This window comes from Manis javanica, chromosome 11 (assembly GCF_040802235.1).
Source record: "Manis javanica isolate MJ-LG chromosome 11, MJ_LKY, whole genome shotgun sequence".
Lineage (NCBI taxonomy): Eukaryota > Metazoa > Chordata > Mammalia > Pholidota > Manidae > Manis > Manis javanica.
The window spans coordinates 112760352-112829601 of record NC_133166.1 but is presented as its reverse complement, the minus strand read 5'-3'; the positions used below and the strand labels follow the sequence as shown (position 1 = coordinate 112829601).

The 69250-nt window shown below is 59.1% G+C and overlaps 2 protein-coding genes across 2 annotated transcripts in view; one reads left to right on the top strand and one right to left on the bottom strand.

Moving 5' to 3' along the window:
- MUC6 (mucin 6, oligomeric mucus/gel-forming) overlaps positions 1-7354 on the bottom strand; it is a 25258-nt gene extending 17904 nt beyond the window's left edge. The window contains exons 1-19 of the mRNA XM_073217739.1: positions 7231-7354; positions 5183-5242; positions 4520-4760; positions 4324-4450; positions 3998-4085; positions 3801-3910; positions 3437-3644; positions 3136-3258; positions 2705-2825; positions 2431-2569; positions 2240-2344; positions 2046-2118; positions 1820-1957; positions 1429-1590; positions 1245-1339; positions 1011-1143; positions 633-882; positions 492-544; positions 295-404 (exon numbers count right to left, since the gene is read on the bottom strand). Coding sequence (XP_073073840.1) covers positions 295-404; positions 492-544; positions 633-882; positions 1011-1143; positions 1245-1339; positions 1429-1590; positions 1820-1957; positions 2046-2118; positions 2240-2344; positions 2431-2569; positions 2705-2825; positions 3136-3258; positions 3437-3644; positions 3801-3910; positions 3998-4085; positions 4324-4450; positions 4520-4760; positions 5183-5242; positions 7231-7288 — 2394 coding nt within the window. The 5' untranslated portion in view covers positions 7289-7354. The remainder of the gene's footprint in view (positions 1-294; positions 405-491; positions 545-632; positions 883-1010; positions 1144-1244; positions 1340-1428; positions 1591-1819; positions 1958-2045; positions 2119-2239; positions 2345-2430; positions 2570-2704; positions 2826-3135; positions 3259-3436; positions 3645-3800; positions 3911-3997; positions 4086-4323; positions 4451-4519; positions 4761-5182; positions 5243-7230) is intronic.
- A 29217-nt stretch (positions 7355-36571) lies between these two features.
- Positions 36572-65615, top strand: MUC2 (mucin 2, oligomeric mucus/gel-forming). Its single transcript, XM_073217367.1, has 48 exons — positions 36572-36667; positions 37481-37751; positions 38488-38602; positions 38979-39069; positions 39149-39258; positions 39377-39587; positions 39803-39928; positions 40412-40529; positions 40644-40782; positions 40869-40976; positions 41057-41126; positions 41499-41636; positions 41729-41893; positions 42338-42432; positions 42628-42754; positions 42914-43169; positions 43296-43348; positions 43447-43547; positions 43904-44055; positions 44304-44442; positions 44763-44873; positions 44958-45137; positions 45241-45480; positions 45800-45956; positions 46119-46250; positions 46751-46898; positions 47212-47255; positions 47635-47854; positions 48521-48543; positions 49093-56997; positions 57253-57449; positions 57741-57915; positions 58427-58674; positions 59245-59428; positions 59673-59898; positions 60638-60816; positions 61145-61214; positions 61325-61425; positions 61521-61552; positions 62640-62817; positions 63065-63169; positions 63309-63349; positions 63489-63611; positions 63713-63811; positions 64409-64537; positions 64664-64703; positions 64996-65122; positions 65214-65615. Exons 1-48 carry the CDS (start codon positions 36592-36594, stop codon positions 65449-65451), a joined length of 14313 nt encoding a protein of 4770 aa, XP_073073468.1. The 5' UTR covers positions 36572-36591; the 3' UTR covers positions 65452-65615.
- Positions 65616-69250: the final 3635 nt, after the last annotated feature.

Sequence of the window (69250 nt, the reverse complement as noted above, 5' to 3'; positions counted from 1 at the left end):
GGTACTTCTGTGTTGTGTCTGGGCTGCTGTGTCCTCTCTCCATTTGGTAGGAGCCCAACCCACAGTCTTCAGGGAGCCCCAGATGAGTACACCCACCCTTCAGCTGCCCAGCCATTCTGGACCCTCCCAGCGCCTCCAGGTGGCAGCCAGACTCCTTGTGGGATGACAGGGACAGCAAGACAGAGCACAACCCCCTCCCTGGAGACTGGTGCAGAAGCTGCTCTGGGCCCAGGGAAGGGCTCTGGGGGCTTCCCTCCCTCTGGGGACACATTGATCCCCTCCACTTGGCCTTACGCAGGGGATGCCGGTGGCCAGCATCTGACATGTGGGGGCACAGGCTGCCCCAAACTTGGTCTCCGAGGACTGGCTGCAGGACTGGAATATCTTGGGGTCAGGGCAGGATGCTACAGGGAAGAGGGGGCATGGGGTGAGGCAGGCTCAGAAGCCATGGCATCTCGCGGTCGAGGCCCACCCTAGCCATGGCTACGTACCCAAGAGCATCAGTGGCCGCCCTGGGCAGTTCAGCCGCCCATTGATGCAGTGGCTGCAAGAGAGAGGCCTGGTGAGCACGCCAGCCAGGCTGGGGCTGCAGGCTGGCAAGGGGCCACCCCACCCGGGAGTCCCTTGCTCACCAGGTGATGCCATTGACCATGGTCGACTGGTCGGCCAGAATGAGTTTGTGGTTGTCCAGGAGGCAGGGGCATTGGGCCTTGCGCACACACTCAGCCTTGTGGTTCAGGTAGGTGCCCTCAGGGCAGTTGCAGCCGTCCAAGGGCACGGCACTGGGGTGGCACTCAGCCGTCCGGTCAGAGAGTGAGAGGCATGTGCGGCCGCAGGCCTGGCTGTCATAGCTGAACGTCTGGTTGCCCGTGCAGGGGATGGCTGCGGTGACCCAGGAGTCAGACCCTCAGGGAAGGGCCTGGCAGAGCTCAAGGCCCCAAGCCCCAAACTGTGCCCCCTGCCCTAGCATAACCCTGGGGCCATCCCTTGCCCCGCTTGCCAGCACGCACTGCAGTTGTCCACGCTGCTTCTCCAGCCCCAGAGCGGGACACCCCATGAGGCACAGGCACGGGCGTAGTCACTCAGGGCGGCACAGATGTACGGGAACGTCTCCTCGTAGTTACAGGCTTGGTACACACACCTCTGCGGGCAGACAGTGGCTGTGGGTGCCTGCCCCCAGCCTGGCCGCCTGGGATTCCTGAGGGCACCTCACCCACAGCCTCCCCTCCCACAGCCCCACCCACCTTGTAGAAGGGTTTGGGGTTCACTGTGGCATGGCACTCCTCAAACACCGTGCCCTTCTTCACCAGGACCGAGCAGTGGGTCTCCGCGCATACCTCTGGGGGGATAGGCTCGGCATGGGTCTCCCGCCCACCTGGTGAGAGCCTCCTGCCCACTCCCACAGCCTTCCTGGGGCCGGACACTCACTGTTGAGCTGGCTCATGGAGCAGGGGTCCGTCTCACGCTCAAGCGCAGTTGGGCAGTTGCCTGCCCTCCAGGAGTCCACAAAGAGCGCTGCAGTACCCTCCACAATGCCCGTGCTGCTCATGAAGTCATCCGTGGTGTCCCCATTGAAGGTGCCACAGAGCCCTGAGCCGGCAAGCCCATGAGGGTGGGCCAGTCCATGGCCCTGTCCTGCCCCACGCTCCCTGAGGACCCCCTGACCACACCCTGGGCAAGAGGCCATTGGCTGCACTGCTGGTAAAGCTGGTTGCCACGTGGTGGGGGTGCTGCTGGCCTGAGGCTTCAAGTGCTCAATGCTCTGGGTCAGAGGATGGGGCACCTGGGCCAATCCTGGGCAGGCGGAGTGGGGGCTCACCTCTCGTCTGGTCTCTGAACTGGGGCCCGACGGTAATGTACACCTGGAACACGGGCTGTAGCTGTACCACCAGCTCCAGCCCAAAGGTGGTGGCCATCTGAAGGTGGGTGGATGTCTGTCGGAAGATCGTGATGTTGCCTGGGGGGACAAGGAGGCTCAGCAGGCTGCCCGCACTGGGACCCTGGCCCAGTGGGGCCCCAGGTGCTGGCTGCAGCTGGGGACCTACGAGTCTCGTACGGCAGCCACTTGGCGTCCCCGTTGTTGGTGATCACCTCATCCTGAGAAATCACGATTTTGTCCTGGAGGGAAAGTGGCCGGAGTCACTGGGGGCTGTAGGTAGGGGAGCCCTCCCTCTCCTGCAGGCCAGACAGGGGAAGCGGGAGCTTGGATGCAGTGGGGATGCATCTGAGGAGGCCTCACCTGGCTAGACATATAGATGACAGCAACCAAGGAGGTCTCCGAGTGAGAGTACCCAGACTTGTCGTACACAGCCATGAGGGAGGCCCTGTCGGGGAGCTGCAGGCTCTAGGAAGAGGGATGGTTCAGAACTGAGGGCCTGGGGATGCCTGTGGAGGCCCCGTGCCAGCTGCCTGGTGGCAGGTGCATCATACCTGGAGGAGGACGTAGGTGCAGGTGCCATGGAAGCGGTAGTGTCTGGCATCGAATGTGGTGACGAAGGATCCACCTTCCAGGGAGCAGCGCCGGGGGCAGGGCCGATTCGTGCATGTCCAGTGGCCCATGGTGCACCGGCTGCAGGTGGGGTGAGGGCCAGAGTGGTAGGTGGGCTGCCGCAGCCAGAGAGCCCCCAGGCACTCCACGACCCCCAAGCCTGCGCATCCCCATGCTCTCCACCTGCCCTTGAAAACTGCCCTGCCCTGTGCTCACCAGGTCCGGCAGGCGGCTGTTGTGACCTCCCCAGGTGGGTAGACCACCCCGTTGAGTGTGCAGGGGCACTGGGTGACCGGCACGCAGGTGTGGTTCTTGGAGATGTCATCAAGAACCATACCTGTAGGAGAGGGCTTGCTGGGGCTGTGGCCAGCAGAATCCCCCCGTCCTCCTGTACGTGTGACCCCCATCTGCCTCATGCCAATGTCCCCAACCCAGGCTCTGAGTGAGCAGCAGCCTGTGGCCGGGGGCCTGAATGACTCAAGGCTGTGAACACTTGTGAGCCATTGTGGGAAGAGCCCTCCCCTGGGCAAGTTCCCAGCAGAGTGTTCAAGGCAGGCTAGGTCATGGCACTGTTGTGCCTGGTGGGGATGGGGCTGATGCATCTCGGGGCTCATTTTGAGGGCCCTGGGGAGGGCCAGTGCCCTCACCTTCTGGGCAGAAGCAGCCAAAGGTGCAGAAGCTGGCACAGCTGTGCTGCGGGTTGGAGCAGGTCCTGGTGCAGGCCTCACCGCACTCCTGGTACACCTGGTTTGCTGGGCACCGGCCCACAGCTGCAGGTGCACAGTGGCCCCAGTGAGGGAGGGGTACCAGGGCTGCCAACCTGCCCAGCCCTGCCCAGGGCTTAGCTCAGCGCCTCCTCCACCCAGGTCTCCTCCTTGTGGAGAAGGCAGCCCTTGGGGCATCAGGATCTGAGGCCCTGGCCCTTGTGCCACCCTCCCCCAGACTCACAGCAGAGGCTGGGGCCCCGCCAGCTGCGGACAGGCTGGCTGGCCATGCTGCACTGGCGTGAGTACTCGGACAGTGTGGCGCAGCTGCAGTTCCACTGGCCTGGATGGGCGCATGTGGCCATGTCCGCCTGGCAGCCCAGCAGGAATGGCTCCCTGGGCACGCTGCACTCAGGGGACACCAGGGTCAGCAGCCGTGAGCAGGTCCGAGCCTGGGCAGAGGGCCAGTCAAGGTCATGCAGGTCTAGGCTACATCCCACACCACAAATGTGACTTGGAAGACTTGGGGAGAGGGGGGAGTTGCGGGCCTCAGGAACCCTGTTGGCTGAAGGGTCCCCAGCCCCTAGTGGCCCAACAAGCTCACGTACATGCTCTGTGTGTAGGACTCTGGTGCCAGGAATGGCCTCGTAGGCACAGATCTCGTTGGGGTCATCCAGCTTCTGGAGGGCGGCATACTTGTGGGGTTCCAGGAGTTTGCCTGGAAGGTGGGTTGGGTGGGTCAGCACCTCAGGGATTGGTCAGGGGGAGCGGGGCCTCTCACCTACCATCTTCCCCCAACACCTACCGTCTTGCAGAAACTCATTGGTGGGTTGGCCATCAAAATCCCCACAGAGCCCACACAGCTTGCCTGCCAGCCTCCTCTCCACCAGCACCTGCAAGTGGGTGGGCACTGCTCTCAGGGCCCAGGACCCTTGGCCCAGCTGAGAAGGCCACCCACCTTGCTCCTCCTGGGGGCTGTGCTCACTTTCAAGTAGGGAAACTGAGCCACCAGCAAAACCCAGGCCTGCGCTACCTCCTGGCTGGGGTCAGGGCCACATTGCAGGAGCTTGAGGGATGGTTGGGACTCCCCAGGAGGCAATCCCCTGCCCTGCCCACTCCACGCGTCCTCACCATGAGGTGGTCTCCCGGGCCCCACATGACCACCAGCTCCAATTCCAACTGCTTGGCCACCAGCTGCATGCTCTGGCCGAAGGGTGTGATCTGAAGGCCATTGCTGGTGTAGGGCAGGGTGATGACCCTGTGGGGTGGAAGCAGTCAGCAGCTGTCCCCTTGGCCCCCCAGCAACCCGCCTAGCCCCTTGGCTTACCCCACGTCCTTGATGGAAATGACCATCTTCTGCACGGTAACCACAGAGGTTCCTAGTTCCACAATGACCCGGGAGATGCTCCCGTCGGGTCCTCGCCGTAACTGGACACTGAAGGTGGATGAGGCGTCCTTGCAGGTAGCCGCGAAGATGTAGTTGCAGGTCCCCGAGAAGTCGTACGTGTGGCCGTCAAAGGTGGAGAAGTGGCTGGTTCCCCATGTGGAGCACCAGCCCCTGCCTGGAGCTATGGAGAGAGCAGATGGGGTCTCGGAGCCCTATGTCCACCCACGCTGTCAGGGCAGGTCTGGGCAGCCTGCCCCATAAGCTGGGCCCCTGGGGAGACAAGTGGCCTCCCCAGTTCCAGCATCTCGGGGGTGGGTGAGAAAGGGCCTGCCCCCCACACCCACCCAGCTCCCGGTTGGGGCCTGCAGCCTGCTGTGAGCGTCACAGGAGTGCAGGCCACTGTCCTGGTTGATGTCATCAGTTCTGGGGTCTGTAGGACACAGCTGCAGCTGGGTCCCCACCCAGCAGGGCCCCCACCCTTCTTGGCAGCATAAGCTTGTCTGCTCTGGATGAGGAGCCAGCTGAGGCTCTTCCTCCCTGTGTCAAGGCCATGGCCATGCTCTGGGCAGGTCTGCAGGATGGGGTGCCGTGTGTGGCTCTCACCTGTCGGTGGGAAGTCCTTCGGCCTCCTGAGTCCTGGGTGCACAGAGGAGTCATTCAGACCTGTGTGGACAGGGCCTGTGGTCAGTGCCGGGACTGCCTGCTGCTGCTGGAGGAGCTGCTGCCCCTGGCATGGAGCTGGCTAGATGACGCCGGGCTGCGGTGGGCAGCACGGCCTTGGGCCTCAGTCTGGTTCTTCACATGTGCACTCCATCACTAGTTCAGCTGGGTACACAGTGGGCACAACGCGCTTACCCCAGAGAGCTTGTTCAGGAGGGTGAAGTGTGTGCACACACAGTGCAATAGTGAGCAGGGCCTGAGGCGGAGGAGGTGTAGCCCCAGGGAGGTTCCTGGGGAGACCTGGGGCTGGGGCACTGGCCTGGGGCCTCAGGGGTGGTAGGCAGAGGGCCTGTGGTACCTGCTGGTCTGCCCATCAGGCTCTTGGCACTCACAAGCTCACTCTCAGGCATGCAAGGCCCTCTGGGGTTTGACAGAGACCTCCCACTGGCTCCTCCAGGACCGCTGTGCCAGGCTCCCCAGCCCTGTCTCCTGTGCTCTGCTCTGCCGTTGCCCAGCCCACCCAGTGACCCCGCCCACCCCCGGCGGAGGCTCCTTTGAAGATGCTCAAGAGGCCAGTGCCCTGCCGCCATCTGTGTTTCCCAAATCTCAGAACAGGCACTGACCTGGGCCAGACCCAGGGGTCCTCAGGGACACGCCCACGGCAGCCAGAGAATGTGCTGTTCTTTTGCATGCTTGGCCCTGCCCGCCCTGCCTGTTCTGGCCAGACCCTGACCCGGCTCAGGGGCCTCCCACCCACCCTTCACAGCTCCAGGCCCTGTAGCCCCCAGCAGCCGACCTCATGCTTTGTTGGCCTCTCGGGGGAGGGAGGCAGGGCCCGCCTCTCCCACATCAGCAGAGTTGGCGTTCAGAGCGCAGGTGAAATTCAGACCCCCGCCCTTTCACCCTCTGCAGCACTCAGCCCGAACCCCTTGAACTCAGCAGGGGTGCAGCCCCTTGCCAACCTGCAGGCCTGCAAGCCCTCCCAGTTGGCTCCCGGGCGCCTCCCTCCTCACTCAGATCCTGGGTCTGGGTCTGGGAATCCCAGGGCTAGGGATGGGTCCAGGAAGCTGGCACCTGCTGGGCAGGGGTCCTGAGTGCCCACAGCCAGCCCCAGAGCGAAAGGCCCTGCCTAGAGGGGAGGAGAGGGGCCTTGTGGGAGGGGAGGGGTGGGACGGGCCCAGGGGAGACCCAGGAGCTTGGAGTGACCTGCGCTCACTGGGTCTGGGCCCCGGGGGCCCCGCTTAACACCCAGGCTCTCCAGCGGAGGCTAGTGGGGCTCTGGGCCCCCAAAGCGAAAGGCTGAGAGCAGGGAGCTGGTCCTGCTGGGTTCAGACCCCTGGACTCAGGCAGGCAGAGGAGGTGCAGAGAGCCTGCTGCCTGTGAATCAGCGAGCACTGGCCTCCCCCTGAGTCCTGTGGCGTCCACTTGAGGGGGAGCTGTCACCCCCACTTTGTGGCTTGCCTGTCGGGTCAGGACATGGTAAGCCAGGGTCTCACTTGGGTCTTTTAGCTCCAGCACCCCTGAAGCCCCTGCCCTGCTGCCCTCTACACACCCTCTGGCCACCTGTTAGAGACCCCTCAGGAGCCTGGGCCCAGTGGGGAGAGTGAGTGCCGGATTCTGGTGCCAAGCCCCCATGCTATCCTGTCCAGAACTCCTGAATCGGGCCAGGCCTGCTGCTACTGAAGAGACCACATATGCCTGAGGGACCCCTGCCCTGTGGCGGCCCCCCACCCTTCTTGCCCAGCCACTGTGGAGGGGAGGGGCAGCCTGCAGTCAGCCCCCCACACTGGCTGGGCTGGGCTCCAGGCCACCTATGGAGAATCAGCAAGTGTGGGTGGCCACTGTGCAGGGAGGGGTCTCGTCGGCCGGTGTCTCATGGCCAGCCTGCCTCTGGCCCAGTGACATGAGAAGCCCTGGGAGGTTTCCCACATGCAGAGGCCTTCTGAGGGCATCTGGCTGCCCTTGGCTGTGGCCCGCAGGCCCCTACTCACCAGTGCTGAGCAGGGCCCCCCCGAAGGACAGGAGGAGCAGCAGCTGGGGCCTGAGCATGGCTTGTGGAGAAGAGGTCACCGCTGGACCTTGCTTCTCCCACCACTGGACACTGGGCAGTCTTGCTGCACCTGTGCAGACTGAGTGGCCAGCCCTGGGCACCTTATATAGGGGCCATGGGCCCTGCCCCCGCCACGCCTGCCCAAGCCCCACACCACGGCCCCATAATCACCCCTGCCGGCCCACTGCAGTGGTGGCCAAACAGGATCTTGGGTAGTGTTTACCAGGACTTGGCCTTTGAAAAATTCTTGGGCAGGCGGCAGCCCCTCTATCACTGGCCTCCAAGCAGGGGCTGGCACACAGCCTCCATGATGCTGCAAATACTTCCGGTGTTTGCTCCAGGCTGATTGCCAGGGCCATCCTGCAGGATTCTTCTGGGGGTTCAACATGGATGCCATCAGCTACTCCCCGGGGGCCAATAGGGGCCTTGTCCAGAGCATGTGGGGGAGACACCTGGGTGCCCCCTCTGCCCCTTGGCAGAGCCCAACGTGCTGGGGTGCTCCTGGGGTGAGCTTCATCCTCACCTGGACTCCAGGGTGCTAATGGTGCCAGCACACTGGGCTCCACCCCCCACCCTGGGAGGAAAGATCACTGAATAGAGGGACCCCTTCAGAGGTGAGGCCAGCCCAGACTGCCCTTCGTGGCGGGATCATCAGGATGGGCAGCGGGCCTCGGGGCCCAGGACACCACATCCCAGCTGTAGGGCCTCGGCGGGCCAGCTTGCTCCTGGAGATCCTCCTCAAGCAGCTTCCTGGGGTGGGGTGTCATGCTGCCCCCGGGGGCCCTCAGTTAGTTTTCTTTCCCCCACCCCACCAGGGCTCTGAGCTGCTTGTCTCAGGAGCAGGGGTGGGTAGCCTCAGGGGGCTGCCCATCTCTGGGGTGGCTTGGCGATCAAGGATTGGGCGGGGCTGGTGGGTCACAGGCCAGTGCGTTGGGGGTTATGGTCAGGGGGAGGGAGATTGAGGGCCAGGTCAGGTTCAGTGAGGGTCATGATAAGGCAAGGATCATGCCTGGGGACACGAGTGTTTTTTGAGTTCTCCATAGGACCGTCTTGTAGTCGGGAAGCAGGTGTGGGTCTCTGCTCTCCAGGGCAGCTTGGTCCCAGTGGGAGCCCACATGGGGGCCCATGGGGTTCCCCTTTCCCAAGGGTGGTTCTGGCCCCATGGAGACTCAGGATGCATGGTCCCTGGGCTCCCCCCACTGAGGACCTTCCCCAGGCTGGCTCCCCCATGGGGCTGTGCCTGCCCTACAGCCCACAGAGCCCCGCGTGGCCTGATGCAGGCTGCCCACCCAGCTCTAGAGACCCTGCCACACAGAGGCAGCAGGTATCTCGTATTTATGTTGAACAGACTTTAGTTTTAATGGAAAACTGGTCTTCTTGAGCTGCTGACCCTCGGGTGCTGAGCCCAGGCCAGGAGGGTGGAAGGTTCCCCATTCTGCTCTGGTGTTTCTCCGGAGTGCCCTCAGTGGCCCCTCGGGAAGGGAACCCGAAGCCGAGGAGGGCCGAGAGGCTGGGGCAGATACAGATCTGGGGTGGGGCTGCTACAGTGAGCTGGTCACACAGGCGGGCTGTGTCTGGCATGGGTCTAGGCCCCGTGTGGGGCTGCTGTGAGGCTCCCCGTCTTCAGAGAGCTCACACCCCACAGAGGTCCCGTAGAGCACTGAATGTAGGCCCTGATGGGTAGGGGCAGGCCCTACAGGGACAAGGGACAAGTGCCCGATGTGGGGCACTGGGGGTGCCGAGTCAGGCCCACAGAATAACAGGAGAAGGAGAAGGCCAAGACTCCTGGTGGAAACACGCTGAGGCTGCCTGCCCCGCACTCACGGGGTCATCTCCCAGCAGGTAAAGCACTCTGGGGCCTCGGGGCAGCTGCAGTGGGCCGGCCAGGCTCTAGTGGGGCCAGGCGGGGCTGTTCCCTGGTGTCCCCTGCAGCCTGGGTGGGCAGTGGAATGGAGCCCCAGGCCTTGTTCTCTGATGGCCCATACCCCATCCCTCTGCAGGGCCCCAGCTGCTTTACCTGCTCCACCCAGCCTGTGCCTGCTTGCTGCCACCCCAGCAGGTACCCAGCCACAGGGCCTTGCATGGGCTGCTTGTGGTGCCCTTCACACAGCCCCTCCAGGCACTCCTTGGCTCCTCTCTCTGCTGACCATGCCTCTGTCCACTTCTGCTTATGGACCCTGCATGTCAAGTGCTGTTGCCTAGCCCCACAGCCCATCAGCCTGCACTCCATGTGTCCCAGCACCTCAGGACACGAGGGGATGAGAGAAGGATGGAGCTGGAGGGAGGAACTGTGGTCTTGAGGACACTTCTGGGCTCAAGGAGGGGTCCCCAGAGTTACCCCAGCAGCTGCAGGGCTCAGCTGTGTCCTGGCTGGTCGGATGTCACCCAGACTGCAGCAGGGCTGCCTGCAGGATCTGGACCGGATCACATGCATAGGCGTGTGTGTGAGACTCAGTTCAGTTTCCTGGAAAAATTGCCGTGTGCGTTCCAGGATCTATCACCGCAGGCTGGTTAGTCTCCTGGGCTGCAGATATTGGACGGCTTTGGCCCTGCCATGTTTCTGGTGTCCCACTTGGGCTCCATCCCAGCAAGGCTCCATCCCCAAAGTGTGTTTCCTTTTCCACACACTGGTTTGGCGGGAAATCACAGAACATGGTGCTTGTGTGCAGATCTGGGAACACTTGGGCGTGCTGGGCAAACAGTGGGTGATAAGCGTGTGTGCTGCCATTGTTCCGAGCAATCTTGGCGATAAAGGCATCCCGCTGGCTGGCTTGGGAAGCAGAATCCGCGGTCCAGACAACGGGCCGATTGTCCACCCTTGTGCCCCAGTTCAGACCTCTGGCCTCACCCTGTCTGTGAAGCCAGTCCCAAGCAGCACCAGTCACCCCAGGTGGGCCTGGGGGCCTGAAGTCTGCCCTGTGCCAACTCCTAGCACAGAGCCCAGTGTCCAGGGATAGGGGCCCTGCATGCCTTTTCCAGCTTCCTGGTTCAGTTGAGAGGGTGGGCACTGTCCCTTAGATGGTGCTTCTCCAGGCAGCCCTGACACCTTCACTTGGAACCTGGATGAGGATATTGGCATTCTCTGGTGGCAGTTGCTTCCAGAAAGCTCTGGAATAGGTGTGAGGCCTGGTGTCCATCATGGGCAAGAAGCTCCCAAGCCTGGGTTTGCTGGACTTTGGTTTTTGGAGGCGCCAGTGGACACACAGGCAGGCCCACCCCTCTGGGCCCCACCTGTCTGGTGTGCCATTTTAGGAGGGATGGCAGGTGGGAGGCAAACCCCCTGAGGCTTGGCCCCACTAATCACCAGATCAAAGGACTGGAAGCTGCGGGTTCCGGGTGCACTGGGGGAATATTTCAACATGGGAGTGGGCTCTGGCCTCTGTGGCAGCCAGACCCTGGCCTGGCCAGCTGCCATCACCTATCTGAGGAGTGGGCAGGTGGCATTTAGGCATTAAAAGCTGCCAGCAATGGGACCCATGGCCATGTGATTTCCTGCTGAGTCAGGGTGCAAAGTGGGATGTCCTGGACTTCTGGGGTCAAGGGCAAGGCTGAGGGTTCAGCCTGGACTGACCCTTTGCCAGATTGGGAGTATGGGGTGGGGACCATGGCCATTGCCCCCAGCCTGGGTCCAGTGGGCAGCCTGAGAGCTGGGCCCATTCCAGGGGCACCCACTGCCTGGAGAGATGGTGTGGACCGGAGCCTGGAGTGGTCAGAATTAAGATTTCCTGGAGGTCAGAGGGGGGACCGCAGGCCTGGAGTCAGAGTAGCCTGCCCACCCAGCCCCTCCCTTCCTCAGGGCCCTGGGCTGAGCTGTGTGTCTGGAGTCCCAGCAGGCTGACTGTCCTGCAGGGGCTGCTCACCTGGTGTCCTTCCTGAGCCCTGCTGGCGATCTGCAGCCCCTGCTCCCCCAAGACACGCACCCTCCCCAGGAGCCACAGACGAGTTATGCCCCAGGCTCTCCCCGGTTCCCACATCCCAGACCCTCACCTCTCTTCTCTCCTGCCTCCTGTCCACCTTAGGCAAAATCCTGCTTCTTAGCCTTTCTAGACCCTCATCCTGAGCTGCTGGGGCAACAGTGCAACCAGAGAGCCAGCACCACAGGCGAGGTGCTGGGAGGGACACTGACCCCAGAGAGAGGGCTCTGCAAGAGGCTGGTGGGCACTTACCCTGCACCTCCAGACCCTCTCTGCCCCACTGGCTAAAAGGGCCCTCCCATGCTAGCGTGATGCTGATGGCCAGTGGACGTGGAGTGAAAAGCAAACAGAAAAAGCTGGCCAAGTGGGTTTGGGGTTTGGCTGGGGCGGCGGTTATCTGGGCTGCCTTTGCATTCTGAGCACGTAGGTGGTGGGTTACCAGGTGTTTGCTCTCTGGTGGGGGGACACAGGCCACCATCTGTGTGACCCTGGGCGCTGGTGGCCAGGTGGTGGTGACCACGGGTAGGCTGGGGCACTTCTGGAGTCTGACGCTGGCCCTGGACCCGGTGGTCACACTGGCGGTCACGTCGGGGTGTTCTCATGGGGGTGTCTGGTTGGGCTGCAACAACAAAGTGCCTGGATGGGGCGGCTTGTCAGTTTCTTCCACCTGCTCCCCTCCTTTCCTCTCTGCCTTCTTTGGATCTGTTTCTTCATGGTTCGGTTTATGTCCTTGTTTGTCATCTTACTTTAGCAGCGCGTCAGGTTTCAGTGTTTGTACACTGACCCTCACTGAGGGCCGGCACTGCCTTCATGCACCGAGGCCCTATGGACACCATGCAGAACAGTTACTAGGCCCGTTGTCTATTTTTTTTTAAATTTTTTATTAAGGTATGATGATATACACTCTTATGAAGCTTTCACATGAAAAAACAATGTGGTTACTACATTTATCCATATTATCAAGTCCCCACCCACACCCCAGTGCAGTCACTGTCCATCAGTGCAGCAAATTGCCAGAGACCCACTATGTCCCTTCTCTGTGATACACTGTTCTCCCCGGGATCCCCCACACCATGTGTACTAAACATAATACCCCTCAGTCCCCTTCTCCGTCCCTCCCCACCCGCCCTCCCACACCCCTCCCCTTTGGTAACCACTAGTTCATTCTTGGAGTCTGTGAGTCTGCTGCCATTTTGTTCCTTCAGTTTTGCCTCATTGTTACACTCCACAAATGAGAGAAATCATTTGGTATTTGTCTTTCTCTGCTTGGCTTATTTCACTGAGCATAATGTCCTCCAGCTCCATCCATGTTGTGGCAAATGGTAGGATTTGTTTCTTTCTTATAGCTGAATAGTATTCCATTGTGTATATGTACCATCTCTTCTTTATCCATTCATGTACTGATGGACACTTAGGGTGCTTCCATATCTTGGCTATTATAAAAAGTGCTGCGATGAACATAGGGGTGCATATGTCTTTTTGAATCTGAGAAGTTGTATTCTTTGGGTATATTCCTAGGAGTGGGATTCCCGGGTCAAATGGTATTTTTATTTTTAGTTTTTTGAGGAACCTCCATATTGCTTTCCACAATGGTTGAACTAGCTTACATTTTCACCAGCAGTGTAGGAGGGTTCCCTTTTCTCCACAACCTCGCCAACATTTGTTGTTCTTAGTGTTTTCGATGCTGGCCATCCTTACTGGTGTGAGGTGATATCTCATTGTGATTTTAATTTGCATTTCCCTGATGATTAGTGTTGTGGAGCATCTTTTCATGTGCCTGTTGGCCATCTGAATTTCTTCTTCGGAGAACTGTCTCTTCATACCCTCTGCCCATTTGTTAATCAGGTTATTTGCTTTTTGGGTGTTGAGGTGTGTAAGTTCTTTATATATTTTGGATGTTAACCCCTTGTCGGATATGTCATTTACAAAGATATTCTTCCATACTGTAGGATGCCTTTTTGTTTTGTTGATGATGTCCTTTGCTGTACAAAACCTTTTTAGTTTGATGTAGTCCCATGAGTTCATTTTTGCTTTTGTTTCCCTTGCTCGAGGAGATGGGTTCAGGAAGAAGTTGCTCGTGTTTATATTCAGGAGATGTTTGCCTATGTTGTCTTCTAAGAGTTTTATGGTTTCATGACTTACATTCAAGTCTTTGATACATTTTGAGTTTACTTTCCTGTATGGGGTTAAACAATAACCCAGTTCATTCTCTTGCATGTAGCTGTCCAGTTTTGCCAACACCAGCTGTTGAAGAGGCTGTCATTTCCCCATTGTATGTCCATGGCTCCTTTATCATATATTAATTGACCATATATGGTTGGGTTTTTATCAGGGCTCTCTAGTCTGTTCCATTGGTCTATGGGTCTGTTCTTGTGCCACTACCAAATTGTCTTGATTACTATGGCTTTGTAGTAGAGCTTGAAGTTGGGGAGCGTAATTCCCCAGCTTTATTCTTCCTTCTCAGGATTGCTTTGGCTATCTGAGGTCTTTTGTGGTTCCATATGAATTTTAGGATGATTTTCTCTAGTTCGTTGAAGAATGCTGTTGGTATTTTGATAGGAATTGCATTGAATCTATAGATTGCTTTAGGCAGGATGTAGGCCCATTGTCTTTTAAAGAGACTTAAATAATAAAACTTTACACTGTTATCCCAGCAGGGATCCGTTTCCCTGCTCTGGGCCCCTGGGACTGTCTGGGGTGGTTCTCTGGCAGCCCGCCCTCAACGCCTGTTACCCGGGCCGTGCAAGGGTCCTGCCCTCGTTTTACCTTGCGTTTTGGAAGGCATTTGTCTAGGATGACAGCTTCTTTTTGTATTTGACAGACATAACCCTGCTGTGTCCCCCTTGCCTGGCTTCTGACGGAACAGCCAGACTTCATCTTCTGTGTTTCTCCTGTGTTACAGGACACCCTGTCTGGTTTATTTTAAGATTTCCTTTTTATCACTGGTTTTGAGCAACTGGATAATTGGTCTGGGTCTAGTTTTCTTCATGTTTCCTGTACTTGGGGCTAGTGAGCATTTCACACCTGGGAGTTTCTGGCTTTTGTTAATTTGGACACATTCTGTCCGTCATCACTTTAGCTTGTTCTGTGCCTCCCCTCTATGGAACAGTTACTCACATGTTTGCATAACGTCACCCACAACTCTTTCACGAGCCTGGACGTCTGGCTTCCCCGTCCTGTGTTTCAAGCTGCTGTCGCTGTGTCTCCGGGTTCACTGAGCTTCTGCTCGCCAGTCTGCTGTTAATTCCCCTCCATCTCCTACACGGCCGTTTTCACCTCTAGAATTGGGATTTGGGTCTTTTTCACATCTTGCACAGCTCTGCGTAACATCTGTCTCCTGATTATGGGGCCAAGTGTCCTTTTTCTTTTCCTTCCTGCTGCTCTGTCTTTGAATGGATGCCAGATCTGGTGACTTTTACCTTGTGGAGGCCGGATGTTTCTGTGTCCTGTCCATCTCGAGCTGTGTCCAGGAAGCAGTTAAGGCCCTTGGAAGTGGAAGTGGTCTTGTCCTGTTGGATCTTATTCTCGTGGACTGTTAGGTGGGATCGGAGTGGCGCGCAGTCTGGGCAGGGCCCTGCAGAGCGTTGTGCTCACTGCTCCGCCATCCTGACGGTTCTCTGTGTCAGGGCACAGGCACTATTTCTGCCTCGGGTAAGCCTGTCCCTCTCATGCAGGCGTCCTGGTCGGGGGGGTGCATGGGGGCCTCCTGCCTGTCTTCAGGGCTCGCTTGGTGCGGCGTCGCCCTCTCTGGCATCCCATCCTCTCTGGTTCTTCCCAGGGTCTCAGCTGAGCTCCTCCTGGCATCCCCCCAACACTGCGTGCTGGAAGCTCTCAAGGCAGGGCCCTGGGAGACTGTAGGCCCCTCAAGGGCTTCCTATCTCTCCTGGGACCACTCGCTGTTCCTTGTTGAAAGCTGTCAGGTGTTTCAGGCAGGACAGTGAATCCAACGTCTGTTCCTCTGCTGGCAGTGAAAGTCCTTGGTGAGATGGAGTCTAAGTTAAAAAACATTATGGTGTGGTGCACGGTCACTAACTGAAATGTGGAGAAATGCAGAAGAGTGGCGAGAAGATCAGCACTGCCCATGGAGTCCCTCTGTCCAGACCCACGGCCTGCCAGCTCTCAGAACTTCAGAGCACCCCTCCCGGCTCCCGCTGTCCCGCGGAGGCGGGAGGCAGCACCGTCGTGACCCCCGTGGTTGCTTTTCCTGGGTGGCTTAACCAGCAGGAACTCGTGGCCCCAGTCCTGCCCCAGGCATGGGTGCACTGCTTCCCTCTGAGCCATGGGCATGTGGGCCGGGCCTCCGCCAGCTGCTGGCGGGCTCCAGCCATCTGTGGGGTTCCTGGTCCTGTAGACACACCACCCATCTCTACCTCCACCTTCACGTGGCCTCCCCAACAAGATTGTCCCTGTTTATCAAGACCCCTGTCATATTAGATTGGGGCCTGTTAGGCAGGAAAATAGACATTAGTGGAGTAGAAAGAGAATAAGACCAGGAAAGCCCACTAAAAGTCACTCAGAAAGTTAACCCGTTAAAGTTAGAGAGCCAGAAAAGACCCAGAGTTAATGAGTTAATCAGTTAAAGCTCAAGAAAGCCAGGAGCAACTTGGCTTGGAAGTGTGACTACTCCCCAGGGAAGGAAGAGGCCTGGGCACACAGGTGTCCCTTCACTGTGTCAATTAGATCATGCTATTGTCAGATTTACTTTAGCCTGCTAAAAGGCCCATCTTATTTTTTTTTTAACTTTACCCAGATGCTGCTTTTCCTCCTCCAGCCCTAATCAAGTAATTTACAACCTGGGCAATTAATATGGCAAGAAAGCCCAGTCATAAACAATGTAGTAAAAACAGGAAGAATCCCATCTTAAACATAAAATTGCATTTTAAAATCCAATTAGTTGAAAAGTAATAACATACTTATTAGCTAACAAGCAATAACAGCCCACCCACCTCGGGCAGGGCAGGCAGTCTTTTTTGAAAGTTCCTGGACCAAGACACCAGTTATCTCAGAGCAGTACATTTCTTGTGTTAATTTTAAACATTTAGGGACCACTTAACAAGTCTGCACCTCCAGCCCTTTGTCACATTCCTGAAAAAAGTCCTTAAAAGGGGGAACCCCCAACCTCTCAGGGCGCTCCTCTCTCTGAGGTCGCCCGCACTTCCTAAGTGCGTGGCTTTACCTTTTACCCAGTCTTTTAGGGGTGCTTCTTCTCTGGGGCAGCCCACACTCCCCTTTCTCCGAGTGTGTTCCTTTTTGCCTTAAATAAACTTTTCACTGTTCAACTTAGCTGTTTTCGGGCTGCGCTTTCGCAGTGGTAAGTGTCCTTGTTACTTCGCTTTTTCATTCTAATCCCCCGGATTTCAGCTCAAACCTTCCCTCTCTCGGTCCTGTCTCAGACGAGCAGGGAGGGGCCGCTGAGACTCAGGTGCGGGCTTGCAAATAACCATCGTCTGGGTGACCCGGAACTGCCGTTTAAGGTCCTGTTCTTCAGTAGCCTGCCTGAAAGTCTCCTTTCTTTACCTATAGGAAGTTCGCAGAACATAATCTCACTCTGTCCGTTGCTCTGCGGCCCCCCAAATCCTGGGGTGGTCGGGACTCAGTTCCCACGCCGTGCAGAACACTGGACGCCAGGTGACCCTGGCTCGAGGAGTCAGCCTGGATACGGGGAGGTGCCCCATGCTGTGTAGCTGTCCAATGAACATCCTTTGTTATTCTACTCCGTCATTCCCTAACACTCTCCCGTTAATGAATTCCCTCCTCACCTTGTCCTCTGACTTCCCTGCGTCTCTGAATCAAACTCCCCCCAACAGGCCCACCCTGATCATCTCATCTAAGCCATCTCCTATTTCAATGACCCTGTTTCCAAATGAGGTCCTGTTCTGACGTCCTGGGGGTCCTCAGAATGTGAATTTGGGGGCACAAGGCAGCACCATTGCACGCTGTTATGTGGAGGGTTTTCATAGGCATCTGCGATATAGGAGTCTGCTGCTTTCTGGAAGCTTCATTCCTGGGGCTGTGTCGTGCATGCTTTCTGTCCATACAGGCAATGGGCTTGGACAGGCTTGTCCTTCCCAGAGCCTCGGCCCCCATCCTCTGTCATGCAGACACCATGGGCCTTTGTCAGCAAAGGAGAGGCCCATCTCAGGAGGCCCTGTGGGGGTGTTGTTGGGGATCCAGGCCCCCGTGTGCTGAAGGTGGGTCCCGGGTCCCTGTGGTGCGTGCGCCCTCTGGGCCAGGCCTCCGTGCCTCAGGCCTCTTGGCTGCTGTTCCATGGACCACCCCCAGGGTAAGAGTCCCCCCTGCCCCTCCTGGGTTTCGCTGAGATGAATGTGGTACCCCCAGACCTGGGCCTTGCCCTCTGGCCCCCAGCCTCACTGGGTCACTCACAGCCTGCAAGTCATGGGTGGGCTTCCAGGAGTGATGATAATAATAATGCGACAGCCACTATAGCTGTCCTGGCCGGCCACCCCGCGATGTCTGTGGCCAGCTGCTGCCTACCCAGCCTCACCCCCTGGCTGCTGACCCTGTGCAGGTTTGACAGGCAGGGCAGGTAACAACCAGCTGCTCCTTGAGAGCTTATGTTGACTTTCCCACTTGGCCAGCTCTGTAATCTGCTGGTCAAAGGCCACATCCGCTTCCTCGAGGCCTGTGCGCATGGCCGCAGGTGGCCACCGCGTCCCTGCTCCAGCTGTGCTGCGTCACTGACCCTGGTCCCGGGTCCTGCTCTGGCACTTCCTGGGGGCCACCACGGGACACTGGATGCTGTCCTGTACAGAGACTGGGAGCCTGTGGACACTGTACAGGCCAGATGTGCCCATGCATGGGGAGGACAGGCTCCCATTCTGGGGGAAGGAGGTGCAGACGCTGGTTGACCAGCCTCACTGTGGCCAGCTGCAGGCGGGGTCCCACCCCTCCCCACCCAGAGCTGGCACTTCCCATCCCTCCGGCCTGTGTTCCAGTGCTCATGCGTCCCCGGCCCCAGGGTCCAGCTGCCCTTCTGCCTTCATTCCAGCCCCTGGCTTCCCTGGGAGGGGCCTAGGCCCAGCAACCCCCAGGTAGCCTGATCATAAAGGGCTTTCTTGGGGCTGCAGGCCAGCTCCCAGGACCTCTGGGTGGGGCTGGGTCCTCTCTCTTGAGAAGGGAAGCTGTCAGCCTCTCATGCTGCTTATCAGTCTGAATCTGAGGAATTTCCACCAGTAGGTTCACAGGTGGGTAGGGCCAGGTAGGAAGGGCCCAGGGCCATGACAGGGGGTGCGGGCTGACCAGCTGGGGACAGTCCCCACTGAGTGTGACCCTCAGAGCCAAGGGTTCCTTGCGTGGAGATGACTGGTGTTCCTAGCCATTACTGTATATTTACTGCAGGGAGACAGCTACTGTCCCTATGTGCAGATAGGGAAACTGAGGCACAGAGCTGCGCACCACCACCAAGGTCATACAGGGTGGGAGTGGAGGGGCCAGTCCCCTCGAGCTCACGTGGAGGACACACCAAGTCTTGTGGGTGTGTGGTACCCCACAGAATGCCTGGGACTGCAGGCAGCTGGAGCAGGCTCCCCCGGGGCTCCTCGGGGCCCCACAGTGCAGACACAAAGGTGAGTCCAGGTAGCAGTGGGACTAGGGGACCAGGGGTGGTGAGGCTGCACTGCCTAGGAGGATGGCCCTCCGGGGGTCTCGAGAGGAGGAGCAGGGCTGCTGGTCACTGGGTCCCTGTACCCAGTGATGCCCACATGTACATGACCTCGCCAGGTGGGTAGGTACACACACCTCACCCACACACACTCAGTCCCCAGCTCACACACTCACTGCTCACACATATGGGGGTCCCACTCCTCACATGCTCACGTGGTCACACACATGGGCTCAAATACACACACACACATGCATAGCCCAGCCCTGCACACACGTATTCCCCCCCACAGAGTGCCAGCACCGGAGACGCCACCTGCTGACAGATGTTGGCAGTCACACCAGCAGGCCTGGGGTCTGACCAGAGTGGCTCTGCTTGGCAAGACTCTGGGGCAGGGTAGGGGGTCTGGGTCCCTGCCCAGCTGCCGCAGGAGCCCCAGCACCCAGCAGAGAATCCAGGGCCGGCAGTGGGAGCCAGGGCTGCTCCAGTTCGCAGGACCTCTGCCTGTGGGGCTCCCTGGTGGCCCCCAAGTTCTCCGTGGTTTTGTGGACCCTCCTGTCTTGCAAGTGTTCAGAAGGGGCCACTCCTGCTGGGGACCCCAGACCCAGGAGGTCAGTCCCACTCCGACTGCTCACAGACCCCCCCTGACTCTGGCCACATGGCCCGGCTAGCATGGTTGGAATGACTGCCTGGAGGTCAGAGGGAGGTCCCCCATCCTCCAGCCCCTCAGGGAACCTGCTCAGCAAGGACTCAGGAATGGGGGCTGCCGCAGCATCTGCCTGGGAAGTTGGGAGGCACCCTGGCCCTGGGGACCCCCCCACCTCACAGCTTCATCTCTATAGCTGTCCCCCACCCCCTGCTCCCTTGGAGCCTGTCGCCCAGCTTGGGTCAGATCCCTCCGTCCTGCTTCCCCATGAGAGAGGGCATGTGGCTGCCACAAGTTCCCGCTGGCCCCCCGGGCCTGCTTCTTGAGAATCAGGATTTCTGGAGAGCAAGGCAGGGGCTCCCTGCCCACCACACATTTCTAGATGCCCAGTGGGGGTGTGGCCTGGCCAGGGCGTCTGGGGTTGGCCTGGTGACGACTTCCCTTGGGTGGAGGCTGGTCCCCACACCCGACTGGCTCCTGGCTTCTTGAGGGGCCCCAGGTCACCACGCACACCCCCAAAGGGCCCCTGTGCAGTCGGTGCAGGCCAAGCCGTGGTCTCAGTGGGGGTGTCAGGCCACGTGGTGGGGGGGCTTGCTGGCCTTCCTCCCCATCCCCCAGCCCCAGGGAGGGGACCCTCCCAAAGGCCCCTCAGGCCTGGGCCAGAGACTTGTATCTTGAGCTCCGGGCTGGGGTCCCAACTCCCACTGCCTGGCAGCAGGCCCTGTTCAGTCTGGGAGGCATCCTGGTGGCCAGAGGCTGGCCTGTCCTATCCAGCTCTGCCCCTGGTAGGTGACAGGTGCTTCCTTACTCTCCTGCAGACGGGGAAGAGGGCAAGCTGAGGTCACACCCACTCAGGGCCTTGCCTGCACGGGCCTCTTGAGCCCAGGGTCATCTGGGTGGGCACCCTGCTTGGTGCTGCTGTTGGGGCAGCCGAAGGGCAGTGCCTCGCCGCAGGCCCCTAGGCCCCCAAGCCAGGCGTGCACTCCTCTTCATGCAGCCCTCCCGGGCTGGCATTCCCTAGGTTGCCACCTGTTTCCTAAGGGGCAGACCCCTCCATGGCGATCGGTCCCCCAGAGGGTGATGTTCAGTTTCTGCCTCACCCGCTGCTGGGGACTTAGTGGGCCTCCTCCCTGGTTCCTGAGCCCCAGCCTACAGCCCTGCCCATGTTAGGGGGCCCCCAACAGGACTTACCCCTTCCCTGGCAGCTAGCCAGAGGGCATGGGTGGGGGCTGGAAGTGGCAACCCACACAGGGCATGGAAATGCCACAGAGTGTGCAATGTAACCACCCTCTACCATCAACAGCCACAAGCTTTTATCGAGTTCCAGGTGTATGTACGCCCTGCTGAGGGTGGGAGGCTGTGAAGGGCTAGTGAGGACCTGTGGCTCCAGACCCCACAGGAACATTTGTACCCCGGGGGAGGGGAGGCCATGGGCTGTGCTCCCCCCCACTCCCCTTCTTTCCCCTCCGGTCCTGTCAACCCACTGCTTGGTGTCCCCAGGGCGCCTGGTGGGGCTGCTGCAGGGACCTGGGAGCCCGCTGAACGAGGACAAAGCCCTCTCCACCCCCACTGGGCCTGGAGACCACTCCCCAGGGGGCCTTGCATATGGCTGGGCTGCGGGGCTCCAGCAGGGGGCCTGCCCACCCTGAGATGTCTGGTGGCCTCCACCCAGGGGCTCTGGATCCCCCAATTCTCCTGCCCCTCCCTCCATCTCCCCCCACCACACACCCTGCCTGTGTGATGGAATATATGGGAGCACAGGGCAGCTGTATCCTAGTGTGAGACCACCTGGCACACAGGTAGGTTCTGGGCCCCAGCCCTCTCTGGCCATATCCCAGATGCCACTCAGCATGCCCACCCTGGCCAGGGGCAGCTGGGCCAGGGGTGCCTTATTCTTTCTGCAGCCCAGCCCACTGCCCTGATTCTGGGATTTGACATGGGGCCACTGCCTGTCCTCCACCCCCGGGAAATAAGAAGCAAACGCCGCTCCTGGGCAGGGCCTCTTGGCTCTGTGACCTCTGCGTTCCTGCAGCCCTGGCTGGTTCCCAGAAGATGCCGGAAGGAGGAAGGGCTGGGGCCCTGGCCCTGGGCCTGCAACAGGACCTGGCCATAAACCAGGAGGGGCAGGGGCCTCGGTGTGGACCGCTGACCCCCCACTGCCTGGGGACTTCCCCTGAGCCTGGCCTCCAGCTGTCAGGCCTTCCCAGGAACCAGCTCCTTGTTTGTTCCTTCAGTCTCCAGGCTCCTCCACGGGTGGTGTGGGGGCTGGGCTGCCCTGGAGGCCCTCCACTGCCACCCTGAGCCCAGGGCCCACCGCACCCAACAGCCGGGCACAGGCCTGGAGAGGCCACCTGTGTCCAGGTGGGGAGGCTAAGGCCCAGAGATGCAGGGCATGCCTGGGGCTGCTTGGCCGTTAGCTGGCCCCCAGCTGGGCCTGTGGCCAGTGGCTCATCCTTTCCACGGGCTCCCTCGTCTGGGACTGAGGAAGATGATGGTCTATTGAGGCAGAAATGCCCTGTGTTGGTTCAAAGCGTCTTCAGCCCCCTGCTGGGTGCCACCAGGCTGAGGCCTCACCTGGCCACTGATGCCCAGCTGGGCGCCCCTTGTAATATTCTCGGGCAATGAATCATCTCAGCTCCCCGCCCCCTTGGCCCATGTTCCCTTGAGTGCCTGAGACCCTTGGGGGGCCTGTGAGCACAACTCTGGCTTCACAGGAGGCGGAGCAGGGATCTGCCCCTCCCGCTGGCTCCCACTGGCATGGCTGGTGCAGAGGCCACAGGGGGGCAAAGTGACAGTTCTCAGCAAGCAAGGACCCTGTTGTAGCCAGGCCCCCTCTTCCCCACTGCACACCCCTTGCGGGGGTCACAGTTGGGTGCTGACTGCTCTGGCCTGCATTTTAGATTTATTACTTAAACTCTTTTCAAAAAATTTTATTTTTTTATTATGTAAAACGTACATAACCTAAAACTGCACTCCCACCAGCAGTGCACAAGGTTCGATGTCCCACACTGTCTCCGGCACTGGCTTTGGGCTATTTCTTTGAGCACATCAGCCTGCGGTCGAGGTCCTTCTCTGCACAGTGGGCTTCTGGGTGAGTCGCCCCTGGAGGCCCTGGGGCCTGAGGGGGTTTCCAGAGCAGGTGACTCGCTCCCCCTCAGACCCCACCCAAGCTCCTGCACCCCTCACTTCCTGCCCTGGGTCTCAGTCTCCCAACCTGACCAGCATCAGTTGGTGGCGTGGGCCTGTCTCCGGAGGAGCAGTTGCTTGTCCTCGACGGGGTGGTGATGGGACTGCCCTTCCGCGCTGTGGAGAGGTTTAAATGGTGTTTGTGGGTCTCTCAGCCAGCACTGGCACACGGGGGTGCTGCTAATTAAACTAAGCATTAAATATTTGGAGAACGTAAGTTTTGGTGGCTGTGGAATGCTCCAGGGCACGGCTTCTGCACCCTTCACTCAGCCGGGCCCACTGGCAAGACGAGGTGCCGCTGTCAGTTCTGGTGTCTGGGAATCCGCGGGATGTCCAACGCGGAGATGCACCAGCGCTGCAGCACGGCTGTCTCTGTGGCAGGAGGTGCCCCATCTTAGCCTCAGGCCAAATCCCCTGCCCCCAGCACCCTCTCTGAGGCAGCTGCTGACTTGGTGGCCAACAGCGCGTCTAGTTTCCATGGAGGTTCCTGGAGGTGGAGCCTCCTGCTTGGTGCCCACCCTTTGACTTTGGAGACAGGTGAGGCTCAGAGCCCAGGATGTGTGGGTCCTGCCAGTTTGCCCGTGCAGGCAGACCTGGGGGAGCAGGGCAGGGCGGGGACTCCCTGAGGCAGGCCTTACCTACAACGCCGTGGACCCTGCCTCTGGGAGCCCCCCACTCAAACTGCTCCACCCCATCAGGGTCTGAGCCTGCAGGATGGTTCAGAGCTGTCAGTTCAGAGCCAGTGCCCGCCAGGCCCTGCAGGTCTGACCGCTCCCTCCCCTGGGGGGACTGGCCTCCCCAGCTCTCAGGGGGCCTGGGTCTGTGAACCGGCGCTAGTCTGGGAGTTGATGGAGGAGCTGTGACTGTTTTAGGATTCGGGTACGGCGACCGTTCCCTGGCCCAGAGCTTCCTGCTTATACAGATCAGGGGGGCCTCCCGTGGCTCCCCCTCCACGTCACCTCCAGGAACACCGTGAGCAGCCAGCCGCGCCGCAGGTCTCTGCCACAGGCAGTTCCACTGCTGCCTGACCCTGCTGACCCCCCAGTGCCCACACCATCCTGCCTTTGCTGGCTCAGTGCTGCCACCTGGGGTCCTAGAGCTCCCCCTGCATTTAGGTGTCCTGGGTCAGAGAGTGGCCCCCACTGTGAGGTCGGGGGGACAGAGAAGGTGAGCACAGGGTCTCCAGGCTGCCCGGGCTCCTTGCACCACCGTGGTGACAGGGCCTCTTCTGGGCCCTTCCAGGGTGCGTGAGCAAGCTTATAGGACCTGCTCACCCTGACTTCCCAACCCCTGAGCCCACAGAACCCCCTCTGCCCACACCGGGGCACTTAACCTCTTTCTGCATGGGGCCCCAGGCCCATGTGCCAGCCAACCCACCCCAACCTGTTCTCATGTCATTAAATATTCTTATTAAACATTATTCTACAATTTTAAGTCGTGTCAGTAGTTTGCAAACAGGCAGAATGTAGAGTGAAAACTCCTGCGGCCGGGCGCCTCCCTGCCCTCCCTGGAGAAGCCCTGCGTGTGCGTGGCCATAGCAGAGGCGACAGCAGCGGCTGAGGACAGCAGACTCTGATTCTCTTTGCTTTGGTCAGGTGCTGCAGGGCTGGCCTCCAAGGCCCAGGGAAGGTCCCTCCTGGCCTTCCCAGGTCCTGGGGCATTGGCATCCAGGGACTCGCAGCTGCACTGCTCCGACCTCTGCCTGTAGTCATGCGGCCTTTACCGTGTCTGAGTCCTTTTCTGTCTCTGGGAAGGACACAGGCATTTGGTTCCGGCCTGCCCTAAGCCCAGGACGACCTCATCTCAGATCCTCCACTCAATTCATCACAAAGACCCTTTTCCAAGTCAGGCCACTTGTGCAGCTTCCAGGGGACATCTTCTGGGGCCTCCAGCCGACACGCATTACGAGTCGGTGTGACTCCCCTGTCCCCTGCATACTGGTGGCATTCTCCAAACTCCATCCTACTCCAGGCTGGGAGGTGGTGCAGAGCAGGCGGGCTCCCCCATGTTTTCGGCAGTATCTAGGGACAAACACACCAGGAAGGACACAGTCCTCACCCTGGTTTTCTGACCGGTAGTGAGATCCCACCTCGGCCAAGCAGGCACACGCAAAGGTGCCCTCCATGCTGACCGCCCACAGAGGCTAGTGCACCGCCCAGGGCCACAGAGGTTGGAGGGCCGTTGCTGTCGTCCGTCCCCAGTCTCCTTGTGTGACGGCCCTGCAGTGAGCAGGTGGTCTCGTGGGCAGCAGTGGCTGGGGAACAGACCCCAGAACCAGGGGTGCTGGAGCCAGTGGCTCAGCTGGAACAGAACTCGGCCTGGGTTGCTACGGGCTCTGCATCTGTCCGCAGGGTCCTTCCCCACCCGCAGCACAAATGCCAGAGCAGGCTGTCACGCTCACGTGCCTGTAGCTCATCTTCTGGAGCTGAGGAGAGACCACGTTTGTCCTAGTCTGCCCCAGGAACGTTCTGGAGAGACTCGGGTCAGAACAGAGCCTGCCACCCTCCGGGGTCTCTGCTTGGCTCCGTGGGGCGGGGACTGCTGTCTCTTCCCCAGATGGGGCTGTGGGCGGGGCTCCCCTTCCCGCTCTCAGCCCCTGCCCACCCCTCTGCTCGGTGGGCCCCCTTGCAGATCCCTTTCCAGCTGCTCCCTCGCGGGTCTGTCCACAGAGATGGGTCCAAAGGGTCCCCGGGAAACTCACCACCAGAAGGCAGAATCAGGCGGAGAACTGAGGCACTATTTGTGATTTAGGGGCGGCACAGCGGGAGGGGCCAGTTGAGGTGGGTCGGTGGGTGTGTCCACACCCTCAGGCTGTCCCTAAAGCTGTGTTACCTTGTCCATGGAAGTCACCTTCCTCCACGTGGTCAGAATGCCACTTCCTGGGGTGAGACGGCCACAACTAGGGGTGCATGTGAGTGGGTGCCAGCCAGGTGTGCATGGCCGTGAGGGGAGGCCGGCCAGGGTGGGAGGGAGGTGCCCTCAGGGTGTGTCTGTCGGAGGCCATGCGGAGTGGCTGTCCAGCGGCTGGAGCATAAGGGGAGCTGGCTTGCAGTGGACGGTCCTTTGGCTGGGGCGTCTGTTGGCTACTGGGCTGGGCCAGGGCTCGTTAGAGGTCTGGGCCTGTACTAATTCCCAGAGTCGGGCCGTGGAGCTGGCTGAAGGTCCCAGGGCCAGGGAGACGGGACTGTAAGACCAGGGCCAGGAGGTCTGGGGACAAGGGGCAAGTGCGCAGGGAAAAGCTGTCTGTGTTCTACGTGAGTGCCCACTGGGGATGTCACAGCAACCAGGTGGACAGATGACCAGTCTGGGTGGGCCTGCGCTTCTGGCCTTTGCCTCTCTGGTGGCAGGATAGAGGCTCTGCATGGCTCAACACCATCTCCCTGCTGACGCCGGTGCCACTCCCCAGGGACGGGCCAGCCCAAAGTCTCTGTCCGTCATGGAGGGCCAGCACAGTTCTTCTGGAAGTGGACTGACTTTTCCTGCCCACAGTGCTGCTCCGGTGCGGACCCGTGGACCCAGGGTACCTCCTCCACTGTCCATGCTGTGCACCATGGCCTCCTGCAGTTCCTCTTAGAGCCTGGAACTGCACTGGGGGGTCTGGCCACAAGCCTGTCTTCCCATCTCCAGGCACCAGGTGGTAGCAGGACTGCCTGCTGGACACCTGTGGAGCTGGCTGGGGGCCCGGCCCTAGGATGATGGGGCACCATCCCTAAGAGTGGGCTGCATGCTGGAAGCTTCTTAAAACAAGGGGGGGGAGGCAGGGCAGCTCCTCTCGCTGCAACGCTTGTCACCTGCTCTTAGAATGCTGCAATTCGTTCTGGTTTTGAGGTCTTGAGTCCTAAGGGAGTGTGGCTCCCACCCAGGGAGACAGACCAGCTTTGCAATTGGAAGCCGAGGGTGCCACGGTCTCTCCAGCAGGAGGGAGGGTGGAGGTGCTGTCTCGGCTGGGGCGATGGGTCCTAGCTGCCAGGGGAAGTTGGCTTGAGGTTCATGAATGGGGGCAGGGAGGAAATCACAGGATCCTGTGAAACCAGAGCTGAGAACCTGAACAAAAATAAATGCTCGTTTGTACAAACTTCTTATCGTGAAACAATTTTTGACTTATGGAATGGTGGCAAAAATCACAGATGAACTGTGTACCCTTCATGTGGCTTCCCTGGACACTGACCACGGCACCATCACCACAGAGGCCGTGTCCATGTCAGCTTCTGCCGCCCACCACCGGGCCTGCCCAGATGTCACCAGGGTCTATGCCCCCGCCTGATTTCTAAGTGTTTGGAGGACAGCCCTGGACTTGAGCTTGTTGGCCGCATCCTCACTACTGAGTGGGCGTCTTGCAGGAGTGAGGCCCTGTCCTAGAGGGTCATATTGGGTGCACAGCGCTGCTGTCCACCTCTGGTGGACCTTCATCATGGGGAAGGGCATGTCTACTAGATTTCTTCACTGCAAAGTTGCCATTTTTCTACTTTTAACTAATGAGTATGTGTGGGGAGATACTTTGAGTCTGCAAATAGCTTGTTGCTCTTCCAACCTGAGCCCCCTGGGCTCAGGATCTGTCAGAGGACGCGCTGCAGCAATCGCTGCCATGCTGTTGGATGGCGATCTCTGTTCCCTTCTTCTCTACCAGGTCAATTAACTGGAATTATTCCAGAAGAATGGCAGTTGATTCTCATTCACTTAGTTACTCTGTCATTTATATTACTATGGACTCATTGATACCCATCTACTTCTTTGGGTTATAATCTCATAGTTGCTCAAATTGTCCCAGATGGACACCAGGAACTTTCCATGTTACCTCTTTTGTCCTTTTGACATTCCTCTGTCCTTTTTTGAATACTTCCTTATTTTCTGGCATAAAATGCTCCAGGTTTATGCCCTAATTTCCTTACCCAGAAGCTCAGCTACCTCTCCAAGGAACCCTGGTTTTTCATTTAAGAATGGTATTTAGAAACCAAGACCTGGGCCAAAGGTGTCGCCATTGCTCCTAGGATGTCATTGTCTGTAGGGTCTGTGAGCGAACAGCACAGAAAAGTACATGTGTACATACCAACCAATATGCACATGTTTATCCACCTCTCTACCAATCATTGTCTCATCTATCATTTGTCTTATCGATCTGTAATCTATCATCTATCAATCATACATCTTATTTATCATCTAGCTATCAATCTCCTATCTTATCTCTCAATCTATTGATCTTTCTTACCTATCTACTTATCTATCAATCATTATTTATCATCTATCTTATCTACCTATCAATCATCTATCCAGTGCTTATCGTTTTAAGCCCCTGGGTTTAGGGTGCTTTGTTATGCAGCAGCAGCTGACTGATATATGTGGCTCGGACTTTGCCAATTTTATTTCTGGGCTCACTGGCCAGCTGGCTTCCTGGGAGGCACTGTTGGGAGGTGGGGAGAGGAGGGAAGGGATTTCCTGTCTTTTCCCAGTTCTTCTGGGGTCCCTGCAGCTACAGAGGATGGTTCTTACTCCAATCTCAGCTCCCTTGGCACTCCTACTACCAGCCCTGCCAGCCCTGCCAGAGGTGCCTCCCCTCTGCTCCTGGCAGCCCCACCTCTCTATTTGTGTTTCTCCAGCTGTGGGCGCAGAAGCTGCTTCCTGCTGCCCTTAATGCCAGGTGCCTCAGGGCCCCCTTTGGCCCCTCCAGCATCCATGTGACCAGGTCCCTGCACCTAATCCCCTCTGTTTGAAACATCTGCTGTGGTCTCCTTTCTCTGACAGGACAGTGACTGACACAGGGTGGATTTCCAAGGTCGGTCCAGGGTCTGAAGGCTGGAAAGAGATTAAAGAGCAGGTAAGGGGTAGTCTTGAGGTCCCCAGAGACAGAACCTCAGGGAAGGGGGGCTCACAATTTGTGGGAAGGCATGAAAGCAGTATTTTGGGGAAACATCCAAGACAATGAGCTATAAAAGAAAAAAAGAAAGAGAGATCCCATATCAATGACCTCAGCATCCACCTTCAGAAATTAGAAAAAGAAGAGCAGATCAAATCTGGAGGAGACAAATGAAAGGGGTGTCATTGACAATGTGAGGCACAGAGAAAGCCGGTAAATCAGAAAGCTGGTACTTGGAGAAGATCAATAAAATTGATAAATCTCTAGCCAGCCAGACAGGAAACAGAGAGAAGATACAAATGACAAATACCAGGAATGAGTGAGGGGCATCACCTACAGATCCCACAGATGTCAGGAGGGTAAGGTGGGGGATATTGTGAACAACTTTCTGCCAATTAATTTAGCAACTTAGATGAAGTTGGCAAGTTCCTTGCAAGACACAGTTTACCAAAACTCACTCAAGAAGAAGACATAACTTGAAGAGTCCTATATGTCAAAGAAACAGAAAAGAAAACAGAAGGGAAAGCCTCCCCACAAAGAAACTCCAGGCCCAGATGAAATAATGCCAGCTCTGCACAGAGTTTTCTGGAAAATTTGAAAAGGAAGGCATACTTCCCAACCCTTTCTTGAGGCCAAAGCCATACAAAGACACGGTGAAAAAAAGAAAACTACAGACGAGTGACTTTCCTGAACATAGATGCAAACATTCTAAACAAAATTTTAGCAAGTTGAATCCAACAACATATGAAAATCATGACTAAGTGGGGTTTCTTCCAGGAATGAAGGGTTGGTTTAATGGTCAAAATCAATGTAATTCACCATTTTGCCAAACTAAAGACGAAAAACCATGAGATCCCTCAACAGATGTGGAAAAAAGCATTTGACGAAATTCAACACCCATTCCTGAAAAAAACTCAGCAAACTAAAAATGGAAGAGAACTTCCTCAAACTGATTAAGGGCATTTACATTTAATTATATTTACAAAAAGCCTCCAGTTGACATCACACCTGAAGACTGGATGCTTCTCCCTGAAGCTGGGAACAAGACAAAGATGTCTCCTGATCAACCTTGTACTGGAAATCATAGCTAATGCAGTGAGGAAGAGAAATAAATAGAAAAAAAAATTGATTTTCATTCATAGATGTAGAAAGATTTTCTTTCTATGTAGAAAATCTGAAATCTACAAAAACATCTTCTATAATTAATAGGCGAGTTTATCAAGGTTGTAGGTACCACAAGATCAACATGCCAAAACTAAGTGTATTTTTATATACTAACAACAGTCAGAAATTGAAATAAAAAGACCATTTATGACAGCATAAAAACACAAGGTAGAAAATCTGGAATCTACAAAAACATCTTCTATAAATAATAGGTGAGTTTATCAAGGTTGTAGGTACCACAAGATCAACATGCCAAAACTAAGTGTATTTTTATATACTAACAACAGTCAGAAATTGAAATAAAAATACCATTTATGACAGCATAAAAACACAAGGTATTTGGAGAGGAGGCAGAGCACAGATGTAAAGGAGCCATGCACTGGAAATCAGAGCACGCTGCCAGAGAAACCATAGGCCTAAGCTGGCCGAGGGGGAGACTTTGTTCCCGGATTGGAGGACTCCATACTGTTAAGATGCAGTTCTTCCCAAAATGATGTGTATGTTCAATGCCATCTTAGTTAAAATCCTAGCAGGCCCTTTTGTGGAAACCGACAACTGAGTCTAAATTTCAGAAGGAAATGCAGAGGACAGAGAATAGCCGAAACAACTATGAAAACAAATAAAACTGGAGGGTGAATGTTAGCTGGTACTGGAGTTCATTTATTTCATTTACAAAGCTACAGTGATCAGAACAGTAGGGAACTGGCATAAAGATGGACAAATGGATCAATGTAGCAGAAGAGAATCTAGACACAAACTCACATGTATATTAACAACTAATCTTGACAAGGGAGCGAAGGCAATTTGGTGATTGAAGGACAGCCTTGCAGTGAAAGGTGGATATACATTTGTTCACACACAATAAGATAAACTTCAAGCCATACCACAGACCATGTGCAAAAATTAACTCAAGATAGATCATGTAGAAACTAGAAGTATAAAGTTTCTAGACAAAAACATAGGAGGAGATTTTTGTAACCTTGGGTGAGGCAAAGATTTCTTACATATACCTTACAATACCAAAAGCACAGTCTGTAAAAGAATAAATTGATAAATTGAATCTCATCAAAATGAAAACTTTTACTCTTGAAAAGACTGTAAAGAGAAATGAAAAGACAAACCACTGGTGGAGAAAATGTATTCAAAGGGCATCTCTGTTAAAGGTCTGGCGTCCAGAGCATATAAATAACTCTTAGAGCTCAATAAAAGAAGACCCCACCCAAATAACCCAATAAAATAAAAGGCAAAATATTTGAGGAGACACTTCACCAGAGAAGATAGATGGCAGATAAACACACAAAGGACTCTCAACATCATTAGTCAATAAGGAAATGCAAATTAAAACCAGAACAAGATACCACCACACACTAACTCAAATGGCTAAAATTAAAAGATGGACTGTATTGACTGCACCAAGGCTGTGGAGCAGGTGGCATTCACACACTACTGGTGGGAACAGCCTGGCAGTTTCTAGAAAAAGCTGAATGCACAAATGTACACCTACCATGTGACCTAGACGCTCTGCTCCTAGGTAAAGAGGTCCCCACACAACAGACCCTCACACAAGTCTTCATAGCAGTTTTTATTTTTGACAGCCTCAAACCAAATGTCCATCAATAGGTGAATGTAAAAACACTATTTTATTCCTATGCAAAGGATGACTACTCAGTAATTGATACATGAAACTATGTGCACGAATCTTAATAGTTATGCTGAGTGAAAAAGTCAGATACAAAGGGTGCACATTGCATGGATCCATTTATATAAAATCCCAGGAAATGCAAACCAATCTACAGGAACAGGAAATAGATGAGCTGTTACCTTTCTAGGAGGGAAGAGGCGTGAGAATCCCTTGGCTGATGGCTGTATACACGTTAGCCATCCTGACTGTGGTGATGGTTTCATATTTAAGTCAAAACTAATTGAATCAACACTTAGGCATATCCAGTTATTTGTGTATCAATTGCACCTCAGTGAAGCTGTTTTAAAATATTCCGAATTGCAGCTTTTTGACAAAACTCTGTTCTGAATTTTCCCGAGCAGTAAATCATAAGTGTTTTCCTTGTTACAACATAAAATCATAGCCATAATTTATAGTTGCTGCATGATATTCTAGAATTATTTTAGCAACTAGAGGTTTAAAATTAATCATTATCTATAAGTCTATAGATGATGGCAAACCAAATCTATAGTGATGGCAAGAGAGACCAGTGGTCTCTGGGGGGTGTTGGGGAGGGTTGCATGGGTGGGCAGGGGTTGTTAGAGCAGTGGAATCCGGTCCTGATGGGTGCATGACTCCATGCGTTTGTCAAAACCCATAGAACCTTATAGCCCAAAGAGTGAACCTGAACGTGTGCACAGTAAGAGTAGCTTAGGAGGCTGGGGATCCCAGGATGACATGCAGAAATGTGACAAATTGATCCAACTGTGTTTAACAAATAATGAAACGACCTCACTGAATGGGGCTGGGGGCAGCTGCAGGGCTCTGTCATTGGGGGCGCCACCCTAGGGAGGAGGGAGACACAGGTTCCTCTCTGGGACTGTGACACCACCAGGAACCGCTGATGTTCTATTATTGATCAGACTGGATTTCTCCAAAAAGCAACAGTCAGCCCTCTGTGAAAAATGGCCACCCAACTGTGCAGTGGTGGGCAGCGTGGGCTTGGGCAAAGAGGCTCACTGTGACCACTGTCCTGCTCTGCTATTCTCTGGCTGGGTGAGCTCGGGGAGCTCTTTCACCCTCTCTGGTCCTTGGTTTCCTTGTCTGTAGATGAAGTAATATGAGAACCTGCCTCCCAGGGTTGTGGAAGGCTTTAATGACATGGGTGATTGCGTCCTTGGTCATTTCCTGCACACGATGAGCCCTTGGGAGGAAGGAGCTCTGCAGGGCTGCTACAGAAGATTCCCTCTACCACCCTGGAGATTTGTTTGTCCATCCACCCCTCTGTCCATCCACCCACCCATCCATCATGGATGCATCCACTCATCCATCCACCTACTCACCCACCCATCCTCCCACGGCTCTGTCCATCCACCCATCCATCCATTCATCCATCCATCCGCTCACCCACCAGTCCATCCATCCATCCACCTAACCATCCAGCCAGCCATCCGCCCACCTACTCATCCATCTATCCACCCAAACTTCCATCCACCCCACTACCCTTTCCCCATCCCTCCCTCTACCCACCACCCAGAAGCGGTTACTGAGCACATCTACTGTGAAGCTGGCCCATGAAAGAGTCCATATAGGCTGCTGCCCTTAAGGTACTCATAGGAGGAAGTCCAGCAGTAGTCAGTGTGGCCATGGTGGTGAGGACAGTGGTCAGGGTAAGGGCATGATACGTGCGCTGGCTTGAGGTGGAGGTGACTGCCTGAAGGTGGTGGTGTCCTTTCTCCCAAGGAGGGTGGCCCAGTGTCCACTTGCCCAGTGGAGCCCAGGCCCAGCCCAGCCTGCTGAGCTGACCTCTCCCCACTCTCCTTGTAACAAACACCCCCGTGTGCTTACCCACCTGCCCTTCACACACGGGGTGGGGAGGGCGTAGTTGATATCTTCCTTGTACACCGTTGCAGGCCAGGAGTGGGGATGTGGGGCCTGGGCCTGCAAACCCGCGGTCTCTCAGAACACCCGAAGGTGCAGGACATGGGTGTGCTTCTGGGTTCTCAGGGAGGACGTGGGCAAGGGGTGGGCACGGCTCGTGTTTTGTTTGCCTGCTCTTGAGTCCTCAGATGCTTACCTGCCAGGGACTCTGACTCTATGGTTGGCTGGGGCTGGGGTCTCCCTTGGGTGTCCAGAGAGGCTGGGAACCCATGGTTCCTCTGGGAGCACCCTCCATATGCCCACCGAGGTCTGGCTATCTCTGTGGAGCTGGGTTTGGGCCGAGGGTCCGAGAAGAGTATGTATCTGTAATTGGGAGAGGGAAGAAGAGAGATGTACTCAAGGATTCGGCTCACGTGCTGGGAGGGCGGCAGCATGGGCTGCAGGCTGAGGCCCCCGAGAGCCGTGCTGCAGCTGCGGTCAGTCCCTTCCTGCCAGAAAACCTCAGTCTGTGCTCGTAAGGCCTTCAACTGACTGGACGAGGCCCACCCACATTAGGGAGTGTGATCTTTTCACACTTAAAAATGCCTTCACTGCAACATCTAGACTGGAGTTTGACCAAAACCTGGGCACCGTGGCCGCATGGCCGCATAAAGTTAGTTATCACATGCGGTGACTCAGAATGGGGTGGGTGCTGTCATGTACCTGCCATCCGCAGGTGTCCCTGGCAGGTCGGGGCTCCCTCTCTCCTGCCCTCCCCACAACCCGCTGCTCTTCCTGATGCGTCAGGGTTTGTGGACAGAAGCACAACAGTCATTTCAGGCTGCGTTTCATGACGTCTTTGTGGCCTCCTCCCTGTAGTCAAGACTGTACACTCGGGCGATCCTCGGGAAGTGTCTTGTCGGGGTAAACACTGCTGGGTGTGGTGCCTGGGGTCTGTGCGTGTGCCTCTGGGCCCTGTGCCACGTCCAGGGTCTGCCTGTCAGTCAGCCCAGCAGCTGTGAGGCTCGCCCAGGGACCCAGTAGAGGAGCTGAGCTGGAGACAGGACCGCTCTGCTGGGGCCAGGGGTGCCCTGGTCACCGGCCTCGCAGATCCCTCACCACCACCTTCTGCCAGCTCCATCCCTCCCAGTCTCAGCACAGGGTCAGAGCCCGGGGCAGGCCCCTACTGCTGCCCCACTAGGAGGGGCCAGAGGGCTGACCTCAGACCTGGGGGAGGACCCCACCATCTCGACCCCAGGGAGGTCCCCGCCTTCCAAACACTGGGGGGGAGGACCCAACCTTTTCAACCCTGGTGGAGGTCTCCAACTTCTCAACTCCAGGGAAGGACCCCACCTTCTCAACCCCACGGGAGGAGCCCACCTCTCAGACTCCGGACAGGAGGGGCTGTGCTGGGTATCCTATGTCTGGCCAGCATTTGTCTGATCCCCACAAGGGCATGGAGAGCCTGACATGGAAAATCACTGCCCCTGGGGGCCGTGGAGGGGGCCCGTCCTTGGGTTTCCCCAGGGCCCCATGCCAGCCTGGCAGGCCCCCACGGGGAAGTGGCACAATGGGCCTGCCAGCCCAGCCGGCTCTGGTTTCCTGATCCCGCTCTTCTTGGCTGGGCCACACACGCCACGTCCCCTACATGCTCAGGTTCCAGGGTCCCTGTAGGGAGGAGGGTCCCTGGGCCTGGGGCTGGTGGCACAGTGGGAAAGGACAGGGGGCTTCATCTCAGGTCCCCTAGGAGAGGCAGGCCCAGAGCCCTGGGCTCCTGGACCCTCTCCGACACTGGGGGGACTTGTCCCTTGATGTCTCTGCCCCGAGGGGCAGTGTGAGCAGCTCTCAGCCCCGGGCGCTGTGGCACAGAGGTCCTGTCTGTAGAGGAGGGCCCCTGGGAGGCGCCAGTCCAAGGCTGTGACTCTAGCCGGCACTTGCTTCTGGTCGCAGCTTGTGAGGGGCGCCTGGGTCAGGGAAGCAGGGCATCCTGAGCCCTACGCCCCCATGCACTCGTGTTTTCCTGTCTAGAGTCTTAGTAACGTTGAGGTGAATCCCTCCCCATTTGCCCCTGAAACGTGGGGACCATTAGATTGGGATTTGTAGTTCCCCATGATCTGAGCTTGCTGTCCACACTCTTGCCAAAGTCAGAAGCCAAATTCAGGGTGCACATCTGTCTTCAGGAGGAAGAATATTTATGGAGGAGGGGTCTGTGGCCTCAGTTTACCCAGCAGCTGCATGGTGGGTGCCTGCCTGTGCCCTCTGGGGGTGAGGGCTGGCTGGCCCAGTGGTTTCCCAAGGTTTGGGGCTGGTAAGTTCACATGCCAAGCCATGATTCCGCAGGGCATTTCCAGACAAGTGCTGGGCTCGGCTCCGGGGAGCCTGAGGGCTGTCAGGGGCCATGGCTCTTTGGGGCAAGACCCTCTCCCACAAGTGGAAGATGGGGCCCAGGAGAGCCTGAGAGGTCGCTCCTCCGCCCCCAGGAAGGTGCCCAGGAGAGGAAGCACCAGGCTGTTGGGCAGACTCCAGGCAGGGTCTCTGCTGGGTGGGGCCACCTCCTCAACAGCAGCAGCCCTGATGCCTGCCAGGGACCGTGTCCGGGACCCCTGCCCCATTCCCTCAGGGATGCCACTCCTGGCCTTCAGCCAGGGCCCCTGTGCCCCAGAGGACGTGATTCTGTAGTGTCCCCTGGCTCGGCTTCCAATTACATTTAATTCCAGAGACTGGCTCAGCCCGGGAAAAGGAGGGATTAGAGGGTGGTCCCCAACATAGCTCAATGAGTGACGGGCCAAGACAGAGTGGCCCCGGGGACCCCACAGGAGCCCACACCTTCCCTGCCTGGGGGCTGGGTGCATGGATGGCAGGGGCCCCCTCTGCCTGTCCCTAGAGCTTGGGGCCAGGTTGGGGAGGTCGGAGTCCAGGCCTGAGTGTCCAGCACTGGCTGTGGGGACTGGGCCTCCGAGTGGTAGAGGAGCAAATGAGGGCAGTGGATCTGCCCAGTAGCCCCCGCTGGGAGGCCCCTCATCCACCTGCCCTCCTCTGGGGTGCTGCACGGATGGACGGGTGGGGGCCGTGGGGGGTGTGTGCCAGCCAGGACGTGCTTCCGGCAGGACCTCCCATCCAGGCCTGGCCCCGCTGGCTGCCTGGGCGTGTGTGGGCTGTACCACCTACCACCTCATCCTGAGGGCTACTTCACCCGGGGGGCAATAAAAGATAACCCTCAGATAACCTGAATCAACATCGCTGCAGTGGCCCAGAGAGCCCCGCAGCTGTTTTCTTGATAATCTGGCAAATGCCCCACCCACCCCTTGCCACTCCCCCACCTTCCCTGCCCTCTGACAGCCCATATAAGGCCTGGACCCCTGCCCCAGGTCCGTCTCCCACACCGCCATTCTGAGCCACCATGGGGCCGCTGCTGGCCCACTTGGTGGCCCTCTGCCTGGCCCTGACCTCAGCCAGGAGTGTGGAGCTCCAGAAAGGTGAGGGGGTGGCAGGCAGCATGTTCCGGGGGGCAGGCAGCCTGGGGCAGTCCAGAGCGCATGGTGCTCCTTGGGTGGCTGGCCTGGGTCGGGCACCTTGCAGCCCCCACCCCTGCTGACGTCCACCCCTGGTGGAAGGAAGGAAGGAAGGTGGTCTCGGGTCCCCTCCATCCCTTCAAAGGTGATCACCCCGCCAGACTGTGTCCAGTGGGAGGCAGCCAGAGGGGACACCAAGCTGGGACTTTGTCCTTGGATGTGGGGGAGGCAGGGGCTGGGCTAGGGAGGCCCCCAGCAGTCAGGGACCCTCAGAGGGTCACAGCCAAGATGGCACCTTCTGCAGAGCAGGACATCTGGCCACCTACTGAAGGGGTGGCTCCAGCCGGAGAAGACTGTGCACATAGGGTGGGGGCATCTCTGTCCCATCAGTGCTGGACGGCAAGGCCACTGGGGGGCCCTGGCCTCAGGCAGAGACACGATGTGGGCACCCTCTGAGGGGCCCAGCTCAGTCCTGCTGTATGACGGGCGGTTGGAGTGGGGGAGGCTGGGTGCAGTGCTGAATGGATGGAAATGGCTGTGACCCAGGCGGGGGCCCAGTGCGCCAAAAGCCCCTGCTCCCACTTGTCAAGTGGCCACGCCTTGTGCCAGGCTGGGGTGCCTGGGCGTGGCAGCCGGTGATGCCCATTTGGAGGGCCGGACCCCTGGGCAGGGAGGGCAGGGCCCGCAAAGCCCTCCTGCAAGACCGCCTCTGGGGGGTCCTGGGAGCAGCGGGGGGCATTGGCCGCTCACCCTCCCACCCGTCTACCTGTCCGGCAGAGGGCAGAAGCCGGAACCATGGTCACAACGTGTGCAGCACCTGGGGCGACTTCCACTACAAGACCTTCGACGGCGATGTCTTCCGCTTCCCTGGCCTGTGTGACTACAACTTCGCCTCCGACTGCCGGGACTCCTACAAGGAGTTTGCGGTGCACCTGAAGCGGACTGCGGGCCGGGGTGGGGGCCCCCCCCAGCTTGAGTACATCCTGCTGACTGTCAAGGACGACACCGTCTACCTTACCCGCCAGCTGGCCGTGGTGAACGGGGCCATGTGAGTGGTGCTGGTGGTGTCCGTGCCCCCATCCCGGGCCCCGACGGCTCCTCAAGTGGGCGTGAGCCCCCCACTCCAGCCTTCCCGGCACACAGCTGAGGAGTGTGTCCGGGTTTGAATCCAGATCATTGACTCATCCACTGACAAGCACCCACTGGGAGCCCCGTGATGGAGGGGCTGGGGTGAGGGACTCCTGTAGCCCTGTAGGGGCTGGTGGCGGCAGGGGCCCTGTGGGAAGGTCCCGCAGGGGCTGCCCAGGCTAGAGTTACAGAAGCTAGTGGGAGGGGCCTGCGGGAGGCCAGCCCCTGCCTGGCTATTGTCCCTATTGTCTTGGGAACAATGTGGGCTCTGAGTACATTCCTGCCCGGCCACCTGCAGGATCTGCCCCCACCCTGCTCCAGGGGTTTTATTTCCGAGCCCCCAGGCCGTGGTCTCCAGTGGGTGTGGGTGCAGGGCCCACGAGGCACAGAGCCTCTCCATCCTCCCAGGGCCCCAGCAGAGCCTGAGGAGGGGTGTGGGGAGGGCAATGGGCAGGTGGTAGGGCTGCACCTGAAGGAGCCCAGGGGACGGGCTGTCTGGCACTGCTCACATCCCCCATGGGGCAGCTCCAGGGCAGGAGCAGCCGGGGCAGGGCTGGCTGAGAGAGCCCAGGCCACAGGCCGCCATCCCCTCCGGGCAGCGGGAAGAGGTGGCCATGTGGGCTCACTTGCGACCCCCACCCGGTGCCCCCCGCCAGGGTCAGCACCCCGCACTACAGCCCTGGGCTGCTCATTGAGCGGAACGACGCTTACACCAAGGTCTACTCGCGTGCGGGACTCGCCCTCATGTGGAACCGCGAGGACTCTCTCATGGTGGGTGGGCCCACATCATGGGCCCTGGGGGCTGGGGACGCTTCCGTGGGGCACAGAGGGCCAGTGGTTTGACCTGCCAAGGTGGGGTCCGGGGTGGCATCTGTCTGGCGCTGGTGGGAGTAGGCTAGTGGCAGAGGTGGGGTCTTGTAGCCCACCTAGGAAGAGGACCTTCAGGGCCTGGCTGGTGGGCTGACCGTCCTGGTCTCAGTGATCTCCAAAGCCAGGCCGTGCCCTGGCTGACCGCAGCCCTCCTGGATGCTGACGCCCACGCAGACAAGGTGCTGAGGCCACCTGGCCGTGGGGTTCACCCGGGCCGCCTCTGCACTGTTGTCCTGCCCCACGTGGTCCACTGACCAGCCCCCACTTTTCCCGACAGCTGGAACTGGACAGTAAGTTCCAGAACCACACGTGTGGCCTCTGTGGGGACTACAACGGCCTGCAGACCTACTCCGAGTTCCTCTCCGATGGTGAGGGCCTCCTCGGGGTCCAGGTGGGTGCGGGTGCGCAGGCCCCGGGGCCCCCCCACTGATGGGCTGTGCCCTCCAGGCGTGCTCTTCAGTGCCCTGGAGTTTGGGAGCATGCAGAAGATCAACAAGCCCGAGGTGGTATGCAACGACCCCGAGGAGGTGCCAGCCCCCGCGTCCTGCACAGAGCACGTGAGTCAGAGGCTGGGGACCCCTGCCCCCAACAGCCCTATGCCTGCTGGCAGACCCTCTGGGCCCCGTGGAGGGAGGAGGGCGAGCAGTCCCCACCCACCGTCCGTGTCTGCCGCAGCGTGCTGAGTGCGAGAGGCTGCTGACCGCCAAGGCCTTTGAGGGCTGCCTGGGCCTGGTGCCCCTGGAGCTGTACGTGCAGGCCTGTGTGCAGGACCAGTGCCAGTGTGCGCCGGGGTCCACCTGCGTCTGCAGCACTGTTGCCGAGTTCTCCCGCCAGTGCTCCCATGCTGGCGGGCGCCCGGGGAACTGGAGGACTTCCACGCTCTGCTGTGAGTGCTTCGCCCCGGGCCCATGGGGGGATGGGCCATGGGCAGGAGGCCTCTGCTGGTCCAGGGCAGGCTGCACAGGGAGCCATGTCTGTGCCGGTCCTGGAGACCGCCTCAGCCTTGGGGCTGGGGCCGGAGCCTTCCCAGTGCGCCACGGTGCAGCCCTCCACCCCAGCCCTTGGCCCATGTGGCTGAGAGGCCTGCCTTTGCTCTTCTAGCCAAGAGCTGCCCTGGGAACATGGTTTACCTGGAGAGCGGCTCGCCCTGCATGGACACCTGCTCACACCTGGAGGTCAGCAGCCTGTGTGAAGAGCATTACATGGATGGCTGCTTCTGCCCGGAAGGTGTGTGTGGCGGATGCCAGCAGGCCCGTGCGTTGTGGGACAAGTGCCTCGGGTTCTCAGCTGCACTGATAGGCAGCCGTGCTCGGCTGGTGGGGAATCATTGGCATAGGAAGAGGGCAGGGTGCCCTCCCCACCCCTGGCATCTGGGGCAAGGACCAGGTTGAAGGGACACACACTGAAGACCCTGGTCCCCCATACACACAATGGTGGCTTCAGTCTTGGGGGGACGTCTTCCTGGTCATCAGCCCCTGGACAGACCCCCTTCTGCCCTGCCCTAGAGCCTGGAGGCCCCCAGGAGGGACTGAGCTCTTGGGGCAGAAGGCGGCCTGGAGGCCTGACTGGACTGTCTATGGGGATCGCAGGTGTCACCCAAAGACCAGGGTGCCTGCAGGTGGGGGGTCAGGCTGGCAGCCCCACTGTGGGGATTCCAGCCAGCACTTTCCGAGGTCAGCCAAGTGTGACGTGTGCCCTGCATTGTGCCAGGCACCGTGTACGACGACATCGCAGGCAGCGGCTGCATCCCCGTGGACCATTGCCACTGCAAACTGCACGGGCACCTGTATGTGCCCGGCCAGCAGGTCACCAATGACTGCGAGCAGTGGTGGGTCTTGGGGTCTGGGGTCGAGGCTGGGCCAGGTTGGGGGTCCTGGGGTTGGGTTGGGGGCTGGGGCTGGGGGTGGCGGCTGAACCTGATCCTGTGCTCACTGCCTGGCAGTGTCTGCAATGCTGGCCGCTGGGTGTGCAAAGACCTGCCATGTCCTGGGACCTGCACCCTGGAGGGCGGCTCCCACATCACCACCTTCGATGGGAAAAAGTACACCTTCCACGGGGACTGCTACTATGTGCTGAGCAAGGTGGGCTGGCACACAGGGGTGCGGGGTGGGGCTGTGCCGCCACACCCCAGCCCCCTGGCTGCTGCAATGCCCCTCTGCTCCCACAGGGCGACCAGGACGCCTTTGCCCTCCTGGGAGAGCTGACCCCCTGCGGCCCCACAGACAAGCAGACCTGCCTGAAGTCGGTGGTGCTGCTGGCCGACAAGAAGAAGAACGTGGGTGCCCCTTCCCCCCGCCCCATCACCTCTGGGACCCTGAGGCCCTTCTCAGCCCCTCTGTGCCCCCCATCCTGCAGGTGGTGGCCTTCAAGTCTGATGGCAGAGTGCTGCTGAACGAGCTGCAGGTGAACTTGCCCCATGTGACAGGTGAGTCCGGCTCCATGAGGGCCAGCTTGTGGGGGTGGTTACAGTGGGGGGTGGCACCCTCAGCTAGCAGTCCTGCTGTTGGAGGTGATGGCTCGGGAGAAGGTCAGCCGGTTCTTGCTGTCCACCTGGACCTCACCCCCTGCCTGGCCCCCGCCCCTGCCTGCCCCTCGCCCTCACCCGCTGCCTGGCCCTCACTGCCCTGCCAGCCCCTCACCCTCACCCTCTGGCTGGGCCCCCCCTGCCAGCCCCTCACCCTCACCCGCCGCCTGGCCCTCCCTGCCCTGCCAGCCCCTCGCCCTCACCCCCTGCCTGGCCCCCCCGCCTGCCCCTTGCCCTCACCCGCTGCCTGGCCCTCACCGCCCTGCCTTGCAGCCAGCTTCTCGATCTTCCGTCCGTCCTCATACCACCTTGTCGTGAACACCACCTTCGGCCTCAGGCTGCAGGTTCAGGTGGTGCCTGTCATGCAGCTCTTTGTGACCCTGGACCAGGCTGCCCAGGGACGTGTGCAGGGTGAGTGGCCCTTTCTGTCTCCCCCACACAGAGGCCCCACGCCGGGCCCCCCTGCCCTCCAGCCCCTTCCCAACCCTGTCCTGGCCCTTCAGGCCTGTGCGGGAACTTCAATGGGCTGGAAGGTGATGACTTCAAGACAGCCAGCGGGCTGGTGGAGGCCACAGGGGCCAGCTTCGCCAACACCTGGAAGGCCCAGTCGAGCTGCCATGACAAGCTGGACTGGCTGGATGACCCCTGCTCCCTCAACATTGAGAGTGGTGAGGCTCAGCCACCAGGAGGGTGGCCCCGCCGGGCCTGTGGGGATGGGGTGTGTGTATGGGGACAGAGGCGAGATGGCCCTCCTCGCTCAGGGCCAGTGCGTCTGCCAGCTGCTTTCTGCCATGTGGCTGGTGTATGGTGACCCACAATGGCAGCCTGCCAGGAGATACGGCAGAGGGGCAGGGACTGCTAATCACTGGGCAGCGGCCCTCTTGCAGGGGATGGCCCGGCACCATGACAGCACACCTTCCTATCCGCCATGCCACCCGCCTGTCTGGGGAGACAGAGGGCAGGGAGGCGGTGGGTGGCTGCACCTCGCAAGGGGGCCCTGTCCTGCGCCAGCTGATGAGGAGGGAGGGTCAGCACCTGCCCCAGCGTGGGCAGCGGGGCTCAGGGTGCCTGCTGGAGGGGGCTGCCCCTGCTGAGTCCCTGACCCCTCCCAGCCAACTACGCTGAGCATTGGTGCTCCCTGCTGAGGAAGACGGAGACCCCCTTCAGCAGGTGCCATTCGGCAGTGGACCCAGCGGAGTATTACAAGGTGGGTGGGACCCGCACAACCCCTGCCCACCTGCCCAGCCCACGTCCCCTCTGACCGGTCGCTGACTGCCAGGCTCTGCTGGAAGCTACTGAGAGTGTGTGTGTAAGCACACAGGCATGAGTGTGGGTGCACACGTGTGTCCCCGAACACTTGCTCACGCGTGCACTCCCCTTGCCTGCCCTGGTCTGCCTCCAGAGGTGCAAGTACGACACCTGCAACTGCCACAACAATGAGGACTGCATGTGCGCCGCCCTGTCCTCCTACGCGCGCGCCTGTGCCGCCAAGGGCGTGCTGCTGTGGGGCTGGCGGGAGCGCGTCTGCAGTGAGTGCGCCTGCATGGGGGTCCACGGGACGCGGGGCAGAGTGGGTTGAGTGCTTGCGCTGGGCTCCATAGGGGGCAGGGACCTGACACCGGGCCCCTGGCCGCTGGCTGGGGTGACGGGAGCTGCAGGCCCAGCCCTCATGCCGACACCCCCTGCAGACAAGGACGTGGGCTCCTGCCCCAGCTCCCAGATCTTCCTGTACAACCTGACCACCTGCCAGCAGACTTGCAGGTCGCTCTCCGAGGCCAACAGCCACTGCCTCAAGGGCTTCGCACCCTTGGATGGCTGCGGCTGCCCCGACCACACCTTCCAGGACGAGAAGGGCCGCTGTGTGACCCTGGCCAAGTGTTCTTGCTACCACCGCGGACTCTACCTGGAGGCCGGGGAAGTGGTGCTGAGACAAGAGGAGCGATGGTGGGTGCCGGGGGCTGGGGTAACGGGGTGGCAGGGACGGCTTCACCTGGGGGAGCCCATTCCTCACCCAGCCCCAGAGCCACCAGGCCCCAAAGGGCCTGTTCACCTCCCGCCTCTCCCCCTCAGCGTCTGCCGGAACGGGAGGCTGCACTGCACGCAGGTCAAGCTGATCAGTCAGAGTGAGTGTGGACGCCACCCTCCTGCCCTTGGCCCCCCTTGCCTGTCCAAGCCCCCACCCCAACTTCAGCTGAGCTAAGGTGGCTCCTCTGCCCAACAGGCTGTGCGGCCCCAAAAATCCACATTGACTGTAACAACGTGACCTCGCTGGCCATCCGGAACCCCCGCCCCCTCAGCTGTCAGACGCTGGCCGCAGGCTACGTGCGTGCTGGGGAGTGCCCTGGGCTTGGGGTGGAGGCAGGTTCCCGGAAGGCTGTGAGGAGCCTGATGCGGGGCCCTGAGGCTTTCCTGGGTGTGTGTGCGGCCCCGCCTAGCCCACCAGGGGCAGAGTGCATGTAGGGCCCCCAGCGGCTCTCACCTGTCCCCTGGCTCGGGGTGAGCCTGAGCAGAGGGGCTTTGAGGGACAGGTCAGGGAGCAAGATCAGGGGTCGGGTGTGGCGAGGGCCCACAGTGGGTGTCTGCAATGCCAGAAAAGGGGGCAGCCAAGGGCAGGGCCAGCCTGGCCATCCAGGGCCCCACATCTGATCCCTGAACCCTGCCTCCTGGCCACCCCACAGTACCACACGGAGTGCATCAGTGGCTGCGTGTGTCCCGAGGGGCTGATTGATGATGGCCGGGGCGGCTGCGTGAAGGAGGAGGCGTGCCCATGTGTGCACAACAAGGAGTTGTACTCCCCAGGCCACACCATCAAGGTGGACTGCAACACCTGGTAAGGGCCTGTGCTGGCCAGTCTTCGGAGAGCCCTGAAGGGCTGGCTGCAGGCAGAGGCATCTTCCCATGGGGCCAGCTGGGTCTGCCAGTCACATGGCCCCCACCTGGCACAGGGCCATGATCTGGGTGCAGGGCTGGTGAAGGCTGGCAGGTGTGGTTGGAGAGCTGCTGGGGGAGCTGTCACCGTGTCTCCGAGTGGCGGTGGGAGGGCCCCCGCAGTCCCCCACAACCCTTCCCTCTCCTCAGCACCTGCCGGAGAGGGCGCTGGGTGTGCACGCAGGCCGTGTGCCACGGCTCCTGCTCTATCCATGGGAACGGCCACTACATCACCTTTGATGGGAAGCACTACGACTTCGATGGACACTGCTCCTACGTGGCCGTTCAGGTGAGGCTATGGCTCCTACGTGGCCATTCAGGGGAGGCTGTGGGGTGCCCGGCTCCAGGCGCTACTTCTGCGTCGTGGTCCCTGTTCTGCAGGGCCCGTGCTGCCCTGGGGCCTGGGAGGGGTCAGGAGGTGGGTGGGCCTGGCCCTTCCTGGCCCTCCCATTCCGTGACCCTCCCTTGGGGGCAGTGGGAATGAGGGGCTGGTGTGGGGGTGGTTACCCCTGTCACCGTGGGGCTGAGGCTTGGTGAGGCCAGCTGGGCTGGGTCCGGGGGAGCCCCTGGGGGCCCGGCCAGCCTGGCTCACGACCTGTGGGCCCCCAGGACTACTGCGGCCAGAATGCCTCTCTGGGCTCCTTCAGCATCATCACCGAGAACGTCCCCTGTGGCACCACGGGTGTCACGTGCTCCAAGGCCATCAAGATCTTCATAGGGGTGAGTGCAGCCTGAGCCTGATGACACAGTGGCCCCTCAGGGACCCCTGGGCGGCGTCACAACAAGGTGTCTCTCCTGCTGCAGAGGACGGAGCTGAAGCTGGAGGACAGGCACCGTGTGGTGATCCAGAGGGATGTGGGCCACCACGTGGCCTACACCACGCGGGAGGTGGGCCAGTACCTGGTGGTGGAGGCCAGCATCGGCATCATCGTCATCTGGGACAAGAGGACCACCGTCTTTATCAAGCTGGCCCCCTCCTACAAGGTGCGTGGCCACCCTCGCCCACCTGGCCTTCCAGGCACGTAGTGGGTAGTGCAGCTGCCCTGCCCCCTGAGAGGCCCTGGTGAAGCCTGCACTGTCTCTGCAGGGCACCGTGTGTGGTCTGTGCGGGAACTTTGACAGCCGCTCCAGCAATGACTTCACCACGCGGGACCACATGGTGGTGGAGAGCGAGTTGGACTTCGGGAACAGCTGGAAGGAGGCCCCCACCTGCCCAGACGTGAGCTCCACCCCGGAGCCATGTCTCAGGAGGCCACACCGCCGGGCCTGGGCCGAGAAGCAGTGTAGCCTCATCAAGAGCCCGGTCTTCGGCAGCTGCCACAGCAAGGTGGGTGGGCTGTGGGCAGGCCGGGAAGGTGTGGGCCCTGTGCACAGTGGGGCCGCCCACTGCCTGGTCCTCTGAGGAACCCACTGGCCAGGCCCCCTGCCTCCTGTGCCATCCACTATGGCCCAGATGGCCTTCAGCTCCAGGCAGTGGGTGGGGGGTGGGGCAGGGTGGGCCAACTGAGTGCTTCCCCAGCCCCCTGGGACCCTGGAGGCTGGTGCTGGCGACCACGACTGCCCCAGGGGGCTGGAGCTCTGGCGCTGCAGGGAAGCTGGCCCCATGGGGGTGGTGCAGCCTGGGGCTCACTGAGGCTCCCCTGCAGGTGGACCCCAAGCCGTTCTACGAGGCCTGTGTGCACGACTCCTGCTCCTGCGACTCAGGCGGGGACTGCGAGTGCTTCTGCTCCGCCGTGGCCACCTACGCCCAGGAGTGCACCAAGGAGGCAGCATGCGTGTACTGGCGGACCCCAGACCTGTGCCGTGAGTGCCTGCCGCCCACCTGGGGGCCGCCGCTTGGGGGCGGGCAGCACTGCCCACCCATCCCGGGGAGGGCGTGTGCGGTCTTGCCCTGCTGTCCCCGGCCGAGGACTCCAGGCTCAGGCGAGGACCCCAGGCTCACGCCACTCCACCCCTGCCTGGCAGCCATCTTCTGTGACTACTACAACCCCCCTAACGAGTGCGAGTGGCACTACGAGCCATGTGGGAACCGCAGCTTCGAGACCTGCAGGACCCTCAGCGGCATCCACTCTAACATCTCGGTATCCCACCTGGAGGGTGAGTGGCCTGCCCCTGGGGTCCCCCTCAGTCAGGCCCTGGGGGGCCTGGGAGCAGGTGGACTCAGAGTCTGAGAGGGACCCTGCTTTCCAGAGGGTGGCAGCGGGGAGCTGGGTGAGGGCGGCTGGGTGGGGTCTGGAGAAGTGCCAGGCAGAACAGGGTGTAGCTTTCGGACTGTGGGTCTGGGGGCCTCTCCAGGGCCTGTGAGCTGAGAACTAGCACAAGAAGGTGGGAGCTGCATGCAGAGCTGGGGGCGGAGCGTCCTGCCATGTGGGGGGACTGGGGTCAGGAGCTCAGGCCCTCCACCAGTCTGGGTGGGGCCTGGTGGTCTATCAGTGGGCGGTCGGGGCCTGGCTGTGTCCAGGGCTCAGAGGGTACCCTGGCCCCTGCCTTTCCGACCCTGGCCTTCCAGAGAAACACTGAGAGAAGGGGATGATGGGTGGCGTGGTGGAGGTGGGATCCCCTGTAGTGGTCCAAGCCCCGTGCTCTGTGTCCACCAGGCTGCTACCCCCGGTGCCCCAAGGACAAGCCCATCTATGACGAGGACTCAAAGAAGTGCATCCCAGCGGACCAGTGTGGCTGCTATACGGAGGACACACGCTATCCCCCCGGAGCACCCATGCCGCCCAAGGAGGACTGCCAGTTCTGGTACCTGAGTTCACAGTGTGGGGCTGGGGGTCCGCACACACAGGCACTTGCCCATAGGCAACTGCATGTGCACATACGTCAGGAGCCAGGGCACAGGGACACCAGCTCCCCCTTTATGGGGAGTGGGCAACAGGCCCCTCAGCCCTTTTCTGTCTTGCTCAGGGCTGGAACCCAGCGGGCAGCTCCTCTGGAGCAGTCCTTGGGCTGTGCCCCGGGGCTTTGGGCCCTACTCTGGGCTGGGCCGGCAGCCAGAGGTCCGGCCTAGGGAGGCTGTGCTCCCTCGGGGCCTGCAGTCATTGTACTTGCTTTTCAGCATGTGCACTAACTCCTCGAAAGCCGACTGCTGGTGGGAAGAGGGTAAGTGGCCCTCTGCAGCTGCCCTCACCAGCCACCCAGCTGCCCATCCTGGACCCTTGGGGCTCTGGCTCCTCCTCAGCTGCTCCTGTGTGGCTCAGACTGCCTCTGATTTGCAGCGTCCGGTGGGGCCCACCTCACGTTTGTGGGTCCCCTGGTGGGGAGCTGATGCCCTTGTGGCGAATTCCTGTCGTCCCTTCTGTGTTCTGATGAGGCCCCCTTAGGGTTCTGGGGATGGGGTCCCAATGGGGAATTGGTTTACCACTGGCTGAAGGCAGGGGACACCCAGTCTTTCCCTTGTTGGGACGGGGGGCTTGGGGGGTGGTTTGTGAGTCTATCTTGTTCCTGATGTGTTAACGGTGGCCTCCCTCCTGCCCCCCAGGGAAGCTCCTCAACTACACCCAGGACGGCTCCTTCTGCTACCAGGAGCTCTGCGGCCCCAATGGGACGGTGACGAAGCACTTCAACATCTGCACCTCCTCGACACCCCCCATCACGACCCCTATCACCCCCACACCCCCCACCACCACCACCACGACCGCCACCCCTACCACCCCCACCACCACCACCACCACCACCACGACCGCCACCCCTACCACCCCCATCACCCCCCACACCACCTCCCCCACCCCCACCCCCACTCCCACCACTCCCACCACCCCCCACACCACCTCCCCCACCACCTCCCCCACCCCCACCCCCACCCCCACCACTACCACCACCACCACCACCACCATTCCCCCCACCACCACCACCCCCACTCCCACCCCCACCCCCACCACCCCCACCACTCCCACCACCACCACCACCACCACCACCATCCCCAGCACAGGTAAGCCTCCCAAAGCTACAGGCTCTTACCTCCCGTGGCTCCTACTTTCCCTGGAGCCCTCGGAAGTGACCCTGCTAGTGGCTCTCACCCCTGCTGTGCAGGAGAGGATGCTGACATGCCTCTCACTCAGCGGATGTCCCCTGGGCTCCGGGACTCAGCATCATGGCCACATCCCCAAGCCCAGACCGCAGGGAGGGTGAAGGCAGCTTGGGGACATTTCCCAAAAGCAGCATGAAAATATCCCTGGGGGTTAGAGGACGCAGAGGAATGTCCTTAAATCCCTCTGCAGTTGTCTGGTTGAAATCGTAGCTGCCATGGAACGAGCCACCGTGGCTTTGATGGCCACAGGAAAAAGAAACTTGTGAAAGTGAAAAAAGATTTTTAAAAACTTGCAGCTGTATAATGGCAACCCCTTTTTCTCCTTTTCCCACTTTATTACAGTTTCGTCAACAACTCCGAGTAAGTCACATGGACGTCGGTGGCACCTCCCCCTGGTAGACAGGTGGGGAGGGAAGGCTGAGCAGTGCCCCCAGGAGCGCTCCTGAATCCCAGATGCAGGCTGGCAGCTTGTGGATGAGAGTTGATGTATTTGAGGCCTTGGTTCCGCGGTCCCTGGGTTTAGGGCTGGTGCAGGGGAGCTTGGACAACTCTGTGTCATGATGCTGTTGGTCCAGAGGGGAGACCAAGCCCTTCCAGCACGCTTCCTCACAGGAACGGGTGGCCCTTTCCTTATTTATTGATTTTTTGGCACAAAGATCTGGAAATAGCCCAGAGAGGCAGTGGCCTAGAGCTCTGAGCCTGGGTCTGTCACCAGGTGTGGCGTGGGGGCTTTTCCCTCTCCAGGCCTCGGTTTCTCAGCTGCAAAAGGAGGGAGGAGGTGGTGGCCAGCCATGAACTCTCTGAGCCTACGACTTGGTCCGATGGTGATGGGAGGGGGTCCCTGAGTCCCAGGGATGCCTGGAGCTGTGCTCTGGGCATGGTGACCAAGACTGGCTCTTGCCTCCCTAGAGCTGTGCTGCTTCTGGTCCGACTGGATCAATGAGCATCACCCCAGTGAGGGCAGTGACGGTGGTGACCGGGAGACGTTCGACAGCGTCTGCAGGGCGCCCGAGGACATCGAGTGCAGGTCGGCCACAGAGCCCCACCTCAGCTGGGAGCAGCTGGGCCAGAAGGCACAGTGCAGCCCCTCGTTTGGGTTCATCTGCAATAACGAGGACCAGTTTGGAAATGGACTGTTCGGAGTCTGTTATGACTATGAGATACGTGTCAGTTGTTGTCTGCCAATGGATGAGTGCCCTACTTCCCCAACCACCACTCCGGCCACCACCTCATCAACCACCGTCTCTACCACATCACCAACGACCATTCCTACCACATCACCAACTACCGTCTCTACCACGTCACCAACGACCACCTCTACCACCTCACCACCCGGTGTCTCTACCACATCACCACCCACTGTCTCTACCACATCACCAATGACCATCCCTACCACATCACCAACGACCATCTCTACCACTTCACCACCTGGCGTCTCTACCACATCACCACCCACTGTCTCTACCACATCACCAACAACCGTGTCTACCACCTCACCACCCAGCGTCTCTACCACATCACCAACGACCATCCCTACCACCTCACCAACGACCATCTCTACCACCTCACCACCCGGCATCTCTACCACATCACCACCCACTGTCTCTACCACGTCACCAAAGACCATTTCTACCACCTTACCACCCACTGTCTCTACCACGTCACCAACGACCATCCCTACCACCTCACCAATGACCATCTCTACCACCTCACCACCCGGCATCTCTACCACATCACCAACCACCGTCTCTACCACCTCACCACCCATCATCTCTACCACCTCAACAACCATGCCAACTACAACTGTGACTACTACCACACCTACTCCACAGTCAACCACCCCAGTGTCATCAACCACTCTATGTATTCAATGCTGGTGGACTGGCTGGCAGGATTCTGGTAAACCGACCTTCACCAAACCAGGTGGAGAAATTGAATCCATTGGGAACGCCTGTGACCCAGGTTGGGCAGCCAACATCTTCTGCAGAGCCACGATGTTTCCCCAGACTCCCATCCAAGACCTTGGTCAACAAGTAGTGTGCAACACCTCTGTTGGGCTGGTGTGCAGAAACGAAGACCAGAAGCCAGGGGGTGTAATCCCACAGCCATTCTGCCTCAATTATGAGATCAACATCTACTGCTGTGGTCCATGTGGCACGACATTGCCACCACCACCCCCCACCACCATGGAGACCACAACACCCCACACTACATCAACATTCACTACCACAGGCACCACGACACCCACTCCCACGTCCACCACCACAGGGACCACAACACCCACTCCCTCATCCACCACTACAGGGACCATGACACCCACTCTAACATCCACCACCCCAGGGACCACGACACCCACTCCCTCATCCACAACCCCAGGGACCACGACACCCACTCCCTCATCCACAACCCCAGGGACCACGACACCCACACCCTCAACCACCACGGGGACCACAACACCCACTCCCTCATCCACCACTACAGGGACCACGACACCCATTCCCACGGCCACCACCACAGTGACCACTACACCCACTCCCACATCCACAACCACAGGGACCACAACACCCACTCCCACAACCACCACTACAGGGACTGTGACACCCACTCCGACGTCCACCACCACAGGGACTATGACACCCACTCCCACGTCCACAACCACAGGGACCACGACACCCACACCCTCAACCACCACGGGGACCACAACACCCACTCCCTCATCCACCACTACAGGGACCACGACACCCATTCCCACGACCACCACCACAGTGACCACTACACCCACTCCCACATCCACAACCACAGGGACCACAACACCCACTCCCACAACCACCACTACAGGGACTGTGACACCCACTCCGACGTCCACCACCACAGGGACCATGACACCCACTCCCACGTCCACAACCACAGGGACCACGACACCCATCCACACAACCACCATCACAGGGACCACGACACCCACACCCTCAACCACCACGGGGACCACAACACCCACTCCCTCATCCACCACTACAGGGACCACGACACCCATTCCCACGACCACCACCACAGTGACCACTACACCCACTCCCACGTCCACAACCACAGAGACCACAACACCCACTCCCACAACCACCACTACAGGGACTGTGACACCTACTCCGACGTCCACCACCACAGGGACCATGACACCCACTCCCACGTCCACAACCACAGGGACCACGACACCCATCCACACAACCACCATCACAGAGACCACGACACCCACACCCTCAACCACCACGGGGACCACAACACCCACTCCCTCATCCACCACTACAGGGACCACGACACCCATTCCCACGACCACCACCACAGTGACCACTACACCCACTCCCACGTCCACTACCACAGGCACCACAACACCCACTCCCACAACCACCACTACAGGGACTGTGACACCCACTCCGACGTCCACCACCACAGGGACTATGACACCCACTCCCACGTCCACAACCACAGGGACCACGACACCCACACCCTCAACCACCACGGGGACCACAACACCCACTCCCTCATCCACCACTACAGGGACCACGACACCCATTCCCACGACCACCACCACAGTGACCACTACACCCACTCCCACATCCACAACCACAGGGACCACAACACCCACTCCCACAACCACCACTACAGGGACTGTGACACCCACTCCGACGTCCACCACCACAGGGACCATGACACCCACTCCCACGTCCACAACCACAGGGACCACGACACCCATCCACACAACCACCATCACAGGGACCCCGACACCCACACCCCCCACCACCACGGGGACCACAACCCCCACTCCCTCATCCACCACTACAGGGACCACGACACCCATTCCCACGACCACCACCACAGTGACCACTACACCCACTCCCACGTCCACAGCCACAGAGACCACAACACCCACTCCCACAACCACCACTACAGGGACTGTGACACCTACTCCGACGTCCACCACCACAGGGACCATGACACCCACTCCCACGTCCACAACCACAGGGACCACGACACCCATCCACACAACCACCATCACAGAGACCACGACACCCACACCCTCAACCACCACGGGGACCACAACACCCACTCCCTCATCCACCACTACAGGGACCACGACACCCATTCCCACGACCACCACCACAGTGACCACTACACCCACTCCCACGTCCACTACCACAGGCACCACAACACCCACTCCCACAACCACCACTACAGGGACTGTGACACCCACTCCGACGTCCACCACCACAGGGACTATGACACCCACTCCCACGTCCACAACCACAGGGACCACGACACCCACACCCTCAACCACCACGGGGACCACAACACCCACTCTCTCATCCACCACTACAGGGACCACGACACCCATTCCCACGACCACGACCACAGTGACCACTACACCCACTCCCACGTCCACTACCACAGGCACCACAACACCCACTCCCACAACCACCACTACAGGGACTGTGACACCCACTCCGACGTCCACCACCACAGGGACTATGACACCCACTCCCACGTCCACAACCACAGGGACCACGACACCCACACCCTCAACCACCACGGGGACCACAACACCCACTCCCTCATCCACCACTACAGGGACCACGACACCCATTCCCACGACCACCACCACAGTGACCACTACACCCACTCCCACATCCACTACCACAGGCACCACAACACCCACTCCCACAACCACCACTACAGGGACTGTGACACCCACTCCTATGTCCACCACCACAGAGACCATGACACCCACTCCCACGTCTACAACCACAGGGACCACGACACCCACCCACACAACCACCATCACAGGAACCACGACACCCACTCCCTCATCCACCACTACAGGGACCACAACACCCATTCCCACGACCATCACCACAGTGACCACTACACCCACTCCCACATCCACAACCACAGGGACCACAACACCCACTCCCACAACCACCACTACAGGGACTGTGACACCCACTCCAATGTCCACCACCACAGGGACCATGACACCCACTCCCACGTCCACAACCACAGGGACCACGACACCCACCCACACAACCACCATCACAGGGACCACGACACCCACTCCCTCATCCACCACGGGAACCACAACACCCACTCCCTCATCCACCACTACAGGGACCACGACACCCATTCCCACGACCACCACCACAGTGACCACTACACCCACTCCCACATCCACAACCACAGGGACCACAACACCCACTCCCACAACCACCACTACAGGGACTGTGACACCCACTCCGACGTCCACCACCACAGGGACTATGACACCCACTCCCACGTCCACAACCACAGGGACCACGACACCCACACCCTCAACCACCACGGGGACCACAACACCCACTCCCTCATCCACCACTACAGGGACCACGACACCCATTCCCACGACCACCACCACAGTGACCACTACACCCACTCCCACGTCCACAACCACAGGCACCACAACACCCACTCCCACAACCACCACTACAGGGACTGTGACACCCACTCCGACGTCCACCACCACAGGGACCATGACACCCACTCCCACGTCCACAACCACAGGGACCACGACACCCATCCACACAACCACCATCACAGGGACCACGACACCCACACCCTCAACCACCACGGGGACCACAACACCCACTCCCTCATCCACCACTACAGGGACCACGACACCCATTCCCACGACCACCACCACAGTGACCACTACACCCACTCCCACGTCCACAACCACAGGCACCACAACACCCACTCCCACAACCACCACTACAGGGACTGTGACACCTACTCCGACGTCCACCACCACAGGGACCATGACACCCACTCCCATGTCCACAACCACAGGGACCACTATACCCACTCACACAACCACCATCACAGGGACCACAACACCCACTCCCTCATCCACCACTACAGGGACCACAACACCCATTCCCACGACCACCACCACAGTGACCACTACACCCACTCCCACATCCACAACCACAGGGACCACAACACCCACTCCCACAACCACCACTACAGGGACTGTGACACCCACTCCGACGTCCACCACCACAGGGACCATGACACCGACTCCCATGTCCACAACCACAGGGACCAAGACACCCACCCACACAACCACCATCACAGGGACCACGACACCCACACCCTCAACCACCACGGGGACCACAACACCCACTCCCTCATCCACCACTACAGGGACCACGACACCCATTCCCACGACCATCACCACAGTGACCACTACACCCACTGCCATGTCTACAACCACAGGGACCACAACACCCACTCCCACAACCACCACCACAAGGACTGTGACACCCACTCCAATGTCTACCACCACAGGGACCATGACACCCACTCCCATGTCCACAACCACAGGGACCACGACACCCACTCACACAACCACCATCACAGGGACCACAACACCCACTCCCTCATCCACCACTACAGGGACCACAACACCCATTCCCACGACCACCACCACAGTGACCACTACACCCACTCCCACGTCCACAACCACAGGCACCACAACACCCACTCCCACAACCACCACTACAGGGACTGTGACACCCACTCCGACATCCACCACCACAGGGACTATGACACCCACTCCCATGTCCACAACCACAGGGACCACGACACCCACTCACACAACCACCATCACAGGGACCACAACACCCACACCCTCAACCACCACAGGGACCACAACGCCCACTCCCTCATCCACCACTACAGGGACCACTACACCCACTCCCACGTCCACAACCACAGGGACCACAACACTGACTCCCACAACCACCACCACAGGGACTGTGACACCCACTCCCACATCCACCACCACAGGGACCATGACACCCACTCCCACATCCACAACCACAGGGACCATGACACCCACTCCCACGACCACTACCACAGGGACCACGACACCCAGTCCCACGACCACCACCACAGTGACCACTACACCTACTCCCACGTCCACCACCACAGGGACCATGACACCCACTCCCACATCTACCATCACAGGGACCATGACACCCTCTGCCACAACCACCACCACAGGGACCACGACACCCACTGCAATATCCACCACCTCAGGGACCACGACACCCACACCCTCGTCCACCACACCCACACCCTCGACCACCACAGGGACCACAACACCCTCTCCCTCATCCACGACCACAGTGACCACTACCCCCACTCCCACATCCACCACTACAGGGACCACAACACCCACTCCCACATCCACCGCCACAGGGACCACGACACCTACTCCCATGTCCACCACCACAGGGACCATGACATCCACTCACTCATCCACCACAGCAGGGACCACGACACCCACATCCATGTCCACCACCATAGGGACCATGACACACTCTCCCACAACCATGACCACAGTGACCACGACACCCACTCCCTCGTCCACCACTACAGGGACCATGACACCCACACCCTCGATGACCACCGCAGGGACGACGACACCTACTCCCTTATCCACCACCACAGGGACCATGACACCAACACTGACGACCACCACAGGGACAATGACACCCACTCCCTCATCCACCACCACAGGGACAACAACACCCACTCCCTCATCCACCACCACAGGGACCATGACACCCACTCCCACATCCACCACCATAGGGACCACAACACCCTCTCCCACGACCACGACCACAGTGACCATGACAACCACTCCCTCATCCACGACCACTGGGACCACAACACCCACTCCCACTCCCACCACCACAGGGACCATGACACCCTCTTCCATGACCACCACCACAGGGACCACGACACACTCTCCCACGACCACGACCACAGTGACCACGACACCCACTCCCTCATCCACCACTACAGGGACCATGACACCCACACCCTCTACGACCACCGCAGGGACGACGACACCTACTCCCTCGTCCACCACCACAGGGACCATGACACCAACACTGACAACCACCACAGGGACAACAACACCCACTCCATCAACCACCACCACAGGGACCATGACACCCACTCACACAACCACCACCACAGGGACCACAACACCTACTCCTGCATCCACCACCACAGGGACCATAACACCCACTCCCACATCCACCACCACTCCAGGGACCACGACACCCACACCCCTGTCCACCACCACAGGGACCACGACACACTCTCTCACAACCACGACCACAGTGACCACGACACCCACTCCCTCGTCCACCACTACAGGGACAATGACACCCACACCCTCGATGACCACCACAGGGACAACACCCACTCCCTCATCCACCACTCCAGGGACCACAACACCCACTTCCACGACCACCATGGTAACCACCACACCCACTCCCTTGTCTACCACCACAGGGACCATGACACCCACTCCCATGACCATTACCACAGTGACTATGACACCCACTCCCACATCCACCACCACAGGGACCATGACACCCACTCCAGCATCCACCACTCCACAAACCACGACACCCACTCCCACATCCTCCACTATGGGGACCACAACTCCTCTCACCCACCCCACCACCACCATCAGCACAGTGACACGTGTTCCACCTACCACCACCTCTACTACAGGGACCCCTACACTGACAGGGAGTCCTTCAACTCCAACGCCCATACCACCCACTCCACAGACCACCAGCACCTCCAGCTCCAGCCTGCCTACCCCAACGGTCAGCCCTATCATCTCCCCCAGCATCAGCATGAGCACTGGCCCAGTATCCTCCGGCCTGGTGTGGTGCTGCTATTTGAATGGCACATTCTATGCTCCAGGTACCCATACTTTCATCTTTGGCTCTCAGGCAGCAGAGGCTAGTGGGGCTCTTACCAGCAGTGGGACTAATGTTAGGCTCAACTGGGAGCTTACTTGGGGAACTGGCTGTGGGTGTGGGTGGCTGTCTCTGTGGCCAGCTCCACTGCTGTGGCCATGTGCTGGGGAAATGTTGGGTGGTGGGCACCCTGGGGACCCCTGTGGGGACCTGCTCATGTCCTTGTGGATGGAGTAGGGACAGGGTTTCCCCTACGCAGGTGAGCTGGTGTACAACGGCACGCATGGAGACATGTGCTACTATGTGAACTGCTCTCTGAACTGCAACTTGCAGTTCTTTAACTGGTCCTGCCCACCCACACCCTCTCCGCCACCCACACCCTCGAAGCCCAGCCAATCCATGCCCACAGCAAGCACCAAGCCCTCTGGGTGTCTGGACTTCGATCCTCCCAGGCAGGTCAGCAACCAGAACGCACTCACCATCTGGATGCACAGAGCTGGAGGCCCTGTCTTTCTCTGGTCATTAGATGTCCCATTCCTTGTCCCTGTGCCCCGCCACCCCAGTAGGGCCAAGGCTTTAGGCAGTCTGCTGAGTCCCCCACCTTCTCAGCCACGTGGTCCTTGCTGCAGCGAGCAGCTGGCTGCCTCTCAGATGGGCTGTCCTTAGCCTCCAGCTCTGGGGAGGTGCTCCTCTGTGGGCGGGGTGGCCAGGTGGTCCCCCCTGACCCTGTGTCCTTCTGGCTCACAGGAGAATGAGACGTGGTGGCTGTGTAACTGCACCATGGCCACGTGCAAGCATGACAATGTGGTGGAGCTTGAGGAGGTGAAGTGTGAGCCCCCTCCCAAGCCCACGTGCTCCAACAGCCTCCAGCCTGTGCAAGTGTGGGACCCCAACGGCTGCTGCTGGCACTGGGAGTGTGACTGTAAGCCCCCAATGCTAGAGGGACCCTCCCCACCTCCCCCTTCTGTGGACAGGGGGCTGTAGCCTGAGGTCCTTGGGAACAGGCACTGGTTGGGTTGATGCCCCAGTTGCTGAGCACCTGCCGGGGGCCGGCTCTATCCTGAGGGGCTTCTCACTCTGGCTTATTCCCTGTCTCAGGCAGGGGGGTCTGAGCAGAGGGCTGGGCTTGTGGTGCCACCTCCCACCTTGAGGCTGCTTCCCAGCTCTGAGAGGCGGAGCTGGAGTGTGAATCCAGGCCCTGGGCTCCGGAACCAGGACCCCTTTAGAGCAGGCGCTGCGGGCGAGTGGGGAGATGGACTGTCAGGGGCTGGAGCTGAGTCCCTCTCCCCAGCTTGGATGCCCCATGTGTCCCAGGAGCCAGAACTTGTGGCCTTGCCCTGTCCCTGCTCGCTCTTCCCACCCATCCCTTGACTCCCGCCCCCACCCCAGCCCGGCGGGGGCCTGGCACCAGCTCACCTGGGCTCCCTCTGCAGGCTACTGCACAGGTTGGGGAGACCCGCACTACGTCACCTTCGATGGGCTCTACTACAGCTACCAGGGCAACTGCACGTACGTGCTGGTGGAGGAGATCACCCCCACAGTGGACAACTTTGGGGTCTACATAGACAACTACCACTGTGACCCCCGTGACCAGGTGTCCTGCCCCCGCACACTCATCGTGCGCCATGAGACCCAGGAGGTGCTGATCAAGACCGTGAAGCTGATGCCCATGCAAGTGCAGGTGTGCTGGGGGCGCGGGGCTGCACCTCCGCGCTGGGCGTGGGCGGGAGTGGCAGTGTGCGGGGCACACAGCCAGCTGTCTTCACGGGCACTCTGGGCGCGTTCAGAGGCCCCTTGACATCCCCCACTCATGCCCCACTGCCCGCCCTAGTTCCAGATCTTTGTGGCAGGAGCTGCCCTGCTGAGGATGGGGGGAGTGGGCCCACACCCACGTGGAGTCATCGGTTCCCATGGCCGGGGAGCCTGGGTTCTGCATGGCCCGAGGGTCTCCTGGGGTCTCTGAGGGCAGTGCCCCTGCCATCGTGCTCCTGGGACCGCACACGTCTGGCCCAGAGCGAGGGAGGGAAAGGCCAAGGGGAGGCAGGGGAGGCAGGCTGGTGGAGCCCCTGCTGTGGCACAGTGGGCAAGAGGGGGGACTGCAGGCCTGGGGTGGCCCAGGTGCTCCCTGAAGATGCAGTTTGCCCTGACCTGCCTGGATCAACACACAAGTCTCCCTCTCCCGAGGTGGCCAGGGCAGGGCTGGCGCCCACCCCTCTGTGTACACCCCCAAGCCTGTGTGTGCCGGCTGCAGGTGCAGATCAACAAACAGGTGGTGGCGCTGCCCTATAAGAAGTACGGGCTGCAGGTGGAGCGATCAGGCATCAACTACGTGGTGGACATTCCTGAGCTGGGCGCCCTCATCTCCTACAACGGCCTCTCCTTCTCCATCAGGCTGCCCTACCGCCTGTTTGGAAACAACACCAAGGGCCAGTGTGGTGAGCCCCTCAGCTCCTGTGCCCTGGCCCTGGGGAGGGCGGCTGGGCGGAGGCCGGGGAGAGCACCTGCCTGCTGGCTGTGGTCTCTCTGCTGCTCTGCCCAAGGCCCCCAGGCCATTGTCCCCGGTCTGGGCCCCCAGCCCCGGCCGGCTGGTCACCAGGAGGCCAGGACTGGAGGTCAGCAGGGGCCCACTGGGCGGTGCGGGCTGGGCGCTGATACACACGGGCCTTCCTGCCAACACAGGAACATGTACGAACACTACCGCGGATGACTGCGTGCTGCCCAGTGGGGAGCTTACCTCCAGCTGTGAGGTCGCAGCTGACCAGTGGGTGGTGAACGACCCCTCCAAGCCTCACTGTCCCCACACCAGCTTCACCACGGAGCACCCGGCCACCACGCTGCCACGGGGCACCAGTGCCACCACACACAAGGACTGTGCATCTCCTCTCTGCGAGCTCATCAAAGACAGGTGCCCGGGGGTGTCTGCTGCCTCGGTCGCAGTGAGCCGCAGAGTCTCGGGGGCACCTTGGCTCTCTGTGTCCCCCCGAAACCTTGTCTGCAGAGAGGAGATGAGGCAGGGGTCTGAGTGTGGGGCTGGGAGTGCAGAAGGAGGTCAGGGCACCATGAGCAGGTGCCGGGCCTCAGAGGGGCCCAGGATTTGGGCCCCTGATTTCCACTGCACTAAACTGCCTGTCAGGCATCTCTGTGCCCTCCTGGCCTTCCGACCTCTCCAGCCTCCTGGGATGTGCAGGGTCGCTGCACTTGAAACCCAAGGCCAACTGGCCAACCCAGGACAGAGCTAGTGTTCAGGGCTGATGTCAGGGAGGAAGATTTGGGCTCAGACAGAGAGAGGGCATTCCCAAAGCTGGCTTCCACAGGAGTGAGTGCCTCATCCCCAGAGGCATGCAGTTGAGGCTGGCTGGTCCTCTGCTGGGGTGCTGGAGATGGGCTGCTGGTACCGGGGAGCCATTTAGCTAGAGCTTCCGTCCCTGCGAGCCCAGCCCACAGCCCTCCTCAGGCCACGGTGCCGGCCCCTTTCCCTAAGGCCCGTCCTGTTTCCCTGCTCTCACCCAGAGCCCATGAGCACCTGTCTGGTCAGGTGCAGGCTGAGCCCGGCTCCAGGAGGGCAGCCCAGGTGGGGGCGCCGGGTGGGGGGGAGTAGAGGGGTGGGCAGTGCAGCCAGAGAGTGACCAGGCCCCTCCTCACAGCCTCTTTGCCCAGTGCCATGCCCTGGCACCTCCTCAGCACTACTACGAGGCCTGCGTGTTCGACAGCTGCCTTGTGCCTGGCTCGGACCTGGAGTGTGCCAGTCTGCAGAGCTACGCAGCCCTCTGTGCTCACGAGGGCATCTGTGTCGACTGGCGGAACCACACCCATGGGACCTGCCGTGAGTGCCTGCCTGCTTGCCTGGGGTCTGTGGGCTCTACCAGGTGCTGTGCCCAGCCTGAAGCCAGTCTGGGGAGGGGGTCCAGGCACCCAGGAGAACAGGTTGGGCCTCAGGGTGGGGAAGGGGGGCAGGCTGGAGGGTCTGGGGGCTGCTAGGTTTGCTTGGCACAATGGGGTACCACCATCTAACTTGGGGCAGCATGTGGGCTGAGGCAGACAGCCGCAGGCAGCCAGCCACTCGCAGCTGGCATGGGCGAAGCTGGGCAGGGCAGTTGCTTGCCAGGGGGGTCACAAGCTCCTCCCTCCTGACTCTGGCCTCCCTCCTGCAGCGATAACGTGCCCATCTCACAAGGAGTACCGGGCCTGTGGTCCTGTAAAGGAGCCCACGTGCATGTCCAGGTCAGTTGCCAGGTGACATGCTGGGATGGCGGTGGCACGGCCTAGGCACAGTGGCCAGTGCGCCACTGCACCGCTGGCCGCACACCCATCTCATGACACCTCCCCGCCAGCCCCTCTCAAGAGAACAGCACACGCCTGGTGGAAGGCTGCTTCTGTCCTGAGGGCACCATGAGCTACGCCCCTGGCTTCGATGTCTGCGTGGAGTTGTGTGGTATGCTGCCCTCTCACCTTGGCCCCATGAGGCAGACCCCAGCTTCTGCTGCCCTGGGACTCTGCTAACAGGATTGGTCTCCTCTCCCTTACTAGGCTGTGTGGGACCCGACAACGTGCCCAGAAAGGTAGGCCCTCCACCTTGGTGCTGAGGTGGGATTCTCCCACAAACCCTGAATTTTGGAGGGTAGAGTGGGTTGAACATGAGAACATGGCGGTCTCAGAGACTGAAGAGCAACTCATTCAGGTCCTGGAAGCCCGAGTTAGCAGGGATGTCCGCCCATCCACTCACCTGTCCATTACCTATCCATCCATCCGCCCACCAGTCCATCCATCCATCCACCCACTCATTCACCCAGCCATCCATCCATCCACCCACCCACCCACCCACCCATCCACCCCATCCATCCATCCGCCCACCAGTCCATCCATCCATCCACCCACTCATTCACCCATCCACCCATCCATCCATCCACCCATCCATCCATCCACCCACCCATCCACCCACCCACCCATCCATCCATCCATCCACCCACCCACCCACCCATCCACCCCATCCATCCATCCATCCATCCATCCACTCATTCATCCATCCCTCCATCCATCCATCCATCCATCCATCCATCCATCCACCCACCCATCCATCCATCCATCCATCCATCCATCCATCCATCCATCCATCCATCCATCCATCCATCCATCCACTCATTCATCCATCCATCCATCCATCCATCCATCCATCCATCCACCCACCCATCCATCCATCCATCCATCCATCCATCCTCTCATCCATTTATCCATCTGTCCTTCTGTTCACATAAGCCTCCATCTGTCCATCTACCCCTACACGCCACCCACTCCTCAGTCACTTGATGCTCTGTGTAAACCCGAGATGACGTCTTGGCCACTGCACTGCTGTCCACGTCTTCTGCTGTGGTTGACTCCTTAACAGTGTTTTGCATAAACCCCACCGACACGTGATGGGTCTGGCACGGGCCAGGCCTGTGCAGGCAGATGCTGGTGAGCAGGTGGTGGCTGTGATGTCAGTGACCTGGTCCAAAATGAACCTGCCCGATGTGCTGGGAGGTGGAGAGGGCACGGGGTGTCCCACAGGGCCCTCCATGGGCTGCCCAGACACGCGGCGGGGCGGCCCTGGCCCGTGGGCTGGGCGGGTGCTGCCTGCTCTTCTCCCTGCTCACCCGCCCCTCCTTGCAGTTTGGGGAGCACTTTGAGTTTGACTGCAAGGACTGTGTGTGCCTGGAGGGCGGCAGCGGCATTGTCTGCCAGCCCAGGAAGTGTGGCCACAACACCGTCACCAAGTGCGCGGAGGACGGCACCTACCTGGTCACGGAGGTGGACCCCACAGACACCTGCTGCAATGTCACCTCCTGCAGTAAGGCTGCGCCGGCAGGGCGCGCCCGGGGCCCCAGGGGGGTTGCTGTACATGTCCACCCTGTGCATTCCCCCCACTGGCCAGCTAGGGAGCCTCTGCCTTGGGCCTGCGGGGGGCTGGGGCTCCGGGAGTGTACACCAGGGTGTGGGTGCCGGAGATGGATATGCCAGGGTCTGGCGTCCCTGCCGCACCCCGGCCCCACGGGGAAGGCTGCGGGGGCTCCACTGCCTCTCCCCACTCTCTCCAGAGTGCAATGCCAGCCTGTGCAAGGAGACACCTCCTGTGTGCCAGCTGGGATTCGAAGTGCAGAGCAAGATGATTCCAGGGAGGTGCTGCCCCTTCTACTCCTGCGGTGAGTGGGCGGGGCGGGCTGTCTGAGGGTGATGCGGGTGAGGGGGTTTCCTCCTGGGGTCCTCAGATCCCTCACGCTGTCCGCGGGGGGCCAGCGGGCCCTGCTGACAGCTGACAGCATCCTCTCTCTCTCTCCCAAGTGCCCAAGGGCGTGTGTGTCCTCGGGAACGCTGAGTACTGGGTGAGCCCTGGGCGCGCGGGGCGGTGGAGGGGAGGGGGCCGGGGCAGGCTGAGCATGGGGCTCCATCGTGCAGGATAGCCCCGGGCAGCCTGGCTTCTCTCTGCTGTGCCGCCTCACTCATCTCTCCCTGTGCCCTAAGCCCGGCTCTCCAGTCTATTCCTCCAAGTGCCAGAACTGCACCTGCACCCACAACAGGAACACCACCACCCAGCTCAACACCATCTCCTGCACTCACGTGCCCTGCAACACCGTCTGCAGCCCCGTAAGCCCCCACACCTGCTTCTCCCTCCCACAGGCCCCCACGGCTGCCCCCGGGGACGTGGGCCCCTCCTCCCAGTGCCCACCCAGGCCTGTGTCCCGCAGGGCTTCGAGCCGGTGGAGGCCCCGGGGGAGTGCTGCAGGAAATGTGAGCAGACCAGCTGCGTCATCAACCGGCCGGGTGGCCAGCACATCATCCTGAAGGTGCGGGAGCCCCACCTGCCCATGGTGTGTTCGGCAGGGGCTGGGATGCCTCCCTTCGCCCTGGCTGAGCAGTCCCAGTGCCAGGGTGACAGCGTGTGTCCTGAGTGGCCCAAGGGGGCACGGACTGGGGGCTGGAAACTCCAGGAACAATTCTGAGTGTGGAGGTCAGATTCCGAGGCCAAGGAGTCGGCAGGTCCTCCGGGCCTCCAGAGGCTCTAGGGAAGGACACTCCCCAGCTCCTGGGGCTCCAGGCATCCCTCCCACTTCTGCCTGGTTTCACGTGGCCCCTCTGTGGTCTTTGTCCCTCTCCTGTCTCTTATAAGGACATGTGTCACTGGGTTTAGGAAGACCTGGTCTTTGACCCTACACTTGATCACATCTGCAAAGACCCTTTCCCCAGATAAGGTCCCGTTCTCGGTTCTGGGGTGAGGACGTGCACATGCTTGTGGACTACAGGCTGGTGGCTTCCATGGCTCTAGGCCTGCAGGCCGGACCTCCCACTCAGGAAGCTGCACATGGACAGTGGGGGACGCTGGGCGTCTCCGGTCTGTCTTCCTGGGCTGGCCTGCCGCCCTCATGACTGCCCTGTGCCCACAGCCTGGGGACATGCAGAGGGACCCCAAGAATAACTGTACCTTCTTCAGCTGCGTGAAAATCCACAACCAGCTCATCTCGTCTGTCTCCAACATCACCTGCCCCGACTTTGACCCCAGCATCTGCCTTCCGGTGAGCGGCCGTCAGGGCTGGGCTGCCATGCGTGTGAGGAGGGGGGCTCCTCGTGTCCCAGGGCAGGGACGGTGCTGCCCACACTGGGCAGGGCTGGCATGCCAGGCTTGTTGTCCTTCTCCCCAGGGCTCAGAGACACTCATGCCCAACGGTTGCTGCAGGAAATGTGAGTACAGGCCGGTGGGTGGGCAACACCAGCAGCCACCTGGGAAGATGGCATGAGGGGCCAGTGCCCTGGGAGCCCTGTGCCCCTGTGACACACTCAGCCAGATGACAGATTTGAGGGCATCGCCTGGGGTGCCTGGCTGCCAAGGGGGCAGCCAAGGCGGGTGCCTGCCTCCCGGGAGGGGGTCAAGGGCCGAGGCCGGGTGCACTGGGGGTGGGGAGAGGCTATGGTGAGGGGTGCCCCTGGGAGGGGTGGACACCCTGTCCCAGACCTCTGCCCCACCCCCTGCCAGGCATCCCTCGCAATGAGACCGTGCGGCCCTGCTCCGCCATCCCTGTCACCAAGAGAATTTCACACGCTGGCTGCAGCAAGAAGGTCATCATGAATTACTGCTCCGGGTCCTGCGGGACCTTCGCCATGTGAGTCCCGGCCGCAGTGTGGCTGGTAGGGGTGGCGGGCGGGTCTGCCCTCCAGCGGGAAGGGGAGGCCCTCACTCCGGCCCTCCCCCAGGTACTCGGCCGAGGCCCAGGGCCTGGACCACAGGTGCTCCTGCTGCAAGGAGGAGCGAACCAGCCAGCGGGAGGTGGCGCTGGACTGCCCCGGGGGCGGCACCCTGAGCCACAGCTACACCCACATCGAGAGCTGCCTGTGCAGGGACACCACGTGCGAGCTCCTGCCGCAGCAGCGCGGAACCGCCCGCCGCACCCGGCGCTCTGATGCGGGGGTGTCGCGTCCAGGGAGGCGCTGAGCCCCCCTCGCTGCCCCGGCGCAGCGCCTCGTCCGTTCCCTGCGCGCTCCCCCCTGCTGACCCTCTGAGCTTCCCCACCCCCTGAACTGGCTTCCTCTCTGCGGATATTTATTTTCCAAGCCTTTGTTCAATTCTTTGCTTTTAAAAATAAACTTGGGCAGAGACGCTGTGTTGGTGTGATTCACTGGGTGCGGAGGGGTCAGGGCAGGCTGGGCGAGAATGTGCACATGTGAACTGTGTGTGTGTGTGTGTGTGTGTGTGTGTGTGTGTGTGTGTGTGTGTATGTGTGAAACGTGCCCGACTCAGGGTTCTACCCAGCAAAAAATGAGAAAGTTCCGGCCCATGGATCCCGTGGCAGCAGGCCGGCTCCTGCTGGGAAGCGGAAGGAGTGGCTGCGTGGTTCTTCCTGCCGCTGCGAAGGTGCGGGCAGAGCTGTCAGCACCTTCAGGTCCGCTCCCAGGAGCGGCGGTCAGCTCTGTGGCCCCAGGAGGGAGGCCAGCATGGCGTGTGTGCATGTGTGGCTGTGCACGGGCACACGTCCACATGCCCACTGGCTGCATGTGCCTGGCAAGTGGCTCTGTGAGTTGGGCTTGGCCCCTTGTGCTGCCCTGAGCCGCCGAAAGGGAATTCTAAAGACTCTTCTAGTCCTTCCAGGACAGAGCGCCAGGCTAGCGGCCTCCTGTGGCTGTGGGGGCTGCGTCTGGCCAGGTGGGGAGGGGTGGGCACCCTGGGTCCCTGGGCTGAGGACCAAGTGCGGTATGCAACCTGTGGGTTACCCTGGAGGCCTGAGGGGGGCACTCGCACCCCCTGGGCACACTTACACCCGACTGAATGGAGGCTCTCAGGGAGTGTGGGCCCTTGTGCCCTACCACAGTGGCTGAGGAGCCAGTCAGGGCTGGCATGGGGGGGCACTCAAAGCTCTTCCCCCTCTCTGTTCACTGCCTCCTGAGGATCGCGGCCGTGGCTGTGGCCCACTGCTCAGCTGAGCCCCCCCTGACCTGCCTCCCTTCCCATCTGATGCCCGCACGTTAGCACCGCCCAGGGCCTGGGACCTGCGGTGGTCTGTCGAAAGCCCCCGCTGGCCTGGGAGGGCCCAGCAAGTCCCATCCGGCCCCTTTGGTGACCTCAGGAGCCCGCATGCACCAGGGGAGCACTTCATGAATTCCTAAAGGCTGGGCGTGACGGCAGCCACAGGAAAGGAGCTTTTCAGGCAAAAGAAATATGATACCAGACAACAATTTGGATCTAAACTATGAAATAAAGTCTTCTGAGAATGGCAAAATATGAGGCGCTGTTTTCTTAATCACTCTAAAAGTTAATTATGTAAAGAAAAACATATCGTGGGGTTTCCAAGGCATGAGAGGGTGGAGGTGACAGCAGTGACGCCATGTGGGGGCGGAGGAACCGGAGGCGCGTGTCGTGACAGTCCCGCACCATATGCGAGGCACAGCCTTACTTAAAACTGTACCACAGTAAATTACAGATTTATATTGTAAATTTAGGGCCGCTACTGAAACGTGTTTTTAAAGGAGGCATAATTAATAAGCCAATGGTGGTGACAGAATAATAAAAAAATGTTCAATTAAAAAAGGCAGAAAAAGAGGAAAAATGGAGCAAAGAAGTGGAACCAGTAAAGAACAACAAGATGGTAGATTAAAACCCAATTATGTCAACAATCACATTAAATGTACATGGTATAAACACTCCAATTAAAAGATAATTAGATTAGATAAAAGCAAGGTGTGATTTATATGTTGTCTACAAGAAGCTCACTTTAATATGAAGACATAGACAGGCTAAAAATAAAATAATGGAGAGATGTACCTGCTGGCACAAGTCAGGAGATAGCGGGAGTGAGTGTCTATGTAGGTATCGGACAAATTAGATTTCAGAGCGAGGAATATTATCAGGGACATTGTATAATGACAAAGGAGTCATCTCAACAAGAAAAAATCTTGAATGTGTGAGCAGCTAATAAAACAGTTGCAAATTACGCCAAGAAAAACTGATGGAAATGGAGGGAGAAATATAGAACTCCAAACATAGGTGGAAATGTCAACACTTTTCTCTGTGTAACCAGTAGAACAAGTAAAGAGAAAGATCTATAAGGATCTGGAAGACCCAGGAAAAAAAATACTATAAACTAACTTGGCCTGATTGAAATAGAATATCCCACCTGAAAACATAAAACAGAACTTGACATATTTAAACAGTAAAAATCATAACCAGCTATGTTAGGTAACCACAGTGGAATTTAAAAAAAAACTCCACAATGGAGGGATAATCTGGAAAATTCCAAAATCTGGGAACCAAGACACACACGTGTAACTCATGAAGCACAGAGAAATTAGGACATGTTTTGGAACAAAATAAAAAACAAAGCATATCAAAAAATTGTGAAATGCTGAAGTATTTCTCCTTTGGACATTCATGCATGATTTTATATTAGTAAAAAGGAAGCCCCCAATCAATGTTGGAAGCTTCTACCCGAACAGTCTAGTAAAACACGAAAAAACAGAGCTCAAAGCAGACAGAAGGAAGCAGATACTAAAGGTATGAGCATAAACAGATAAAATCTAGAACAGAACAAGAAACCACCACAAAACTCCAGTAAATATGATCAATGACACAAGAAACTTGCTCTTTGAAGACAAACCTCTGGAGCAGGCGGGCCACGCTACACAGAGCAAGACACGAATGATCAGCGTCACGATGGAAGGGGGACAGAATCATGGGTCCCATGGACGCTGAAAGGATGGTGTGGGAATATCGTGAACAACTTTACACCAGTGAATCTCATACTTAGGTCAAGTACACCCAGTTCTTGAAGGAAACAAATGAACAAAACTTGCTCAAGAAGAAACTGAAGAATCAAGCCACCCTATATTTCTCCTAGAAACCCAATTCATAATTTAAACACCTTCCCACAAAGAAAACTCCAGGCTCAGATGGCTTTCCCGGTGAGTTCTATCAGGCATTTAAAGGAGAAGTGTTATCAATGTAACATACATTCTTTCAGAAAAGAAAAAGAGGATAGGAACACTTGTCAATTCCTTTTATGGGGCTAGTATTTATGTGATTCCAGGACCAAAGGTGTCACAAGAGGAGCGATCAATTCCCCTTGTGAAAATAGATGCAAAAAATCCCTAACAAAATATTAGCAAGTTGAAGCCAGCAGTATATATGCCGTCTGGTGCATCATGACCCACTGAGTCAGGCTTACCCCGAGGCAAAACCGGTTTAACCTATGAAAACCAACCAATGTGATTCACCGTGTTCATAAAATAAGGGAGAAAAACAAATGATCATATTATATACAGAAAAAGCATTTGAAGAAAAAAATCATAACCTTTTAATGATAAAAACTCTGAGCAAGGTAGGAATAAAAGGAAAAGAGAACACCTCCAACCTGATGAGGGACGCTTACAGCCTGACTCTCGCATTGCAAGCACCGGTGGAAGGCTATTGACGAGGAGGGAGATGCGCTTCTATTTAAGGTACAGAGGATGTCACCAGAGCTGCGAGACCAGTGAGAGAAGGGGAGACATCCAGACTGGAAAGATGGGACTGTCTCTGCACGACGTATATATATGATCAGTAGTGCCCTACTGCTACCAAGGCAGACCGGCAGATCAATGCCACAGAATAGAGAGTCCAGGAATAGATCAATATTTTATTATTTTATTTTATTATTTTATTTTATTTTATTTTATTTTATTTTTTTATTTTATTTTATTTTATTTTATTTTTTTATTTTTATTTTTATTTTTATTTTTTTTGAAAGGGCATCTCTCATATT

Bases quoted from the DNA above. Each gene is read 5' to 3' on its own strand.
- MUC2 (XM_073217367.1), top strand. From the start codon at position 36,592: ATGGGGCCGCTGCTGGCCCACTTGGTGGCCCTCTGCCTGGCCCTGACC. The intron at 40,783-40,868 runs GTGGGCTGGCAC...CTGCTCCCACAG, and splicing joins GCTACTATGTGCTGAGCAAG to GGCGACCAGGACGCCTTTGC. The intron at 63,812-64,408 runs GTGCGGGAGCCC...CTGTGCCCACAG, and splicing joins GCCAGCACATCATCCTGAAG to CCTGGGGACATGCAGAGGGA.